Source organism: Anastrepha ludens, chromosome 3 (genome assembly GCF_028408465.1).
Source record: "Anastrepha ludens isolate Willacy chromosome 3, idAnaLude1.1, whole genome shotgun sequence".
NCBI lineage: Eukaryota > Metazoa > Arthropoda > Insecta > Diptera > Tephritidae > Anastrepha > Anastrepha ludens.
In genome coordinates this window covers 101,806,076-101,878,164 of record NC_071499.1, presented here as the reverse complement: position 1 = coordinate 101,878,164, position 72,089 = coordinate 101,806,076, and positions in this window count along the sequence as shown.

Here is a 72,089-nt window from a genome sequence, read left to right as displayed (position 1 = left end):
CGTAGTGGACAGGATTCCCATCAAAAATCTGCAGCTCCTTGACACAGTCAGGGAGTCGACTGATGTCCCTTATGTCGGCTTCCGTTTTAGGGGCTTGTGCTGCCATCTCTTCACTGGGTTCCGTCTGGTCATTGGCGGTTGGTGTAAACATCCTGGAGCTTATTGAGTCCAGGCGGGATACCCGTCTTTCGATGGTGTTCATTTTTTCAAGCAGGGCGTTAACTGCCCCCGTTAAATTTGTAACCGTGGCCCTCAAATCTTCCATCTTTAAAAGAAAATATAAAAGGAAATGCTTAAGTCAACTTACGCAAGGATACACTCTAGTTTCATCAGCGCCTTTATTGTATGTTCAGCGTATTGTAGCTCTCCTTGGCCTTACGCCCTATGATCCTTTAGTTTTTTGCTGAGCAGGTTTATCAAAAACCCTTTTTCACTTTTTTAATTTTGGCAATCGATTTTTAATTTATTTTTATTATTATTTAATACACTTTCTTTTATTTCATCCACTCTCACTTTTAACACTCCTGGGTCCCTGCTCGGGCGCCAGTTACGGATCTTGGGTCCGTTACACTAAAAAAAATTAAGGGCCAGCTGCCCAGGAAAGAAACACTTATAATTCTTTTGATAGTTCACAATTATTTTTATTCTACACAAATTACTTAATCTAATGCAGCTAACCCGGAACCCGTCTCAAACTCCACTAACTGGACGTGGTGACGATCGCTTACTTTACACCTTCCTTCCCCAGCTGCGGCGCAGTCGTTGTGTAATTTGTCTGAGACCGGACTTGGCCTTGACTTCCCACGGGTGCGTTATTGAATGTAATTGTGTAACAGGTAACGTCTCCTGTTGCGTTGCATTGCGAAATTGAAATATGCTGACACTGCGGCACGTGTAGCGAGCAGCCGTGGGAGCGTCGCAACAAATGCGACTGCAGCGTGTTAACTTGTATTTAAATTAAAGATTCGAAGTTTGGTATGCACGCTGATCTGCCAGGACAGCCACACTGGTCGGAGACTTTCTGCAGCCTTGTGAAAACATCACTTTTGCATCCCCTAACTGTCAATATTAAAGGACGCGTCATCCGCATTTATCGCCAAATATTATATTTTGTTTTCTTTATATAGATTTTGAGTCCAGTAGTGTTAGAGCGCCTGCGCTGAGAAAGCAGTACTATATAGTCGGCAAAATCTAAATTTCAGGATGTTCGATTGAAATAGGGTGCCACAACAATCTCCTTCTTTCTATATTATCAATAGAAGTGGTTAGAATTCCATTAATGGCGACTAGGAAAAGAAGTGGTGATAAAATGCAAACCTGCCTCACGCCGGCTTCAGTTCGTATAGGCTTCGATAAGATTTCTTCGTACATAATTTGGCATTCAAAAGGCTTGTGTTGTGCTTTGATTAAGTCGACAATATGAACACCTTTCCTACACACCTAGTAGTGTGATCTACTACTACTAATATTGCTATGTTGAACTGTTATACTATAAAACGTATTTTAAAGGTAGTACAAAAAAGGTCATTGAAGTATAAGCGGGGAGATTAAAATGCTAACTTTTAGAATAGGCCTTTGAAAGCAGAAACTATAATCGAAATCAATTTATTTGTAACACCGTACATAAATATCGTACAAGAAAGATGATCATCGGTTATCCCGTGGAATATAGTATAGTACACTCGGTGGAAATATATTCCTGCACATTTCAGAAACGTCCACTCAGTTTATTTTTAGAAAGTTCCGTTTTGAATCTTATTTATAAGGCCGGGTCGATTTGTGGGTAGGCAAACAAATTGCCCATTGCACGGTGAAAATCATATTCTAGGGATCAAAATAAGAAACTTTGCCGAAGGAACCATAGCTCTAAAACGAACTCTGATGTCCCCCAATTAGGGTCGAACTTTTTAGTTTCTTTTCTATAACTCACTTAAATTAATTTTTTCATTTACATATGTTCAGACTAAATAAATTTCTTAAGAAAAAAAATAGATATTACAATATTATACAATAAATATTGTAAATAAAAATAAAGAAAAAACATAGCCATTTAGCTGATTTTTTCATGTAAAGGCCAAAAATGGTGATATTTTTATATTAGGGGACATCAGAATTCGTTTTAAAGGTATGGTTCCTTCGGCAAAGTTTCTTATTTTGATCCCTAGAATACGATTTTCACAGCAATGAGCGATTTTTAAATCGACCCGCCCTATTATTTATAGAATTGGTGCTCTTTTGAATTGCTATATCCGGATATTGGTTTCTTAGATCATCCTAAAACTCAGATACCTTTCATCTCCGAAATTTGTATTTGTCTTCCTCAGGATAGCCTCCTTCGCTTCAGAAAGACTTGAAAGTGGACGCTGAATTTTTGGGTGAACAACCCGTGATCTTTTTTGCTATGGTGTCATAAATATCCAACAGCTTTTTTCCTCGTCGCTTGTAAATAGTATTTTTAGTAAGGGTCCCAGAAATTACTGTGGATTTATATAACGAGCGCAAGTATCTCGCCGATTAGCGTAAAAATTGTTGTACATCTGGCTCACCCATCACTTTCATTTCCAGCACTTACATTAGTGATTCGTCTCGTCCCGCGTTTTCATGCAAATACTAGTCGATATACTCGTACTTGTTTACAAATTTCTATACGCACAAATCTCTTTGATTTCAACTATTGCGAGATTGTTTGCGTTAATTCGCTCCTCAATGCCACGCACCCTTTATGCAACACTTGTCATTATAGTATTTTTGAGTCCTTTCAGATGAATTGAGTAGCGAAAATATATGCACGTACTTACGCATATTCGTTTAAATGGAAATGGGAAGCCCTTAATTAATGACTCACTTGAGATCCTCACATGGAAACACATTTCGCGTATATATCTGTATTGTGGTGAATATTAATAATTACTAATGTACTTATCTAGCGTTGAAAGGCTACAGTTGACCATTAATGCGTGCAGTGAAGGGTGTACCGCAAGTTTGGTGAAGGGAAGGTCAAACGAATGGCAATTGCTCATATGAAGGGAATAACACAGATTCGCTGAATTGATTATATTTTATATGTTTTTGAAAAAATTCGAAAATGGTATTCGTTTCGTAATACTCTTAAAATATTTGATGCTAAATTTCAGAAAAATCGGTGAGAATGGAGAAGACAAAACGAAAAATTACTAATGAAAGGTGGTTAGAAATTCCGAATTCTCCAACGAAGCAAGAAATCCGGTATGCCATTCGTTACGTTTTTCGACGTCAGCTAAAACTTTCAGCGAATTTCAAAGTGCATATAAATCAAAAGCAGCATCTCTTAAGACCATTTGTGAGTGGTATCAATGATTGCATACTTTTGACGTGAAAGACGTGCCTCGGAGAGGTCGGCTAAAATCTTCGGCCGACGAGATAAATGTGACATGTGAAGGGCAAAAATTTATAAAGATCCACGAATTGCACAAGAAATTATATATTATGAATAAGTGTTGTATGGAAAAGCAGTATCGTGAGAATTGTGGGATGAGAGTCAGAAAGAAGCTCGACTTAGTTTTGCACAAGATTTCTTAACAATGGTCGAAAGCGCTGAGTATAACAAATGGTTTTACCTGTTACTATTGGTTGTTAAGATTGGCTTTATAAGAAAACGGGCGCACCCGACAGACTTCGTTTGTAAATTTAACTGATTTAACATCATTCATTGGTAGTGTAAATTAGTCATTCATAGTATTTGGAGCAAATTGCACTTCGACCTTTAACGGACACGGTTCATATTACTCGCCAAAGCCGAAGGTACGCAAGGTTTTATTGCTCATGGATGCCGTCACATTGAAAGGTGATCACTGAGACCAGTAAATCGAATCCAGATGTAAACTATCGACATGGAGCCTTTGTTAGTCACTATGCGTAATATTACAGGAAGCCATTAAAATGCGGCCGCCGTAGCCGAATGGGTTGGTGTGTGATTACCATTTGGAATTCACAGAGAGAACGTTGGCTCGAATCTCGGTGAAACACCAAAATTAAGAAAAACATTTTTCTAATAGCGGTTGCCCCTCGGCAGGCAATGGTAAGTCTCCGAGTGTATTTCTGCCATGAAAAAGCTCCTCATAAAATATTTGCCGTTCGGAGTCGGCTTGAAACTGTAGGTCCCTCCATTTGTGGAAGAACATTAAGACGCACACCAAAAATAGGAGGAAGAGCTCCGTCAAACACCAAAAAAGAGTGTACGCGCCAATTACATATATTTATATTAAAATTGAGAATATCAAATCTTATACATTTGTGACAACTTCTGGAGTACCACAAGGTGACACTCTTGGTCCTTTCTTATGCCACTATGTTGGTTGTTGTTTCAAGTCCTGTCTGTCGAATACATTTTTTTTTACAGGAAGACTGGAATTTTCTGAATGATTGAAACTATGTCTTAATACGAGTAAGTGTTATCGCATGACGTTTTCCAAGTCCATTTCGTCAACTTATTATGTTTCAAATGTAACTCTTGTCTCAATCTCGTGATCTTGGTGTTATTTGTGATTCATCTCCGTTATCCATATTAACTCTATTATTCCGAAGGCTATAAGAAAAATGATAGGTGTATTAACTGGTCATTGTTTAATAGGCAGCCACGCTAGAAGGTCAGGACTCCCGTACTTCGATTTCTGTAGAAGCTGTCTTAATACAGAAGAAGAGGAAACAGTCAGACAAATTTATTATGAGTGTGAAAGCCTAGCTATGAGAAGACTGCGCACTCTTGATACAGCATTTCTAACCGATGTAGCGGACATAGCCCATCTAAAACTAACGAAGCTCTACTCGTTTATTAAAGCTACCGGATGGTTTGAAAAGGAACACGTAGAGTAAGGATAAGCTCCAGTGGTATCACAATGGACCTGCGGAAGGTCTAAGTGTGTCTTATGACAACCACCCTACCTACCTACCTACCTACTAAGTTATGGCGGTCATGCTTCTATTACACAGACCCTACGTTTAATGCACTCACACAGAAGTGGTGGAACGCAGAGGCATATGATGTGACTTACGAGTGATAGCTGATTAAAAATTTCGCTCATAACGTTCGTGCCACACCCATTGATTCACAACTCTGTCTACCTAGTTCTGTTGTCATACTAAATTTTTACTCTTTAAACATTTTGAATTTATAAGTGGGTCAGGTTCCCGCTTTTTAGTACTTCAACATGGAACCGGTTGTTATGGCAAAAATTTCTAAAATATTCTAAGTAAACAACAAAATGAAACACTGAGTGTCTGATATTCCAATGTAAAAGCTCTTGCAGCACCCGTACGAATAGTCCCTCCGAGCTCTTATGATTCTGCCATTCAAGAGTTTTTTTTTGTAGTACAGCTGGTCGCCCAAATGTTTTACATATAAAAAATATATAACTTATTTTAAGTACCATACCATTTTCATGTCCACACCCCATACATACTTATGTAAAAAAGTAAATATGTGCAATAAAATGAGTCATTTCCATGAATTCCGGATATTCTTCTCAGCATACTTTTATTTGGCGTCGTACTGATCTGGCTATTTTCCCCTCTTGCCGCATTTTATGAAGTTCGCAAAAATCCTGCTGGCGTTCAAAATATGCTTTAAAACACATTTACGTTATTAACATTTATGCAAAGGCAAATTGCTTAATTTGCATAATCTTTTTCGTGCTAATAAACGCTTACGGTTGCTTGGAAATCCTCGAATACGCAGGACGTTTGCATAATTCATAAAAGCCAAATGGACTACTTATTCCAACTAACGGGCGATTTTTTAGCTATTATCTTTTTAAACAGTTGGTTTAAACAGCTGACGCACGTTTCGTGTTTTGTTTTGACTTGAAAGAGCGAAGGAGTTGCTTCTCTTGGTCGAAAGGCGGTCAATTTCCGAACATTGTGTTTTCTGGGGAGAAAAATTTTCAAATTGAGCAATTCGTAAGCTCCCGAAACGAAAGGCTTTATTCGACCGACCGTTCGAGAATTCGAGTCATACGAGGTGTGTTCAAAAAGTATCGCGAATTTTGTGTTTTTTCAAAAATTATTTATTTATTCATTGATATCTAGTAGGCCCCCTTCAAAGTAATCTCCATGAGATATTATGCACTTGAGCCAACTTTTTTTCCAATCTTCGAAGCACTTCAAAAAATATTTTTTTTTATCTTGTTCACCTCGTCCTTCGATGCCGTCTTTACCTCATCAATCATAGCGTAGCGTCGTCCTTTCATGGGTCCCTTCAGTTTCGGGAACAAGAAAAAGTTCAAAGGGGCCAGATCTGGGGAATACGGTGGCTGTGGCATCATTAGTTCGTTTTTTTTTTTTTTTTTGGCGAAAAAGTCGCGCACAACCAACGATGTGTGAGCAGGGGCGTTATCTAATTTTTCTTCTTCCACAAATCCTCGCGTTTATGGCGGAGTGCTTCGCGCAAATTGCACATAACTTGCAGGTAATATTCCTTATTGACCGTTTTACCCAGTGGCAAGAACTCATGATACACAACGCCCCTACAATCGAAGAAAGCGGTAAGCAAAACTTTTACATTGGACCTAACTTGGCGCGCTTTTTTCGGTCTTGGTTCGTGCGGCAGCTTCCATTGAGATGACTGAGATTTGGTTTCCACGTCATAACCATATATCCACGATTCGTCACCAGTTATGACCCTTTGGAGCAAATTTGGGTCGTCGCGGACAGAGTCCAACATCTCATTGGCAATGTTGATGCGATGCTGCTTTTGGTCGAAATTGAGCAGTTTTGGTACGAATTTTGTGCCGACCCGTCTCATGCCCAAATCATTGAAACCAATCGAATGGCACGAGCCAATCGATATGTCTAGGTCCTCAACAATTACTTTAACGGTGATTCGACGATTAGCCAATACCATTTACTTCACTTCATCAATTTTTTCTTCTGTTGTTGAAGTGCTCGGGCACCGGCACACTTTTCGTCGTTCACATCTTCTCGGCCTTCTGAGAACATTTTGTACCACCGATAAACGTTGCTTTGGTCCAAAGTAGCTTCTCCGTATGACGCAGTCAACATTCGGAATACAGTCCCGCACTTAATTTCGTTTTTCACACAAAATTTGATACAGGTTTTTTGATCCATCTTGTTGAATAGGTAAAAATCGAAGACGAGCCGAAACACGTGCAAGCAAAGCAGATGTCAACAATTAACTGGACATTCAAAATGGTCGAACTCGTCGGCATGAGTGAGAGACATGAGTACCAACATATCGCCTCAAAAAAATCGAAATTCGAATATACGTTACCTTCGAAAATTCAAAATTCACGATACTTTTTGAACTCACCTCATGGATTGGCCACCAGGAGGCACGTACCGCCACATGTAATGGTTTGGGCCTCTGTAACTGCAGATGGAAACTCTCCAATCGTTTTGATCGAGCCTAGCATCAAGGTAAATGCGAAATATAATCAGAAAAGTATGTATTCTGGAGATTGCTTTGAAGCCGTGAGCTGACAAACTTTTCGGTGGCATACCATGGACGTTGCAATAGAACTCATCACCATCTCACACAGCTCGAGTGAATCAAGAATGGCTAAAAAACAAAGTTCTGAATTCCATAACAATGGCTCTTAAATTCCCCAGACGCCAATCCGATAGATTATTCTCTTTAAGCGATTTTAGAGAGTAAGGTGCGAACTAAAACATTCACCAGTCCCGAAGTGCTGAAATAAGCATTTGTCCGCGAGTTGGCCAAAATGCCTGCTAGTCACTTTGATTCTTAATTTTGTATTATTTTCACACATTTTTTACTTTGAATTGAAAAAAATAATTTTCCAAACTAAATTTATAGCCTTTTTAATTGGATACACTTCGAGTGGCATTTAAAAGATTGTTCTATCTGAATTGCACCAGATAATTGTAAGCTTTAAGAGAAAGCAGTGGTGATTTAAAAGTTTTATTAAAACAACCTGTTGTCAGAGGACAAATTTCGTTAGCGCAACACAAAATGATATGCAACTTACTGAAGTGCTCTTCAGTACACTTTTGCATTCGCACCTCATGTGCAGCTCATTTGTTAGCCGCCAAATATAACGAGTAACTAATTTGCACGAACCAATATATTTCACAATATCGTAAGGCATCGCAAGTTGGTAGAGCAAGACACTGAACTGACTATGATATAGTTAAATAAAATACCAAAAAATAAATTACCAATTCGGTATCACTCTATCTAAAGTGTGATGTAACTCAGAACATTCGACTATGCGCCCATAATTCTAATACATGCAATTTCGTTCGAGCAGCTTTAAAGTTTGTTACGTATACGCCACCTCAACCTTTAGTGGGTAGTGTGCAACTCAAAATTCATTTCATTTCGCTCCTCCGTATATCAAAAAGGTATGTGTGACAAATGAATGCTAATAACCAAAAGCTAAAAAAACAATTTACTAATACTTAGTGATGCCATGCCGCTACCTTTGATCACTTTCTTTAAGTGATTATAATATAAAATTTTGTGAATGCTTTAAAATAAATTACATGCTTGTATTGTTATATTACTATAATATTATTTCAAATCAAATTAAATTCCTTGGAGCTTTTGAAAAGCCTGAAGATCACTTATATATGAACACTTATTTCATAAAAAAGTATTGCGTATAAAAAGTATTGAACATACAATTTTCTTTGCATTTTATTGTAGGGATATTAACACAAAGAGTTACGCTGTTACGCTGCTATTTTACTTTTGGCCAGAAAAACCACAATTTCATGGTTAAAACAACAGATGCTCGTTAATTTGCAAATACATGGAATGAATTAAAAGGCATTTTTATTTATGCTGCATTCCGTAGAAAATTTCACCTAGATCAATATTTTCTATGAAAATAAATTACAAGAGCAAATTTGCCGGTTGAGAGATTTTGGTGTCGGCTGCCAACGGCACGTCTGTAATAACGGCTTGCCTTTTTACACTTGAAATAAGTGGAAGTTTAGCTCAAAACATGAATGAAACCAACGACAAAGTAGAAATTCTTGCATTAAATCAAGCACACTTGCGAACCAAAAGAGCAGAAGGGTAGGGAGAAAAGGAAAACATCCACTAGAGCGTTTAGGTGTCAGATTTATTCGTGAGTGGTACTCAAAACTCCGCCCATAGTTGTGTAAACGACTTTATTAAATTGGTTTATTCAATGACGGTAATATTTTAAGATAAATATGTTTTATTTCGAAAGGAAAAAATAGGTAAGTTAAAACGTATTTTTCATCATAATGACTTTGAAACGTATTTTTCATCATAATGTTTTTGTTTAAGCAACCAATCCCTATAAAAGCACAGCGTCAGCACAGTACCCCTTGACATACTGGTGTTTCAGAGAATGGGTAATGAGATTGAGAAATCACTTGGCGGCACAAATCCCAGCATACAAGTCAGGCTCCTACTTTCACAAGTTGACGAAACCCTTAACCTTCACCCTATGCACGAAAAACACAGAACTTACTTAGGCTTGCATAAATAAATGTATGAGTTTTCACGGTAGGTAGTGTAAATTGACCGATTTGAACCCCCTAGGCTTCTAGTTGTGTAATTTTCTGAAGCCGCAATAAGCCACAATCAAGCGAAAGTTTCAAAGCCAACTAACCTAGGCCAGCGCCTTAATTCCGTTGGAACAATGAAGTACAGATTGAAAATTAGAACTATAAAACATCGAGTGCCAATGACGCCATGGCCGCCGTAGTTGTTGTTGTTGTAGCAGCATAAACGTTCCCCGTGCATATACCATAAATGCTTCTGAAGTGGCAGTCCTTGGCCGGAGATAAATCCAGGTCGTTCCGGTTACGTAGAACCGACTGTCGTGGGAACGCCGCCGTAGTCTTATGGGTTGGTGCATGATTACCATTTGGAATTTGGAGAGGACTTAGGTTCGAATCTCCGTGCAACACCAAAATGGAGAAACAGTTTTTTTCTAATAGCGGTCGCCCCTCGGCAGGCAATGGCAAACCTCCGAGTGTATTTCTGCTATGAAAAACTTCCTCATTAAAATATTTGCCGTTCAGTTTTGCTCTCCATTTGTGGAACAACATCAAGAGGCATGACACAAATAGAAGAGGGAGCTCTGCCAAACACCCAAAAAGGGTGTAAGTGCCAAGTATGTATACATATATTTATATATGCATTCCATAAAAATGGGATACATGGGAAAAGAAAAGAAATTCCGTTAATACCTCACAGGCAGCCTAGTTTATTTTCATCCTAATTAGAATAGTCTCTTTCACTATAAGGATATTTTTTTACTTGAGAAATTTCATCTCACCGCAATTTTGCTTCTAGCTGTCGGAAGAAATTGGAACATCCGTTAATGCTCGAACAGCTAAAAGGTTACTGGAAGAAAAGTTTAAAAGGACACATAGCCTGAAAGAAGCCATGGCTTTCATAAACCACAGGAGGATTGGTCGAATGATGTGTGGTCTGATGAATCGAACTTGGGGAGGCTTAGTGTACATCATTTTAAAATATCAACAACCATAACTTCTTACACAAGTCCAATTTCGAGGAAATAGCACAAATTTTTGTTTCCCCTCCTTCGGGTATTTGGAACACCTGGTGTGACGTTCGTGAGGCGACGGGTTGGCGAGGAATAACAATTTAAAAATTGACGGGTTGACTTGTCAGTCGAAACTCCAAATTGAGTCTAACTTTATTTTATTATACAATTCTTATTCTAACCTAAGCTGCTGTCGGTTGCTGTCGCTTTGTTATTCCAGAGAATTTGATATTTTAGTCAGTGACTAGTCACTACTGACAGTTTCGGTGGGAAAGCGGTTGCATTCCTTAACTTAACATGCAGATTGCGTGGTACCCATTGTCAAGCATGATTTGAGGCTGGATGGCTGTTTATGATGTCGGTGAAATGTCCATTTGCGAAGGTCGCACGGACAGTCAAAAGTGCATAAGTGCGTTAGAAACGTTTGGTTTGATCAGTCACATTCTCGGAGACACTAATTTAGATAGAGTTAAATTGCAACAAGAAAATGCTGCTTGTCACAAATCAGCGAATGCGATGCGTTGGTGTAGAGACAATAACATGTTTTGTTAGATTGGCCAGCAGAGTCTGTAGGTCTAAACCCCATAGAGCACATGCCGACTATTTCGTCGCGTAAAATAAAGGAACGCGGTATAATATCTCAAACAGTCCTGAAGAATGCTTTGTTTCACTAGTAGAGCGTCGTAGCTACAGCCGCATATGCAAAGCAACCTTGAGGATTGCTGCTGTTATCAAAGCAAAGAGTAAGCCAACTAAATATTAATGTTTTTATCACTAATTCTTTTTATTTGTACAAATTTATTAATAAAATATCATTACTTCTCTTTATTAAATGAAAAATTCAGTAAAAAATGGGGTGCCTAATACTTTTAGCCACGGCTGTTAAGTAATTTCGACTGAATATGTAATAAGTCTTACAGAAACAAATAATAAATTTATCAAACTCAAAACGACTTTGGGATGCTTCATATATTCACTTTTTTATAACAAATTAGAGGGCGAATAAAATGCATGCTCAGGGGTTCTTAAAAATCCTGATGAAAATTTTGATAGAAATTTAATAAATTTTGATAGAATTTCATACAAACTTTGGAACTTTGATTCATATGTACTGTCTTAAAAAATTAACATTATTTTTATTGAAAACAAATATGAATTAAATCCCAAGTATTTATTGTTAAGATCTTTACGAAAAATTCACCACAATGAGGACTAGATAATCCAGGACTCTCTGAATATTGCGGATTCAACTGATTCAAATTAATTTGAACTGAAGTACGATATTTCCGGCTAACTATGTCTATGACAGTCTTGCATAGAAACGAAATATAAATACATAATTATGTATAAATTTCTCTAAGAATGTAAAGATCCCTGCGTCAAAAACTTTATATATGTTTTTTTTGGGGATTTTATGTTTTGTAAGAGAAAAATAATTTTATTTTTATTGAGTGAGACTTTATTGGGAACTTTGAAACACATCTTCGAAATCATTTCTTGATATTTAATGATAAATAATTTCGAATACTATTTAGAGTGCTCCAATCGAGTCCAAATGTATGTCCGACCCCCACTAACTTTGGACGGCCGATCCACCCATGGCAGGGGCACACTCCCTGGAACTCCCCTGGGGTGTTCCCCATACAATCATTTAAAAATATCACCATTTTTGGCCTTTACATGAGAAATGAAACTAAAAAGTTCGACCCAAATTGGGGGGCATCAGAATTCGTTTTAGAGGTATGGTTTCTTCGGCAAAGTTTCTTATTTTGATCCCTAGAATATGATTTTCACAGAGCAATGGGCGATTTTTTTGCCTCCCCACAAATCGACCCGGCTTAATAGACAAAGATTAGTGGGAAGTATATTCGCCTATCATGTAAGAACTATAATCCAAGTAATTTACGGCGACTTCTATAAAGGGCCGAGTAATATTGCCAGCCCATTTTAAAAAACACTATGTTTGTGAACATTTTTTAAATTTTTTCGATTTTCCTCGCCTGAACGACTGAATGCAAGATCGTACTGAGGCAACATAGGGAGATTTCAAAGTTTGGGCGTCTTTAAAATCAGTGGAATTTTTTCTGATGAAACCAACCATTGCAAATGCTTTAGATATCATATAATCAATATGCTTGGTGAAAGAAAGTTTAGTATCAAAAACGATACCAAGATCTTTCATTTCCCACTCCCTACTTAGGATATATTTATTCAATTTGTAGTTAGCAGAAAATAAATTTGGCTTCCTGGTATATGTTAAAATAAAATATTTATTAATAGAGGAGCGCCCGGGGGTTTTGACCTCGGATCGCATAGGGATTGAATGAATTGCCATGTAACCAACAGGATTTTCTTTTGTATGCTCTAAATTGTAACTTCTACCAATATTATATTGTGCAATTAATTTTTTCATTGTTTAAACAAAAATATATGAAAAATTAATATATTGGAGCATAATATTTAGTTGGAAATAATTTTTTTTCAGTTCTACGTTAAATTTAACTTAAATAGGTAAAGACAAACATCTTCCCAACGTTCCATTTTATTTGAAGGGTAGAAGAGATCTTGAGCAGGTAGTCAAACTTGAAGAGGGGAACGGAAGCTGCGGCGTGACACGTGTTGAGTGAATGTTGTGAATACGTAATAGTGAAAATTTTGTGATTTTATTTAAAACTTCCAAAATTTTGCTCAAGTGTGTAGTTAACGGAGCAACTTGAACCCTCGCATATTTCTGACGCAAGTTTCATGAACAATTGTTTTTTTACCGAGTGGTTTTTATTACATTGTTTAGTAAGTTATTTATAATTAAAAATTTCAATTGATTATTATGTTATTCATTAAAATAAATAAAAATTAATCATGTCTAAAATGCCATAACTTTATTATAGGAGTATTAAATTGTTTTCTATTTCAGCTTTCCGATAATGGATCAACCATCGACTAGCAGCCTTACTGATGAACGTAGCTGTATAATATGCGAAAAATTTGGTTCATTTTCTGGTACAAATGTAATAAATCTTGGAGAAATAGTGAAAATCAGTAGAGGGATAACAACTTTGAGAGCTGCTTCAAGTGAGCGACAGGATGGTTTGTTACCTCACTTACAAGCTGAATTTGTATACGCTCATTCAGGTTGTCGTGGAAAATATGTTCCCCAAAAATATATTGATGCCTATAAAAAGGAAAATATTACTGCATCGTCTTCTCCAAAAAAAAAAGCTCCGAAGTTCCATTCATTCGTCTCACTTCGATTGGGAAAACAACTGTTTCATTTGTGGACAAGAAGCTAATCCAATAAAAGAAGCCAAATTGAATAAGAATAGGCGACGAATAATTTCATATGTAAATACTCCTACTTTGAGCGATGACGTCCGAAAATTTATCGCTGTACAGAAAGATGATTATTATAGAGAAATGCATAAAATAATTTCGGATGTAATAGATTTACAAGCAATTAAAGCAAAATATCACAAAGACTGTTTAAAATCGCTTCTTAAATCCGTGGAGCAGAAAGATGTTGAGAATAAAATTAACCCATTAGTTTTGAAAATAGACGCAGCAATGGAAGAAATATTTAAGTACATCGAAGAAAATGAAGCTTTCCAGTTTGCGATGCAACAGCTCAAAAATATAATAACAACTGATCATGTCCCGGATGCAAAAACTATTCGAAAGCGATTAATAGATCGCTACCATGATGATATCATTATATCATGTAAATTTGGATCAAACACAAAACGGGTTTACCTACAAATCCAGATGTGGTTAGGGATGGAATTATTCCAATAATACCTATCATCCAATATTTACGAATCAATTACCTGCTCCGGAAAATTTATTAAAAATGTTATTTTGCAATTGCAAAAAAGGATGTGGAGCTGCATGCGGATGCCGAAAAAGTGGATTATACTGCAGTGTAGCATGCCTACAGTGCAACGACAACAGCTGTCTAAATGTAGCGCCTATGATTAACATCAGTGAAATTGAAGTTGATATTTGAAAAAATGTAAATTTTTCAATAGACAAATTTTTTTCTTTTAAATAGTCATAATTTTTTGCTTTGACGTGATAACATCTTATAGTTCGATTTAGCCGGCTGCACGCACGAAAAAATGTGTCATTACCTTGCTCACCGTTGCCTTGCTCATTTGTCGTTACCTTGCTCATTCGTCGTTACCTTGCTCATTCGTCGTTACCTTGCTCATGGTCGTTACCTCGAATGAACTGCAAGCGAAAGCGCGGAACGAACGACAAAGCAAACAAAGGAAACGAAAGGCAACGTTCGACATCTTGCTCTCTCCTACTTAGTTGAGCGTATATATGTATGTATATGCGGATATGTACATATATAAATTCACGTTCCATTCATTCCAAATTCCATTTCTCTGTTGAGAATAGGACGATGATAGAAGAAGTAGGAAATGAAAGGGAGTGTTTCGAGTGTAAAGTGTCTTGAAAAAGTCAAATAGATGATGGTGCCTCTTAGTGTTGTTGACTTATTAACGTCTGATGCACAATCGAAATTGAAGATATCTTTCATGAATTTGATAAATGTTTCGTCATTTTTCACGTTTTTGTAAATGTAACTTGACCTATTCCATTGCAATTCCATTTACCTCCTCCTCTATATCCATACAAAATATCTATCAAACAAATAAAATTAAAATTTTTTTTTGAAAAGTGCAACCATTCCATCAATATTTTCTTATGACGTTGTCACGTTAAACTATCGTCAGTAAACCGACTTTACAGACAACCTCTTTTTTTTAATAATTAATTCGTGCTATAATAACAGAAAACAATTTTTTATTTTTTTTTTGTATGCTAATTATTTAAATAAACAAATAGTTTACATAATATTTTTTTTAACATTTAATTATCCATAATCTTTTTATTTTTTCAGTTGCTTCCACTTCTGTTACAAAAAAAAAATAAATTCTACAACGTTATTTGCATTATAGCACATAAGTTATTGCAATCATAGATTTTTGCTATTTAAAAATCAAATACACAACTTTTAAATAGGTAGAGATTATTATTTATGTTATTCAGAACATATTTTCGCAAAGATAATTTAATTTCATCTAGTCCCTAAGGCATCCTAGGTTTTAATGCTTTTAACGTTCCAGACGCTCCACTATAACATTCAGAAATAAATGGTTCCCAATAAGTTCCTTGCGGTATACCAGATCATGCATTGACTCAATGGTACCAATTTTCACTAGTAGTTTCCTACCTTTTCGACAAGAAGTTGAACTTCTTCCTCAACTTAAGAAATTGTACATAGTCGTCTCTTGAATTACTGACCTTAAACTTTTTGAAAGCTTTGCCTTTTCTGTTTTTTAAAGTTCACTATCCTGGGATTAAAACATGGTGGTTAATAGTTGATTACTGAGTTGTTTAAAGGCACAAATTTAGAAACTGTATTTGAGATTTTCCGACGTAAGTTCCATAGGATTAAGAAGAATCACTTGGTGAATCTAAAAAGCTCCAATCGGTTTCATCAAAGGAACTTCTAATGCCCTTATAATCAGCCTTTAAATAATTGCGATTCGCCACATCCGCAGCTGTTTGAGTATCAAAATTATAAAATTTAAAATTATACATAAAGCTCTGTGATACAAAGTATTCTTTGAAATTGGTGTGACACACTTCGCGCAAGTAATTTTCAAGTCGTTGAAAGCAAACACAAGGTCTAAAACTTAACCGTTGTAAAGTCAGCTCATAAAAAAGTGAAGAATGCGTTTTCATATAACTACAAAATAAGTTATCTTTATAACATTTGTCGTTAAACACTGCTTCTTCATTGAAATTGAATTTATGTAGTCCCCTCTAGTGATCATTTACTCAACACTTGGTAAGTTTAACTTGACCTAACTATTCAAGTATAGGTACGAAGGTTCCTGGATGCCTTACACAGAAATGAATTTGTACCAACAGCGTATCTCTGCTTCTGAAGCGGTTCGTGCGAGTAAGCCCGGCGGTATTTTTATCACAATTTTTGTCGCAGGTACGAGTACGAAAGTTTGGCGTCAGTTATACCTGGTTAACCATCTTAAAGCACACACACACATACATCATACATAGAATTTATCCTACGCCATCGCCTTGCGCTTTTTGTCGGATGCTGAAGAACTTAATTGAGTAGGTGAAAGGCGTACAAATTTGAATAGGAATAAGGCATAGCAAATAAATTAGAGCAGTGAGCGTTGTAGGATACAGTAAACGCAAAAGATTTATGCACTCAATCTGAATTTTCCTTCACTAGACTGTGTTTTGTAAAATCTAATAGTATCTGCAGTTTGACCAAATTAGTAATTTCTTATTTGACTTGCTTAGGTATGCAATGAAAATGACTAACTGTCGATGGTTTTCGAATATTCTTTATGCACAATATATATATATATCAAAATTCAATAAACCAACAACCAAAACATGTAAATGTTTACAAAGTTCTTAGAGCAACAAATAGTGAGGATTTTATTTTTTGCATTTGCCAATTTCGAATTGAAGAATTTTCGAATGGAAGCCAGTCGTGCAAGCAATTTAAGTATATAAAAACTTCTGCGATATGTATTATTTGTAGATCCTTCTTTATTAATGTGTTATCCTTCTTCTTCTTCTTAATTGATGCGGTTTTGGCCGAGTTTAACAAAGCGCGCCAGTCGTTTCTTTCTCGTGCTAACCGGCGCCAATTGGACACACCAACTGAAGCCAAGTCCTTCTCCACCTGATCTTTCCAACGCAGGGGAGGCCTTCCCCTTCCTCTGCTACTACCAGCTGGTACCGCGTCGAATACTTTCAGAGCCGGAGCGTTTGTATCCATTCGGACGACATGACCCAGCCAACGTAGCAGCTGGATCATTATTCGCTGCGCTATGTTTATGTTGTCGTAAAGCTCATGCAGCTCATCGTTCCATCGTCTGCGATATTCGCCGTTGCCAAGATGCACAGGTCCAAAAATCTTACGCAGAATCTATGTCTCGAACACTCCAAGCGTCGCTTCATCGGATATTGTCATCATCCATGCTTCTGCGCCATACGTTAGGACGGGCATGATTAGAGCCTTGTGAGTGTTAGTTTTGTTCATCGAGAGAGAACTTTACTGCTCAGCTGCCTACTTAGTCCAAAGTAGCACTTGTTGGCAAGAGAGATTCTACGTTGAATTTTAAGGCTGACATTGTTATCGGTCTTAATGCTGGTTCATAAATAAACGAAGTCTTTTACAACCTTGTTGTTGTTAAGGCCGATGATGTCGATATCATCGGCATACGCCAACAATTGGATCTTATAAAAAATTGTGCCTGAGCGATTAAGTTCTGCGGCTCGTACGATCCTCTCCAATATCAGGTTAAAGAAGTCACACGACAGTGAGTCACCCTGTCTGAAACCTCGTTTGGTATCAAACGGCTCGGAGAGGTCCTTCCCAATTCTAACGGCGTTGCTGGTGTTGAGCAACGGCATCTTGCATAGCCGTATTAGTTTTGTGGGGATACCAAATTCAGGCATCGTGGCTTACAAGTAACTCCTTTCCGTACTGTCGAATGCAGCTTTGAAGTCGACGAAAAGATGGTGTGTGTCGATTCTCCTTTCATGCGTCTTTTCCAAGATTTGGCGTACTGAGAATATTTGGTCGATGGTAGACTTTCCAGATCTAAAGCCACACTGATTAGGTCCAATCAGTTGGTTGACGGTGGGCTTCAGCCTTTCACACAATACGCTCGCTAGAACCTTATAGGCGATATTTAGAAGACTAATCCCGCGGTAATTGGCTCAAATTGTAGGATCGCCCTTCTTATGGATTGGGCAGAGCACACTTAAATTCCAATCGACAGGCATACTTTCGTCCGACCGTATGTTGCATAGGAGCTGATGCATGCACTTTACCAGTTCCTCGCCGCCATGTCTGAATAGCTCAGCCGACAGTCCGTCGGCGCCCGCGGCTTTGTTGTTCTTTAGACGCGTTATCGCTATTCTCACCTCGTCATGGTCGGGTAACGGAACGTCAATTCCGTCGTCAACGATTGGGGTATCGGGATCTTTACATCCTCAGTGACATGCGCAGCTGTCACTGTTTAACAGGTTCGAGAAGTGTTCCCTCCATAATTTAATATTGCTCTGTACGTCAGTCACCAGATCGCCGTATTTATTCTTACAGGAAAACGCCCCGGTCTTAAAACCTTCTGTAAGACGCCGAACTTTCTGGTAAAATTATCGGGCGTTGTTCCTATTGGCCAGCATCTCAAGCTCCTCGCACTCACGTATTTCAGCCTCTCGTTTCTTCTGTCGTATATTACGTCTTTCTTCCTTTTTCAGCTCTCTGTAGCGATCCCACATAGCTCGCGTTGCGCCCGATCACAGCGTGGCTCTATAGGCGGCATCCTTTCTTTCTGCGGCAGCATGACATTCCTCGTCGTACCAATTGTTTTTTCGGGCTCGCCGGAATCCGATTTCTTTTTCGGCGGCGGTACGTAGAGAACGAGAAATGTTGCTCCATTGTTCGTGCATACCGGTTTGTTGGGCAGTACTCTCTGAGAGCGGGAGTGAGAGTCGAGTGGCGAATCTTCTGGCTGTCTGTTGTGATTACAGCTTTTCGATGTCGAACATTCTTTGCGTAGGTAGATGTATATTTTTTGCTGCTCAGAGGCGTGTGCGCAGTTTGGCTGCAACAAGGTAATGATCCAAATCGATCTTGGGTCCTCGGATCGTACGTACATCTAATACACTAGAAGCGTGTCTTCCATCTATCACAACATGATCGATCTGGTTTCGTGTTTTCCGATTAGGAGACAGCCAGGTTGCTTGGTGTATATTTTAAGCTGGAATCTGGTGCTGCAGACTACCATGTTTCGGGCCCGGCGAAGTTGATCAGCCTATGTCCGTTACCGGATGTTTCATTGCGCAGGCTGAATTTTCCGACTGTGGGACCAAAAATTCCCTCCTTGCCCACCCTGGCGTTGAAGTCGCCAAGCACGATTTTAATGTCGTGGCGGGGGCAGCGCTCATAGGAACGTTCCAAGCGCTCATAGAAGGAATCTTTGGTCGCATTGTCTTTCTCTAAGCGAGATGTTACAAAATCGCGCTTTGATGGTGATTATTGCGAGACGCTCGTCCACCGGAGTGAACGACAGTACTTGACGACGAAGTCTCTCTCCCACAACAAATCCGACACCGAATTTGCGCTCCTTTACATGGCAGCTATAGTAGACGTCGCAAGGTCCTTTGTTTTCTTGCCTTGCCCCGTCCATCGCATCTCTTGGATGGCAGTGATGTCAGCCCTTACTCTCACGAGGACATCAACCAGCCGGGCAGAGGCACCTTCCCTATTAAGAGACCGAACATTCCAGGTGCATGCCCTCAAATCATATTCCTTATTTCGTTTGCAGGGGTCGTCATCAGTAAAGGCAGTTCTCATCCGAGGCTTTGTAATTCTTTTCATTGGGGGGGATTTTTAAGTAGCGGGTCCCAAACCCAGCGCACAACCAGCTATCCTGGAATGCTTCACCTTCTCACGTTAGCTGACTCCCGAACGGGTGTTCGGAAGCTACGCAGAGGATACGTGGGCTAATCCCGGACGTTGTGAGCTGCTTGAACCATGTATAGAAGAATCGTCCTGGCCACTCCCAAGTGAATGGCGATCAGTAACTTTCCGAACTTGCGTGGACTTCTATACATGGAACCCTTTTTTAAGCGAAAACCGATATTTTTGAATACTGATGTTATTATATGTTTTCTAATTGGCTGTCTTTCCTGAATTGGGAGGCATTTAATTTGCATCGAGCGCTGTTTTAATGCCACAATGCTCTGTTATTCTGGTGGTTAAGTTTCCAAAAGTCTTATTTCCTATAATTCCTGAAATTTCGTTAGTGTTGTATTGGAATTATTTGCGAAAAGCTCATAATTTTGCTTTTGTCAAAGCTGGAAAATTGCAAAAATATTTCCACAGTTTCTTCTCACGCACTTCTCTACAACTGCGGTATATATTGTTATGTGGTATGCTTAACCTCGTTGCACGCTCCCTTATCTTACTGTGTTCTGTGAGAATTGTGGTTAACCTGAGACGTCTGTACGCCCGCCTTAACCCGGTTGAAGGAACTTGCACTGGTTCCTCTTTGGTCGACCTTAAGGAGTGTGCTAACCGGGTACGTTCATCCTCCTTCTCGTTACCCTCGATATTCCTGTTGCCGGGACTCATACTAGAGTGATAACGAGGTTTATCTCTTTACTGCACTACCCCAGTCCACTTGAACTAGCCAGTTAACAAATATAAGTAGTTAAATGCAGACAATTTAAATCTCGAATAACAACAGAAATTACCGAGAGGCGCTGTGTGTTGTAGTCCTTCTCCAGTTACTTGAATTGCTATGAAAATATCATTAGAACTAGAGTCAGCTGCATGGCAGAAATCAATTTCCAATTTTACACTTCATTCAGTAACTTTCAGCTTCAATAAATAAATATTTGCATACACTCGATCTTACTCTTTCAATGTATACATACATATATACATGCTAGCAAATCGCCCTCACAAACATTTTCAGCTCTAAGGAAGGATATTTGCTGTTTAGCACGTTCGGTCGTATGCCATTAACCATGTAGCCGCAATGCCAGTATAGTTGAATAGAAGCTCACTTTACAAGGACACCAGAGCAAGCCCAGAAAATGCAATGAACAGCGCAACTGGAGCGTAGGCGAGTACGGTGACTTCCGAACAAAGTGTCGGTGAATGTTTGCATCACTGCTGCTGCAATGGTTGCTTTCCCCTTTACTGTCATTCCTAAAATAGCTCACAATGTCATCAGTCGTTTGAGGGACTGGAGTAAAAAAGAATGCAAAGTGAAGGTAATTCCTTGTATGGGTAGTTTAGTAGTGCTTTAATATTTCTCACTTTAGTTCCCATCAACTATTTGTCATCATATCTAATTCTTCATTCAAACACCGCAACCTACTAAACATATGTATGTACTTTTGTTTATATAACAGGGTGACTTAATTGAGAAGCGACTGCTTCAAATGCTGTACTTTTTATGCGATACCAAATTTTATTGAACCAAAAAATATTAGAGAACAATAAGATTCATCCCAAATTTGCAACATGTCCGCCTTTGGTGTACGACTTCGCCATTTCGGAATTTTTATACTCGTACTTAATGGTACAATGAGGTACTTTAAATAAATATATAAATACGCCATATGTTAAATAAATTTATAAATAATTAGGTCCAAACTTCTGTTAGGAGCTTGATCGAGCTGTTGCTCGCGCGGGTAACAGGTTGACGGGCGGTGGTCAGCTAATCTACTTCCGTCGGAAAATTCGGTCGGTTAAACGCAATTTCGACGGGGATGGAAAACACTATTGGGATGGACTGATTTTCAGCCTGCATTTTGTAGTTACAATCAAATTAATTTTGTAGTGAAATCTTTTCATTTGCCATATTTGTGAAACAACTAGTTGAAGCTCATTGTTACAAATTAACCACTTCTTTTTATTATTATTGATAATTCGTAGGGTTTCTTGTGAAAATCGAATATTATTTGCTTGTTATTTGCCTGCTGTTGCTCATAAACAAAAAAATTGTCTACAAGTAATCAGAAAAGCTGATGACCCAGTAGTTTATGTATTAGGCTGGCATGAGGAAACCATTTCGGATCGCATGCAGCAAGCCCTTACAATAATAAACAAATGGTGCACGGAAAAAGGGCTCTCCATTAACCTATCCAAAACAACACTTCTACCGTTTACTAGGAGAAGGAACATAAATCTCAAATGTCCGACCTTTAATGGAACAACACTTGAACTCTCGACAGAAGCGAACTATTTTGGCGGTAGTTTTGACAAAACGCTTATGTGGAATTCCCATATTGAGAGAGTTACTTCAAAAGCCACAAGGGCATTCTTTGCCTGCACAAGGCTTTGTGGTAAGACATGGGGACTAAACCCTCGAATGACCTTCTGGACATTCACCACAGTTGTAAAATCCATAGTCACTTATGCATCCTTAGCATGGTGGCCCAAGGTCAAGCAAAGAAAGGCAGCAAACGAATTAAACAAACTGCATCGCCTGATATGTGTTGGTATTACAGGGGCTATGAAAACATGTCCCACGGATGCATTGGGTGTGCTCTTGAACACACCACCGCTTCCAATCTTAATTGAAAGGGAAGCTCGCTCGAGTGCCTTAAGATTAAAAGGTATATCTGAACTTAAAAGTGGGGATATGAAAGGACATTTAAAGATCTTAGAAGACTTTCTACATAGTCCCATTCTTCATAGGGATGATATACTATCACCCAAACCAATACTCTTCAGGAACTTCCAAGTTATAATTAATGAACGCACAGACTGGAGAACTAACTCTATCATTTTCAAACCTGGCTCCCAGCTATGGTTTACTGATGGGTCCGAATAGGAAAATGGTAGAACAGGGGCAGGAATCAAAGGGCCTAAATTCAAAAAATCGATTCCGATGGGATTCTACCCAACAATATTCCAGGCAGAAATACATGCCATTGAAATATGTGTGAGAGAATGCCTTAGCAGGAAAATGAGAGGTACTCACATCTACATACTTTCAGATAGCCAAGCGGCTCTAAAAGCCCTTCTATCAACAACTATCACCTCTAAATTGGTAAATGATTGCCTCAACCTTCTCAACACGTTAGGGAATCTCGACATAGTAACACTATGCTGGATTCCGGGACATGAAGGACATGAGGGCAATGAAATGGCTGATGACCTTGCAAAACAAGGAGCAAATATGCAACTTACTGGTCCTGAGCCTTTCTGTGGACTCACAAAAGGCCACATTAATGAATTCCTTAGGAAATGGGAAGAAAGAAAACTTGCCGCACACTGGCTAAACTGTGCCGGTCAGCGTCAAGCCAAACTATTCCTAAGTCCCAACAAAGGAATATCTGACAAACTTCTCTCACTAAGCAGAGTAGATCTGCGTCTTTCAACAGGATATCTTACAGGCCACTGCAGCCTGAGGTATCATCTAAATAATATTGGTCTATCTGAGACCAATGTCTGCCGCTTTAGCGAAATGGACATAGAAAGCTCAGAACATGCGCTTTGTGAATGTCTTGCGTTGGGCAGACAGAGACTTCATCACCTTGCTGGTATCGTAGTATCTCCATGCAATCTTTGGAATAACGAACCCAAAATTGTGCTAAAATTTTTAAAAAGCCTAAAACTCAAGGGTTACCAAATAGGCCTTTCACAATAGATCAGCTCTGGTCGCAGTGCGTAATGGCCTTCTAATAATAATAATAATCAGAAAAGCAACGCTAAGTCTTCAACTCTTCGGAGAAAATGGAAATGAATCTAATTATTTTTCCACTGTAAAAATAATCGACGGATTTCTGTTCGCGCAGCAATACTGTGCAATTTCATGCTATTAAATACTCTGCAATTCTGTTCAAGTAGTAAATTATAAATGAAAGAGGTGCCCACCCCTCTATACAACAACAAATCAGCAGATATAGACAGAGCATATATTTGCCATCTTTGCTTTGCCTGCTTATCCCGCTTAGTGGTGTTTGACACACTACGAAAATACACACAAGCATTTTCCAAAAAATGTTGTCTTTTGCTTTTAATATTTTAATAGTAGTAGGAAATAATTAATACATTTGATTAACGCAGACTTATAGTAAATATTTCAAAAAAATTACTCGATTTCGCTGACGGTGCGTTTATGACTAGCCCGCCGTGATCTTCTCTACACTTTTTGCCACCTTCCGTCTTCGTTTAGTAATAGTCTTCGCTGTAAAATGGTGCGAAGACTAATAGGTTTCGTATTTGGTGATGGTGTAAATAAACTCTGCCAGCTTTTGAAACTTGTTCAAACGACAACCAAAAAGATGAATTGTTTTTAATAATAATAAGCTCAACACTCTCGCATGAATGGATATTTTTGTTTCCGGCGACGTGTCGTGAGAGGTAAGAGTTTGTTAACACTAAACCTACCATGACGGATCAAATAACCCATTTTAAACTTTTTGTCAGAAGTTCTTAGAAATAATATTATTAAACCGCCGTTTGCCTTCACGACTTTTATTAAAAAATACATCGAATGTATTTTTCAAGATTTACTCCTCTCTTGCTAATTGTTTTACCGAGAAATATATGTGATCAGCTCTAACTACCGTAACGGGTCATTTGACCCGTGCACAGATTGTGTGTCTTGATTGCGGCGTTTTTCCTATTGCGTGATATATTTTGCTCCATTGAGTTATATTTGTTGCAGGCTGACAGATGAATATCCAATTTTGTTCTACTACAAGAGAGCAGTAAAAATTTCAAGTTATAGCGCTATTTTGCGCATCAAAAATTCTTATTTGATCATTTTACTTATAATTCTTATCCGAAAAATGTGGAAACATTCAAGATGTTTGAAATCGTTGGAAGTTATAAATAACAAAGCTGAAGAGTGTTCGGAATTTAGTGAAGAGCAACTGTCTGAAAGTGAAGTGGATAACATAGAACAATTTAATGATTCAATCAATGATTCATGAATGTGAGTCCTCAGGTAGAGAAAGTGAAGACGAGGATATTTTGAACAGGCGAAGAGGACAGGAAAGAAAAAGACCATTATCGAGTTCAGAAAGTGAAAGTGATGTGGAAGACCGATGTACTGAAATTGCGGCTGATGGTGCAATTTGGCAAGAAATAGAACAAAGCTCAACAAAGCCTCGACGTTCTTCAATTTATAATATTTTTAAGCAGGTTGTAGGCCCAACAGCATATGCCAAACGAAATATAATGAAGGGCAAAGTAAGAACTGCATTTTCTTTGATTATTGCCAATCGTGTAATGGAGCACATAAGAAAATGCACAGAAAAAGAAGCCTCTCGAGTATTAGGAGCTCAATGCAATCCTACTCCTGCAAAAATAAATGCATTTATTGGTCTTCTACATGCAAGTGGCGCATTTCATACAAACAATTTGAACATTTCATATCTATGGAACACTAAATGGGATCCCTCTTTTTTTCTAAAACCATGAGAAGAGTGATTTTTGTGAAATTATGCGGTTTATCAGATTTGATAAAAAAAGTCAACGAAGCCAGCGTTTACACAATGATAAATTCGTTCTCACCTCGGAAGTATGGTACAAATTCATCGAGAATAACCAAAATTGTTACAAGCCTGTGGAACATACAGCCCTTCTCAACCAAAGGTAGGTGTAGATTTACACAATATATGCCGAACAAACCGAATAAGTTTGGTATCAAATTTTGGCTAGCATCTGATGTCAGCACTAAATACATCATAAATGGATTTCCATATTTGGGAAAGGAAGAAAACAGAGGCGCTTCAACTCCGCTTGGGGAATTCGTTCTTCTCAAACTAATGGAACCGTTCACAGGATGCGGAAGAAGCGTCACTACAGATAATTTCTTTACGAGCGCATCACTAGCTACGAAACTTTTAGAAAAACAACCAGAAGAACCACCCTTGTTGGAACGATCCGCGAAAACAAAATAGAACTGCCCAAATTAGCCAAGCAGAAGAGAGATGGTATGACACGCTTGTCAACAAAACTAATCGAGTCATTGTTCACTTACCATTTATAAAAGTAAGCCAAACATAAAAGTGTTTTTACAAAGCTCAAAACCTAAATCTGAAAGCATTGAAACATATGGCAAACTGAAACGATAAGATTTTACAATAATACTAAGCACGGTGTAGACACGACGGATCACATGGCCAGAAATATACAGAAAACATCTACAAATTCAAGTTCGGATTCTATTGTGCAAATGCGGTGAAGGTGCCAAATAAGTTTTTGCAAAGAAAACTACGAAAAACTGTTTCAAATCCAACAAAATGTGGAAAATGTACCATTGAGCCCAATAATTTGCAAAATATGCGATAAATATAAATAAAGTTAGCATATTATTTATTTATTTGCCAAATTTGAGATTCAATTCAAGAAATATTTAATTTTTTTCTTGAATACCATACATTCTTTTTATGTTTCTTAAATTTAATATATAAACTATAATATTTTGAATCATTAATTGAAAACAATTGTTTTATTCATACACCAACTTGGCCTAATTGATATATTTTTCGCTAAACTTAATAATATATATAAAATTTTAAAGACGGGTCATTTGACCCACTTTGGTAGGAATAGGAATATATACGATACGATAGGTTTAGTGTTAAAGATCTAGATGTTGAACTGATTGGAGAATGAAAGAGCTCAATAAGAGCTGAATAAAAAGTTAGCCAATCATTTATTGAGACAGGATATTATCGTTTTCTTAACGTCAGAAAGGGAGCATAAGATATCAAAGGATTTTAAGACTTTAAGTTAGTTGGTCAGGAAAGTTAGAATATTGTTTTAAAAATCCAAATGGTGCACTTGATTTTGATTTGTTTTACAGGGAGATTTAAACGTTCTAATACTCGAGGAGGAATGTTAAGGCAAACTACAGCCAGCAGATACGAGCTAGAAATCGACGATCTAGAAACTCCAGCTAGTAACAGGTTGTTTGTGTGTATGCAACTCGTGTGCCCATTTCAGGGTTATTCCTAATAAATATTTTCATATTTTAAATATTATCCTCATTTCTAACCCCATTTCAGGGTATAGGATTGAAATGATAACTAAATGATTCGAATGCAATTTATATGGTTATATGAAATTTTAAATGGGGCAAAGTTGAAATGGCAGGGAGTCTCACATACCCACATACATACGTACAAACACACAAGTACATATGAACAAGCATCAGTATACCGCAGTGCATTTATGAGGTCAATACCCTTTACTATGTCACTGTGGTTTGACTGATTGATTTTAGTTGGTAAACCGAATTGTTTGTCAGCAGCATCATTTGTGTTGCCTTTGCTGCCAGAAACAATTTGAAGCCGTACGTTGTTCATGTGATAAAATTGCGGCTGGCGCTATAACGCATTTGCTACTTCGATGATTGTGGTCTCATGTAAGATATGTACCTATGAAGAACGGATGTGCATCAATAAATGGCAGAGCTATATCCTTTTTTGGGAAACACAATAACGCCAAACAGGAATATATTTGATATTATTTATTTGTTGCTAATTTTTATTGTTGCGCCAACTATGAGGACCATCGAGATCTGTTTGTAAGCGAAGCATATCACCAGAATCACGTACTTTTAGGTAGACTACTCGTATTAAATCGATTATTAGCTGGTTGTGTGCATATCAGAGAAGGTTGAGTCTTATAAGCTCATGATTGATATACACACTGATGAATAGTCGTTAGATCACGAGGTCATAAATGGTGATTAAGGCATTAAAGAGCAGCCACTTTGCTGTATATAAATTAAGCTTTGAAATTGTGTATAAATGTATGGTATTTTTAACAGAAATTCGGGTTGTGCAAAGTGTGCGCAAAGTTGAATGAAAACTAAAAATAACTCAGAATTCAACCTTCAAAGAGCTTTCTTAAGAAAGCTATGAAGTGCAAAACTTTCCTTACAACATTACGACAGGTAATGGAATCAATACAGTTTTTGTTTTGCTTTGGAAAACCAAAAACAAAGTCTTTGCTGATTTGCCTTCAAGTCTCAAACAGCATTAACTGTAAATAGTTCCTTTCATTTTACCAAAGCGTAAATGGAATCGTCCTCGATTTTCATTTTGCGACCCATTTTTTTTCAAACGAAAAAACGCACTTTAACTGCTAACCACCTTCAGCATTCGCCTGATCCTTTTACCATTTCTGAAAAATGTGTTTGTGTTTGTGCACGTAAAAGGCAACCAAAAATATTGTACCGGAAACCAGATGGATTACCCGCTGATGATCTAAAATACTCAATTTACGTGCGCTTAGCCACAGCATTGAGTCGGAAAGGTTCTATGAGTATACTGCATAAATTGAATCGAAATCCTTTTTACTTTGAAAGTTACTCAGTTCTGGTATTAGTCAATTATAAAACGCTTTAAGAGCCTTCCTTTCAGTTTTGCATAAATTGCTAATCGATTTCGAAACTTTCTTTGATAGTGGGCAAGGACGTTGGAAATCATACAGGTGGGGTCCACTAGCAAAATATTGGTAGTTGAATTGAATGTTTGTAGTTGTGAAAGTATGGCGAACAGACTACTTGAAAAATTTATGATTTTTACTAATCTAAAGCGGCTTCGAAAACCGCTATATACCCCGTCGAGTCGACAATTCAATGAAAGATTACATTATTGAAGTATGGAAAACGGGTACAAAAGTAGTCACAGCATTGCTTGAAATCAGCAGTATACAAAAGGCCTCTTCTTTTCGTCAAGCGTTAGCAAGTGGCGAATAGATGAAGCAAATGGTATAAATGAGCATGTATTGGCAACGCACGAATAGAGCTGCTAAAATTACATGTGTTTGTACAACAGTGAGTTGTAATGAGGTATAACCATACTTGCTAGCGGCGAATCTTACTCGATTACTTTGTTGTTGCTTTCGAATTAATGCTAGTGATAAAAAAGGAATCACATGTACGAAAAAATATCACGAACAAACTGAGCCCAGCCCCCGCGGCTCACAACGGACCCATTCCGTGGTCTAAGTGGTATCGTTGTCTCTATGTGCGATGCGGTTGCCAAACCTACCTACCTACTGAGCCGGGGCTTGTCAAATAATAGCAAAGCTGAAATTGTCGCCAAGGAAGGTTAATCTATACGTTTGATTTATTAACACGTTGACTGCCGAGCGAAATTTGCTGGTTATCACACAGCGCCGCAAGTGTGCATCACATATTTATATTTGAATTGTCATACATTATATATATATATCCTGTTATATGTTTTCAATTTTAAAATCAAACGACAGAAAATATAATTGACGCAATATTACACCAAAAACAATGCGCCGGCACCCATTGCCTGGCGCGGCAGTACAATGCGCCGGCACCCATTGCCCGGCGCGGCGCCATTGAAAAGCCATGCGCCGGGCAATGGGTGCCGGCGCGGCAGTCAACGTGTTAAAAGAGAGTAGCACATTTTGATCTACTCTGCTGTCGACAACTGCTTGAAGCAAGCAAGTCAATTAAAGCGAGTGGAGTTAATCAAAAGAAGCGGCTTTGCAAATTAAAAATGTTTAAAAGAAAAAACTATGGTAGTTTCTCTAAATATTTAAAATTTACTAATTCCAGAATATATTTATAATTGTGTACTAGTTACATAAATTGTATAGCCTTCAAAAGAAAGATTAACCCCTCTGTTACTTTCCGGTCATTTCATGACCTTTTTTTTTGTTGAATTTCATCATATCTGCTAATATTAACAATTTCCTTTCATGACTTTGTGTATTGACATAAATCCAATAGAAAAAGCATACAAAAAATAATTTTGATTTAATAAACAGGTGGTAACATCAAAAATTACGTGCGCGCACCTTCGGGTCATTCAGTGTGGTTAGGTTTTTGCTGCAAAAGCTTGTATTTGTTAAATTCTTATAAAAATGGAAAGATTCCAAGCTTCTGTAAGTATTTTTATTATAATATTTAATTATTATTGGTGTGTTTATTTATGAAAATTTGGTTTAGAGGCCAAATCGTCTGACTCAAGGCTAAATAGAGCATATTATTGACAGTGATGAGGATTTTGATGAGTGTAGTGAAGATGGGGATGAAGAATATATAGTGGAACAATTTGAATCAGAAGGATCTTCTGACGAATATTTAGATTCTGATAACGATGAAGATATAGTACCTGCATTGGAAAATGTTCCTATGTATTATTGCAAGGATAGAGCTACTGAGTGGTCAATGGAACCAGTTGGGCACAATAGTGGCAGGGCCAGAATAGAAAATATAATCCACGGAAGACAGGGAGTTACTGCATATGCAGTACATCGTATTTCTTCTATCAAGGAATCATTCGATCAATTCTTTACGTACCAAATAAGCAAATTATAATCCAATTCAGCAATATAGAGGGCGAAAAAAAAATTGGAGCTGCATATAAAAAAATAGATGAGATAGAACTCGATGCATATTTGGGTATTTTAATTTTAGCAGGTAGTTAAATCAATATAATTTTCCGTATTTATGGCTAAAATGAAGACATAAATGTATTCTTTTACAGGAGTATATCGTTCACACGGAGAAAGTACTCGAAGCTTCTGGGATGAAGTGCACGGCCGACCATTATTCCGTGAAACAATGTGTCACAAAATCAAACACTTTATTTTCACTTTATTTTCAGGATGTCTTTTTATTAGTTAATTCATAGAATTCAAGTGTTTTTCTATTAACATTTCTTTAACTACAACATTTAGTACAGCTCTCTTAAATGAATATAATAAGCAAGTAAAAATATTTCTATAAAGTCCGTTTATGATTCTAACACGTCTACTCGGCGGAAACGTTGCGTACGAAGTGGTAGGTACTCGATAAGCGGTGCTGTAGTATGCTTACGCAGAATCATCTGTTACTATGGCCTTGCCACAGGAGTAATATCTTGTAGCACGGTAGCAAAATCATATGACAAATGCCACTTGGCAGGTTTCTTGAAATTTATCGTGTTTTGAGGTTCGATGACAGAGACAATCGAAGGGCTCAAAGAATGAACGACAAACTTGCTCCGATTCGCGATTTGTATGAGAAGTGGGTGGCTAATTTACCGCTACTTTTTGTTCCATACGAAAATATTACATTAGACGAGCGTTTAATTCCTTTTAGGGGCAGAGTATACAAGTAAACCAAGCAAATATGGAATGAAAACATGGGTAGCTGCGGATGTGCGTACAAAATTTTGCCTTAATTCCAAATGTATTTAGGGAAGGAGTCAGCTTCCGCTCCACCGGAACGGAACCAAGGCCAGCGCGTTGTGTTGGATCTCGTAAGTGAGCATGAAGGGCGGAATATTACAACCGACAACTTTTTTACTACTCGGGATTTGGCACTGGAGTTATTGAAGAAATGGAGTTATTGAAGAAAAAGTTATTGAAAAAATGGTATTGGTAGGCACCGTAAGGAGTAATAAACGATTTTTACCGGTTTGTGGTACTAAAGTGGAGTTAAGGAGTCTACCAGTGCTAAGCAGTCGACATTTCTTTAATGGATCAGTTACACTTGTGCAATACATACCCAAAAAATATAAGATGGTGACTGTTTTAAGTACCTTGCACCATGATAAAAGCGTTATGGAAAACCATCCAAAAAAGTTGCCAGATATCATCAATTTCTACAACTCTACAAAATCTGGAGTGTACATTATTGATCAACATGTAGAAACATATACATGCAAGAGACAAACTAATCGTTGGCCTGTAGCAATTTTTGCAAACATCGTAGATATCTCAGCATTGAATGCCTTTGTATTATGGACAGAAATTAATCCTTCGTGGAATGCTGCAAAAACATATAAACGTGGACTTTTCCTCGAAAATCTTGGCTAAGACCTTGTTCATGGGGAAATTGAACGCAGAAAAACGCTGCCAAGAACTCAACCGTCAGCAGATATTGTAAGCAATGTGAAAGCGGACGCAGAGCAACCAATCACTTCGGCAGGAACTGTTCCGAAAAAAAGAAAACCTAGTCAGCTAGCCACCTGTGCAGTTTGCCCAAGCTCAATTGCAAAAAACCTGTGTGTTCACAGCATCGTTCAACGGTTACGGTTTCAAAAACCTATTGTTTGGAGCATTCAATTAAAAAAAAATGTATCTAATGTATTTAAATATGTATATATAACAGCTTAATAATCAATAAAACTAATGAATTTTAAAAACTTCTATTAAAATTATAAACTTTTATACTGATATCTAAGCAAAACACAGGGAAGGTCATTTCGTCACTCGAATATCAAATGTGTAAATTTTTTTGAATGTAACACAAGGGTTAAAAACAATAAAATCTTCTAAAAAAAATTTTATATTTTTAGTTGATTACAAGCTGCACCCAGTTCGAAAGTATCGATACTAGCACCAGATGTACGGTCTGAGCCAATTTCACTCATCAAACAGATTTAACAGTTAATTGCTTCAAGCAAATGAAAGGGCGAATGGCTTACATAAAGAAAGTTCTTTTCAGAATTGTGAACATAGCTCAATGGTGTGGTGGACATTGTACCGGTTATGAGAACCAATGCGAGTATTTTTCAACTCCTTTAATTTAAAGCGCATTACACCATGCTACCATACCATAGTAGAGAATTGGCCTAGCTGCTGCTGAGTAGAGCCAATACATTATTCTGTGTTCCAGCCCCATTTTTCCCGTCGATCGTCTTGTCATTATTTATATCGATTCTCCACAGAAAATTCAACACTAAATTTCATAAAAGTTGGGTCATATGGTATTTAACACTTAAGCCCAATACCATATTTCAGGGTAATAGTAAAAGCAATGAGCAAACCGAATTTCATCACAATTAATTTTCTCGCAAATAGAAGAGGAAGTAGTGACAGTTCGTCACTCTTTACTATATTTCATATTTTTTCTTTCCTAAGTGAAAGTAAAGCAGGTACATAGATTCAGCGAAATCGGAGTACGTTTAGTTTTTTTCGCCTCAACGGCGTTGCATATGTCAACTTTTATCATCGCAACAGGCATGGAGGCTAAGCTCATTGAATTTTGGTAAAATGAAGTGCAAGTTTCAGTGGCGCACAGATCCCGTTGATAATTGAATTTTTTTTTTAACGATTCTCTCCATATAACAAATGTTCGACATATTCCTTTGTGGAAGAAAACACTCAACATCTTCAACAAAAAACTTGCCAAAAATTAATGCCATTTGTTAGCCAACAGCTATAAAACAGCATACTCGATGTTTTCAAGGAACCTGATTAAAAAATGTGAAGGTTAGGTTAGGTATAATTGGTTGATCTGAAAAGATCTCACATAGATCACAAAGGTCCCCGTAGTGTTACCAGTGTTGTTGGACTCGTGCTAAAGATAGTTCGTGATACGTACATGTCTTGGCAAGTTTTAAAAAACAGTTTAAGCTTTTGTTAGCACTATCCTTCAGAGCTGAAAACTATACCGATCCCAGGCAGTTGTAGCGAGTGATGCTAGACCAGGGCAGTGGCAAAGGAGGTGTTCTAACATACCTTTTTCTTCTTCGCATAACCGCACTGGATCATTCCCATTTTAGCTACGTGATATGGAGTGAGACAATGCCTCATCAGTACTCCAACCAATGTTTTATATTCCTTCCTTGGGAGTGATAAAATAAAGTTGGTGATTGATATGTGTTCGACGTACTCATCCGAGGCAAGCGTCAGCCTGCCTTAGCAAGCAAAAGTGTGAAATATTGATAAAATTATTTTGAATTTGCACAAAGTTTTAAACCTGCATTTATATGATTATGGTAGGAACAGTAGCTATGTTTTCCTATAAAAATATTATTGCAATTAAATGAGAAACAAATATATTGTAAAACTTATTGTAAGACCCTGTGTGATAGTTATTTAACGCAGTGTAGTACTGACTTCAGATTGCCTTTGGTTCTGTTGTCTTGAAATTCATCAGTGCAGTAGAATTGAGATGCCTGCAAAATGTAATTCAACAAGTGTTTGCTCAGAAATTTTATAAGTTACACACATATCGAACAAGGGTTCTCCCCGAAGATCCGTCATTACGCATGAAAAGCGGTAAATGTGATAAATTGTTCACTAACCAATGTAGTTGTTAGCAAACGTTGTTAAAATTTAAATATATGAACACAATTTTAAGAAAGAAAAAGGATAATACAACAGGATGATAAAATGATACAAATGCGTTGGCAGAATATTCAGATGTACTTACATGCACACATACATATACATACACATGTGGTTTAAAGGATGTGGGAAGAAACTATTCGCTTAATTGGCTGAGTGCCTGGACGCAATTCAGTTTAAATGCTTGAAACAGATGGATAGCAGCAGCTGTAGTAGCATTGCAATGTAGAGTAGTTGAGATAGCAGTTGCACATGTCCCAGTTTCTGTGCACTGGTTTAGAGTTCATACACACAACACGGACATCATAGCATCACAACGGAGTTACTGACATACTTGTTTGTCCATTTGCTTTTGCTGTTGCTTTCTGTTCTCTTTTTTAATATACTGAATTTTTATGTAGTTCAAATTCGAGGGAAAAAGTTTAGTACTTCGAAGCAAAGCGCAATAAAAAGTAAAGAGCACTTTACTATTTTTCTAGTCGTGACCCGTGAGTCTCACATTTGGGGGAGCAAAATTTATTTAGAAATGCTGGAAAGCAAAATTCAGAGATTATATATATCTATTTTTTTTATTATCTAACGAGAAGTTTCTTCAAACATTTATAGTGGGACTTCAATTGGAATCACGTCTTCCGTCTATCTCGGCGGTTGTCGTTTTTCGATAAAAAGGTAGTAACGTATCCTTTTGTATATTTTTCTGCTAAAACTTGGCGGTCATCTTTGCAAATTTAGCGAGAATGGTCTCATACATTTAGTCTCAGCATTTAACCTGAAAGCGATAAGCAACAATAATCATTTAAACTCATACTTTTAAAAAATATTTTACACAATGCATGAAGATTTTCCATAACCGCTGAGCGTATGAGCGGGGAGGGGACTGCATTAGCTCCATTATTCGTGCGGGTTATTTAGTAGCGATGTCGCAGTAGACGTGCGCTCGCAATCCAAACGTATTTCAAGACCAATGAGTCGTGTGCAACTGCTCGTCATGGCTGTTGTTTACATTGCACGATTACACGTTTACGTGATGCCCCAAGTGAAGGCTTGATTCCGGGCAATAAGTTCGGTTAAGAACAGTCCACGGCCGGGGCTCCGTTAGTAAATGAAAATATTGAACGCATAGTTAAAAGTTTACACGATAATCCGCGTGAGTCAGTGCGCAAGAGATCGGCTGCCCTGGGAATTCTTACCACTATTGCGCATGAAATATTGAGAGACTTCACTACTTCAAAATTCAAATCGTACATCTGCTTTAGTCTGACAATTACAGTTTGCGTAAAAACTTCTGCGACACGTTATCGCGAGCATAATGGCAATCCGACATCATTTCTCCAGAGAGTGGTATGGAGTACGGTGGCCAGATTCCACGAGAGTATACGACATAACGGGCAACATTCAATGATATATTAAAAATATATGTAAAATCCGTACTTGTCTTCTTTGCAATAGTTATTGGAATAAACTCTAATCAGTAGTAATTTCTTTCTCATTTAGCTTTTAAATCATAATTCTGCCACCGGACTCCCTGTGCAACATATACCTATTCAACTGGTGGAATATATCCTCGATATTTCTAAATCCTCTCGCAAAATTCCTGTAGTAAGAACTACCAGAAGCTGCTAATAAATTTACAGAGCAAGCAAAGTGAAATTTTCAGTCCATTTTCGAATTGCTCACTTTCACCGTTACGGTTTCACAATTTACCATAAAAACGAGCGCATCATGCTTCGCAGCTGCTTCCCATTTGTATATGTAAATTAAGCCATTATGCTTCAAAACGACTTTTCTTTCATTGTTCTTTCCCGCCATTTTTCGTAGACATAAAAAAGAAAATAATACTTAACCTTGCCACACTTCCTGTGGGCTCATAATTCAAAAACCCATGTTTATTTTTGTGTATGTGTATGCGTAGGATAAATGTGTATACCACTACATATACTCGCATTTGTTCAGCTGGGCTATTTGGCAATCTTCCACTCCAATACAAGGCGTCATCAAGGAGGATAAACTATTTTTTGACTGCCTCACTCTGTCCTGTTGGTGTTAGATTCACAAAAACACTTTCACCAACCGATTAAAAGAACCTTAAAGTAAATATAGCTTTAGTTTATCGCACCATTACTCCTTACAATGATACCAGTAGCATCGCGAAACGTCATGGAGGTGGTCATCAAAAGACTGCAACGTCACGTGAAATGATTCAAGAAGTGAAGAAGCGACTTGAACGAGAACCCCGACGAAGTGCCAATCAAATGGCGAAAGGACTGAAAATATCTGACCGTAGCATTCGCCACATACTGAAAAATGATGAAAAAGGTCAAAATGCGCATGGAACATCTAATTTCTCTTCTTGTCTATTGTTTCTTTGTACGGTTGGTCATCTTATCAGTATGGCAATTGCTGATCAGTAAAACTTCTTTGGTGTCTTGCCATTTACAGACCAAACACACTTGATTGTTAAATTCGAAGACGTAGGCACCCCTTCCCATTTTTGGTTCATCAGTACTTGGTAATAGCTTCCTATTCTTCATAATGGTGCCTACTAAACCAAACTCCAAAGATTGTGCTAAATGTACGGTAGTAAAAAACCGATCAGAGCAAATTACTGCCATTGGATTCGATATTGTTGCACACAATTTTGCACTCTGCTTGAACCTGTTCCTTCCCAGAATAAATATCAATATCATAGCTGTACCCAGTTAAGGAATCACATCTTTCCCAAATTTTAATTCCTCTTTTGATAGGCTTCATTGGGTTGTATTGTTTCAAAGTAGATCTTCCTTTGAATTTTGCCACAGCTTCGTCAATCGATTGATAAACGCAGTCAGTATATTTTAGGCAAGACACCATTTCATCAATATAATAAGTTTTAGTAGCATCTGATGGCTTTATTGGATCAGTGACATAAATTTTTGATGAAAGTTCTTCATAGCCATGTTGCCCAAAGATTGATTTTGTGACCAATACATATGCATGTGGGGTAGTTGGTTATATGACATGACCATGTATACACCGACAACGATCATCAATTCGTATTGATCAGTTGGTTGTACTAAGGCTTTTCCCTTCTTAGATGTAGAAGCATTTCGGTTACTTTTGTTTATTTTATTGTTAAGTATTTCGATTCGCTTATTTGTGCAGTCGGCAATTTGTATAAACAAGCTTCTTGGGAAAATCTTTAAAAATATATCGAGTTCTCTTGAACTTCTATCAATTTTAGCAAGAATGGTCGGCATTTCCAAAGCCGGAATAGTTTTTCTGGGAATGAAATTGGAATTATTGTTGTCCCATACTAAGTGTTCTGAGACTGGCTCTTGCATCTCCTCAACACGTTGCACTGGCAAAGTAAGATCATAATCTAAATCCGAATCACTTTCGTACGAACTTTCATCTGAATAATTTGGGTCAATAACACTATCGTCGTCGAAGTCACTGTAGCTCTCAGAATCACTCTCTTCTAATAAGCTTCGTATTACGTCTTCATCATTTATTCGTAAACGCTTTCTATCCCGGGTTGTGTCGCTGGTTGAAAAAAGTTGAAAATTGTAATTGTATAATATGATACTGTTGGGACACATGCATCCCAATGGCAAGCTCTGCTGGGACATATATGTCCCAGATTTAGATTATGATCTATATCATATACAGTTTTAACACTATCAATTTCATAAATGTATATTTTTATTCGCACGATATTACCTGTCCACCAATTTCACAAAAAAATCACACTCAGTAGATCTATAATTGTCGTTTTTCCACTTACTGACCTAGCACGTGCTACGATTTAACTACGACTGCAAAACATGTGTATAGAAAAATACAAAGTATAACGGGTCATAAGGAGCATAATTGATGATATATCTCGTAAAAATTTGATGGGAAGAAAATACACAGCGATGCAAAGAAATATTTGGCATTTAGTAAAACGAAAACACTCATTGGGTCGTATGTGTCCCGTTAGTATTGAAAGGATTAAAAGTATTTTCTTTATCGTGGGTAACACAGATATAGCAAGAAATGCGACCGATATTTGTGTTTACATGAAATTGGGAAATTATTTATTCATTTCTCTCTGAGACCTGCACATATAGGTATGTATTGTAGAAAGGGAACCTCCGCTGGTTACTTTTCAACTTTTTACTGCACATTTCATTTTGACATGGACATCTACATATTTCGGACTTAAACAAATTAAAGCAGTTCAGTATCGTACTTGCGCGGTTCGTAATGGACTACTTTATATTTGAGCAACTTTTAAAATATTCAGCCTTATCATCATTTTAACTTTCGACCGAAATATTTCATTTTCCGCTTTTCGCTTACTATGAATCTCACCTTGAAATATTTCACTTTCGAACATAAATTTCCTTATCGGCACAACAAGTTAGGGCGAAAGTAGTAGCAATTTTCACTATAATTATTCTCTTTACAAGGGCGAAACTCACGATAAGGCTGAGTGAAAACTTGCTTCCAAAGTGGGTGCTACTTTGCAGAAACAAAGCTAACTGCGGTTTATATAAACCAAATTTGTAAGGAAAGTTAAAAAAATTGGTATGTTACGTGTAGATGCTGCCATAAGTAGTTCCTGTTGTGGCTTATGACGTCATGGAAGGAATGTCGCATATTACATGTACGAGTATATTACACCCAACAGTCATCGACTAATGCTGAAAACAGTGAACACCGCACGCAGTCCCTTACCGCAGTCCCTTACCGTGCACAAAAACTCACCCTCGAGAACAACTGCGTTCTTTTAATTACATATTTACACAATACATCGGATATTTTTGCTTACACACTTTTTCACACATCCGCGTTATCAGTTACAATTTTTCATTGTTTAATAAACTAAATCCAAAAACCAACAAATGCAAATAGTTCATCTATCTATAATTAACATTATTCAACAGTATTTTTAAGTTATTTTAACAAAAATTATCATTTTTCTAAGCTTATTTTGTAAATGATTTCGAAATGTACTGCTTGGCAACACTGTGTGGTGAGAGAGCAATCAGCTGAGTCGGTATTACGTGACTTTTTTAAAAATCATGAAATAAAATCTACGGTACTACGATACGGAAGGAAGGAACTTTTCATTTATATGGGGTTCTCATTAGTTTGATCGGAACAGGTGAGTCTGAATTGCGTTTACGGTGTTCACTGTTTTCAGCATGACACTTAAAGCGTACGGTTGTGCTCAGCAGTGGTATCGGTCTTTTTTCTTTTGAGTTATATTCGTGAGTGTTTCTTTTTTTTTTCCTAGCGACTTTTCGTTTCTTTTGGTAAGAAAATTTTAGTATAAGTGCTTTCTGTGGAGGCAGAAAAAATTGAAAGTCCCTCCAGGGACCTCCTCTTGGAGATAACAGGTTCGCCCTGTTATCCACCACCCCAACACCAAAGAGAAAAAAAGCGCCAACAATCACCAGAGAAATATTCCCTTTAAATATAAAGGACAACCCAAAATACCTTGTGGCTAGCGCAATAAACACCAATAAACAACTAAATAAATATTCATGTTTTGTCGTGCACAAGGCTTTAAAGAATATCTCAACGCAGAAAATAGAAATTTCAAATCTCAGAGACGGCAGCTTTGTGCTGTTTGTTAACCCATTTTCGGCAGCTGGTCGATTTTTCGACCACCAACTTCGGACTCCAATATTTCAGAAACTAAATGTAAATTTATTGATCAGTTTTCACAAGTTTTAAATTTGGAATTTAGTTAATTTCTAGAGCATAATTTTTTAAGAAAAAAAGGTTCAGGGCAGATTTTTGTAAAAGAATGAAATTATCACTATTTTTACGTGTTTTTGTGCAGATGAAAAAATAATGAAAAACAAAAAAACAAATAATTATTACTAATTTATTATGAAGAGAAAAGATGAAATTAAGAGAATCAAAAAAGTAACATTCCGATATTGCAATAATTTTCACTGTTTCATGGACGTAAACTTTAGTGGTCGAGAAATCGACCGCTGGCCAGGAACTGTCATGTAGGATAGAACAGAATCTAGCAATATTTTTTTCTTATTGAAGTGAGATGGAAGTGAGTGTCTTTGTGGTATAAGAAAGGTACTACCCCTGCAGGGAAAATCACTACTAGTGAACCAAAATTCTGGTTCAGCACTAGTACCTTACCTCCAAAATCGAACCTGTCCTATATTGCAGGTATTTTCCAATTGGAACTGAAAATCCATCAACTTCCAACGCGGTAGGCTTAAAAGTAAATCTGATTTTGCCCGTCCCATATGGCGAAAACCCAGAGGTTTTCAATACACAAGGACCCCAATAAATGTGGAAGCAATCAAGTTGGAAGAAATGTTTTCTGAAATTGGTAAGCAATCAATCCTTTTTGTATACGTTTATATAATTGAACCATTTCGTATGCTCAAAATCCCCCTATGATCCCTTTACATTGTTTTTTGATAATAATATTATCACAAATATTACCACTTTCACAAATGAGTATGCAAACCAACACAATGCTCCAATTAACATCACGCCAATCGAAATACGTAGGTTTATTGGAATATTGTACCTATCGGGGTACCATACTTTGCCACACATTGACCACTACTGGTCTGTTCGACCGGACATGGGGGTTCCAATTGTGAAGCAGGCTATGAGTCGTAATCGGTTTAAAAAAATTAAGCAGTTTTTCCATCTCGCCGACAACACAATTTAAACGCAGCAGACCGTTTTGCGAAGGTTCGTCCTATTACTGACGCTCTCAACAAAAAGTTTTTGCAGTTTGGAGTCTTTAGCCATAATCTCTCTATAGACGAACAGATGATTCCATACTTTGGACGCCAATCCTGCAAAATGTTTATCAAGGGAAAGCCAATCCAGTTTGGGTTTAAAACATGGTGCTTATGCTCTGAAAGTGGGTACTTATTTTCTAGTTCATTGTACGGGGGAGCAGCAACCCCTCACGATAAAACTATTGGTCTAGGCGCACAAACAGTCTTAGACTTACTTGCCAACGTGTCTGACCCTGAGTGCCACATCATTTTCTTTGATAATTTTTTCTCTTCATACCATCTAATGTGCCTTCTGAACGAACGTCGATTTTTCGCAACTGGTACTATACGCGAAAATAGAATGGGCGATTCTCCTTTGAGAAATTTAAAAAAAGAAATACGAGGAACATTTGACCAACTACTTGATCATCAGCAAGAAATATTGACTGTTCGGTGGAATGATAATGCTGTAGTCAATGTTATAACTAATAACTCCACAGTCAATCCAATTATTAGCACTAAAAGATATTGCCGGAAGAAAAAACAAACTAGCACTATCCCGCAGCCAAAAGTTATTCAAGAGTATAATCATGGCATGGGTGGTGTGAATCCCCATGATAATGAAATTATAGAATATGCATGAGAGGAAAAAAATGGTGGTGGCCAATATGGACAAATGCTCTTGGTAACGCAATGGTCAATGCATGGAAACTTCATTGTATGATGGCAAAAATTGAAAAGATAAAACCACTGTCACAAATTGATTTTCGTTCCAAAGTCACAACAGAATTATTGAATTACGACAAGGACGAGGACGAGTATGAAAACGAACATGGAGATGAAGGTCCATCGAACATTCCTCGGATGAATGAGAGGGTACACGCCGTCATGAGAAGCATTGAAAACAAATTTCGGCGGTGTAAATTTTGCAAGAAACATACTATTTTTACTTGCAAAAAGTGTAATATTCATTTACATACTAAATGTTTTGATGATTATCATAAAAATTTGTAAGCTGACTTTTCTATCAAAAAAAAACAACAAAAAAAAATTTGTATTTGAAATAAAATGAAATAAATTGACTTCGTGTGCTAAATTTTTTTCATAAATGTTTTATTTTTTTTAATATATTTGACGGTTTGTGGCCAGCTTGTGTTGTCTCAGCATACAAATTCCTTAAACGTTATGATGGCCAAACTGTTGCTAGTGGAGTCGTGTTGCTCACGTTCGACTGTATCAGCTCCCAAAAAAACTAGAAGTCGCATGGTACACTACCAAAATCAGACCTTACTTCCCGAACCCGATGAGGTGTACAAGTTTTCAAAATGGGCACACAACTAAATGTTGCAACAAAACGCCAGTATGCGACTCATATGCACTTCCACCTCACACGCCAACTCCATGCTCACGTAATTTTTGCGCAAATTGCTCAGGCGATCATGCTGCCTCCAGTAAATTATGACCAAAATTCATTCAAATGAAGCAAATAATTACAATAAAAACTGAAAAGAAATGCAGCATGCGCTAGGCTATTAGAATACATAAAATGCAAATACCCCCCACTCTTAATGAATCTTCACCCTCTTTCTCTAATATAACCAAAAATACCGGCAGTAATCCACAAAACAATATAAACACAACAAATATAACTAATCACCAAGCAGAACAAACCTCCAGAAACCCCAACAATTTTAATATCATCAAAACAAATAATACCACAAAAGGAAGTAACAAAAATACAACAAATATTATACATCATTCAAGCCAGCATCACCTACTCCCACTGTTGACACTCTTCTACTCTCCACCAGCAATAATATAACAATAGTAACCCACAAACCAAGCAAATATTTTCTAATACCAACAATGCTAACACAGCAAACATAAACGCAAATGAATATAAGGCGAATATCGATGGCACTGACTAGGTAGGTAGGTAGGTAGGATGGCAAGAGAACCCCAGGTACACTACAAGTAGCACTTACGTGCCGTTTTGATACCATAAAGTGGACCTGTGAAAGAATTTAGGGAGGAGAGAAAACCGTCTACAGCCATCTAGTGCTGTTGATGTAGCGGAGGAGAGAAAAGGGATCTAGGCTGGAGAATTTCATCAAGTCGTCCCCAAAGGGCACGCTGAGGAATCTCAAGCGCCTAGTTGCCAGAGCCGGACATTTGCCGAGAAAGTGTTCCACAGTCTCTTTTTCTGCAGGATCCCCACAGCTTCTGCAATAGGGGTTGTATGGAATTCCAAGCTTCTCCGCATGAGCGTCGATCACCCAGTGACCAGTGATCACCGCAATGAGTTTGGAAATTGAATGGCGGGGGATTCCCATCACCTTAAGCGTTCTTTTTCTATCGTATTGAGGCCATAGTGCATTTGAAATAGCACACGATGAGTCAGACCTCCATCTGTCTTGCGCTTTTTTTAGCAAGAATTTGTGTAATTTCCCTCTGACGACGGCCAAGGGGATACCGATGTCTGAGAAGGGATCAGCTGGAACCGGTTCTGCCGCCCCCTTCCTGGCAAGCTCATCGGCAATTTCATTTCCCTCTATGTTCCTGTGCCCAGAAACCCAGATGAGGGAAATCTTTCCTGCACGTTCGAGACGTTTGAGTTCCTCCTTACAGGAGTTCACGAGAAGAGAGCTGCATTACGGCGACGACAGTGCCTTGATTGCAGCTTGGCTATCGGGAAAAAATTTGAATGTCTCCCTCCCAACAACGATCCCGAAGCATTTGCATACCTGCAGGATTGCGGAGACCTCTGCCTGAAAGACGCTGTTGACTACGCACATAATAATTCAGTCGATTACTACAACACAAACCCCACTATTTTCTCCTTCCTTTCTCAACTTAACCAGCTTCCCACCCACCCTTTTCCACCTGTTATGACAGAAAGCCCACCCCAAAAAGAAGAATAGATTTTGAAGAAGAATAGATCATACAAATAATACAATGGAATATTAATGGACTACTTAATAACTACATAGATTTAAATATACTAATCAATGAGTTCAACCCGGCAATTGTCGCACTGCAAGAAACACATATTCCATCCAATAAAACAACATACGAACCTAATAAATATAAAAGCTATTTCCACAATTTGCCTCAAAATATTTTGTGTAAGCAAGGAATCGCTTTCTTTATAAAAAAAGTCCTTAAATCATAGAGATATTCCTATTTCATCTAATATATCCTGCCTAGCTATTGAGATTGATATTGAAAGAAAAATCACTTTAATTAATTGTTATATTCCTCCTAGCCAACATTTTACTTACAAAGAGCTTACCGATATAATTAACAAATTTTCCTTCCCAATTATAGTCCTAGGCGATTTCAATGCCTGGAGCCCATTGTGGGGCTCCGAGCATTCCAATAGAAGAGGAAATACTATTGAAGATTTAATTTTGACCCAAAATCTCATTGTCCTGAACGTTGGCCTACCCACACATTTTTCCACACACCAAACCTTTACCCATCCTGATATCATTCTTGCATCCAGTTCTATATCTCCCAGCCTTTCTTCTCGTACATTGGACGAACTCCACAACAGCGACCATTTCCCGCTTATAACATCTTTTTCCATCCCTGGGAAAAACTGACTGGAAAAAATTGCATTCCTTATCCATAACTCTAACAAAAAATCAAGCGGTTTCAAAAAACATCAACGCAGAAGCTGCTAATATTAAAACAATAATTCGTTCGGCAGCCCACCTCTCAATACCACAAACAAACACAAGAAAATTTTCCGCCAAACTACCATACTGGTCTAACGTACTTACCATCTTAAGAAATAGCAAGCAAAAACTGTGGTCCAAATGCAAGTACCACATGAACATTACCAACCTCGTTAATTATAAAAAGGCGAACGCTGTTTTCAGAAAAGAGCTTAAATCAGCAAAAGCCATTCCTTGGAAAAACTCACAGCAAATATAAATCCCTCTTCAAGCCCTAAACAAATATGGTCAGATATTAGAATGCTGACAGGCAGCTCGCGTCGTTCTAACATACCATTTATTTATAATGAACAAGCACCAATCTACACTCCACCAGATATTGCTGAAGAATTTGCCAAATCCTGGTCGACCTACTCCCACGACTTCAATTTTCATTCCGCCTTCAACTCGCAAAAAAATCTGACTCTACCTGAAAATTACTCCAACCCACACCCTTCAATTGAAGCTTCGCTCATAGAATCCCAAATTTCTCTATTTGAATTCGATTCCACGATCTCAAAAATGACAGGAAAGACACCCGGCTTGGATAAAATATCCTATGAAATACTAAAAAACCTGCCCAGCATCCTCAAAATCCGACTCCTGAATCTTTACAATGACGTTTTCAATGCTGGAATCTATCCTCAAGAATGGACAACTGCTTTAATTGTCCCTATCCCTAAACCTAATAAACCCTCTACCCTCATTACGAACTCTAGACCTATCTCCTTACTCCCTTGCATGCCCAAAATCCTTGAGAAGATCATTTCCGTCCGAATTCTTTGGTTCGCTAAAGCAAAGGGACTTCTTAGTCCCAACCAATTTGGCTTCCAAAAAGGCATAGGAGTGACCGAGTCGCTTTTATACTTTGAACATTTCGCATCCTCAGGGCATTAGCGTCAGGTAATCACGTTGCTGTATTAAGTTTAGACTTCGAGAAAGCATTCGATAGAATCGGCATTCATGTTGTTCTTAACCAACTCAAGCGCTGGAAAATCGAAAACTAAATATATACATTCGTTAAATCCTTTTTAAGTAATCGCAAGTTTTCAGTCAGCGTTAATAATTGTAAATCACAGGCTCATAGCCTCTTTAATGGTATACCACAAGGTTCACCTCTCTCAGTGGCATTGTTCACTACAGCTTTCAATGAAATTAGTTCAATTATCGCCTGTAATGCCGAGGTGGAACATGTTATACTCGTATATGCTGATGATGTTTTAGTATTTTCCAAATTAAAAAACCTTAACGAAGTCACTTATACTTACCTGAACATTTTAAACAGTATAAGCAAATAGTCAGAAATATCAGGCAGCGCCAACATCTCAGCAAATAAATGCGCAAGTAGCGCATATATGTGGAAAACGTAAATGTTGCTTCCCCAGTTTGTCCTTTTCCAATGTACTAATCCCACATTCTAACACACTAAGGATTTTAGGCTTAACATTCGACAAAAAACGTACATTTAAGGAACACTGTAAAGCTATTAGAATAAGCTTATTTTAATTAAGTTTTTATCTTCTAAGCATTCCCCTGTTCATCCACACACACTTGCTAACGTAAAAAAGGCCGATTTAAGACTTTGTATTTACGGACATTGTGCCAAAGAAAACATCAAACTATTAAATGCCCCTTACCATGCGGCAGCTAGAAGGATTATCCGCGCGTTTCCAACATCACTAACAAAAGCTGTTCTTGCAGAAGCCGGATTACCGGATATACCACACAGAGTCAAACGCAAAACAATAATGCTCCTACCCAAGCTTCTTCACTGCAGAAATAAAATATTACTTGGACTGGAAAACTCAGCGAAGCAACAATATAAAAATAGCCGCAAACCGTCCACCATACAACGTTGTGTTGAACTAATGCACAAACTGAATATCACATCAGTTGCGATTTCGCTACCAATCCCAGTTTTCCCACCAGGTCTGAATCCAAAAATTATTTTTATCGCGGATTTGCTAAAATTCCCCAAAGAGTCCACCTCCTCTAATGAATACGTCCAACATTTCAATGAAAGCGTTGCTCCTTTAAGAAATGAATGGGAGTTCGTTTATACCGATGGATCTAAAACAGACACCAGTACATCGTTTGCAGTCACAAACCAGCTTGGTGTCACAATCTCAGTCGGGGTTTTACCTTCCTACTGCTCAGTATTCACAGCGGAAGCGGCTGCATTGCTTGAAGCGGTAGTTTATAGGTACCTCCAACAAAGGCGGAAAATTCATTATTTGCAGCGATAGTAAATACGTAATGGACGCTATATTGAACTATTCTAACGAAACTGCAATAATCACTGAAATCCGAAATAACATCGTATCAAATAAAAATTCCATAAGAGTCATATGGGTTCCGGGTCATGCCGGAATACAAGGCAACGAGTGCGCTGATACTAGATCCAAAGAAGCTGCCCAAGAACCCCTTCACTTCAGTGCACATTTTACTACCAAAGATATGCGGAAAATTATACTAAAATCTCTGCAGGATGCATACAATAGCCAATGGTTTAATTATCAACACAACTACAAAAAGTACAACCCTACTGGCATCAAGCCGATATATCCTACACACATGCCTTCCAAGAACCTCAAGATATTTACACGCCTTCGAATCGGTCACACTATAGCCACCCATGCTCAAATCCTAAACAGCACAGTCAAACCAGCCTGCCCTTTTTGCAACTCAGACGACTACACGACTTCAAACCCCCTCGATACCTGCCCAGGTTTGAAATGCACTAGAAATGCAATTCATCCTAATCTTGAACTTTCGAAGCTACTCAGCAACGCAGATGACAATAGCATTAACTTAATTTGTAAATTTATTAAACTAACTAAATTAAAACTTTAACTCTTTGCGAAAACTATATATAAGATTATACTCCGATCAAACTCACACTACCCACTAATTTTTTTTTTTTTTTTTGTGTAGGAGGTTAAAATCAAAATGTCAGAAACATCATCAAAGGCGCCGTCGCACCAGTGGTATGTGAGGCATGCTCCCGCTAACACTATAACATTCCTCCTCCTCGGCTGATTTGCGCCCTGGGACCGCTGTAAACATTTCATCAAGGTGGAGCCGCGTTTATGTGTATTGACCTGCGTCCAGGTCCTTCTCTTGTGGACGTATGGAGATCTTAAGTCAGCGATGGTGTCCACTCCCCCCACTGTTTTCATACGTGGTTCTGGAGGAAATGGAACATCGGAAAATTTGCGTTAGCGCAGTATTTACGAACTATCGTCTTGTCTTCTGTCTGATATTATTGTGAGTGATTGACTCAAGTGTCTCTGTTTATCGTCATTCTGTCCGGAAACAGTTCATCTCCATTTCGTAATTGCAACTGTAGCTGCTGTTGCTGGGTCTTGCGCTCCCATTCGATGAATTGGAGGCGCAGCATAATTTTTCCAGCATTAGGACTAGCTGAGTGTCCCAAAACCCTTTCAAGTATTGCACGATCTCGTGGCAAGCGATCACAATGAAAAGCCACGTGTTCCGCGCTTTCGATTACATTAGCACAGCTTGGGCAAAATGGGCTTTCTGCCAGCTGAAAGCGGTGGAGATATTCCCTAAAACAGCCATGACAGGCTCTGCGTAAGGTAATAATCAGTTTCTCAATGCTTTCTTTTTACCCACTGCTCGAGATGTGATATTAATTTGTACGTCCAACGCTCTTTAAGTGACTCTTCCCATCTTCTTTGCTACTCATACATAGCTCGCTCTCGTTCGATGGCTTTTTCTGTTGCCGTTGGTTTAGCTCCTTGCACGCTATAGAGGCGGCGAAGCTCTCTTGCGCGAATATCAACTAGCAATTTTCCGGCTACAACACATATTGCATCGTCTGACACCGTCCAATATGCACATGAAACCCGTAATGCACTCCGCCTGTGTGCGCGCACCACTTCACGCATGTGAATGTTCTTTGCTTCTGCCCATACCGGTGCCGCGAAGAGTATGATTGAGTCCACGACTGTTGATAACAATTTCCTTCTTTCCTCTTGTGGACCACCTATATTCGGTAGTATTTTTGTGAGAGCGCCCATTACCGCCGCTGCTTTGTTATTAACTGCTACTAGATATTGCTTAAAGCTCAATCTCGTGTCGATCATTATTCCTAGGTATTTTATTGCCTCCATTGAGAGTATCTCGTGTCCACCAATTGAGAGTTTCATGGTCGCATTTTTCTTCCGAGCACTTATCAGCACTGCCTCCGTGTTTTAGGCTGCCAGCTCTAGACGTGCATTGCTGAACCAACGCTGTACTCTCGTTGCCGCATCTTTGCATTTTGCTTCTAGATGATCCAGTCGCTTGTCAACTACAACTAGCCCCCTAATCTTCTAATACTCCCTGCTCTCTCCCATCCTCTTGTATAGTTACTTACCTATATTATTACTCTAGTTAAGATACCATAAGCCAAAGGCCCTGGCAGCCAGTGCTTATTCCGTAAGTAGAATAGTTATTAAGGGGGTAGTATGGTTAATTCGGTGTAAAACAAGCATATTTTTCGAAATTTTTTTTGTCGACACAGTTGATTTATTCAAAATTTTAAAATTACTTCATTATAAAGTCATATTTAAAGAATATTGTGTGAAATTTTCATTGATTTTTATGAAGAAATGAGTTGGTGGCAGCGAATCTTCGCGGACGTCTCATAAAAAAGTTTTATTGCGGTGTCCCTCAGAACTCATTACTGGATCAACTAAAATCAAAAAACCAAATTGATTTCATCAGCTAATAAAGTTTCGCAGGTAACAACGTCGAATTTTTTTTTTTTTTTTTTAATTTTTTAAAGCGCTTTGAAGTCAAAACACCGATTTTTCATAAAAAAAACTTGAAAACTTTTTTGTTTTAAAATATGACAAAATTTAAAAAAAAAAAACTCGACGTCATTACCTCGTGAATAAAGTAAAGAAACAAAAAAACCAAATTTGAAAAGAATCGGTGCAGTAGATATGAATCTACAGTGGACACCGACCGTAAAAAAGGCAAGTGTGAGAAAAACGCGTTTAAAGATTTTCGGCAGCGTGAAATCCGGTTGGAGAGGTAGATACTTAATCCTTTGTGTCTTTGTCAATTTTACTCTAATGCACTTCAAACTTTCACACAATAATCTTAAGATGTTATAGAATAATTTAAAAAAAAAAAAAATACCATACTACCCCCTTAATAACTGTTACTCTTTTAAATAAATAAAAAAAAAAATATTACACCCAAAAACAGCTCTTTTTCTTCGCGCCCAGCTATTACTTATTTGCGCTGCTCCACCGATCGGCAACTCGACGTGTCACTGTATTAGCGTTGATACTTGGCTCTGGTGGCATGTCAAGGCCAAAGCCACTCATATTCGAACTGTGCAATCGCCCCTACTTAAGGGTAGCGACGACGACTGCATGGAGCAGCAACTGCTCGGGCGTATTGTAATAATTGTGTGTTTACATTTTTATTTGACGGTTTGGTTTAAAGACTAGTTAACCTACTAAGTTTTTTTGATTCAAGTATTTGAAAATCCTTTAACTTTTACTAAGCAAATAAGTGCATGTTTCTGAGATGCTATTTAAATTTTATTGATTTGAATTTAAGTTTACACTTACGATATAAAAAATAATTGTTGGTAATAAGCTGTGAAATCTATTTTAGATTATATACTTATTATAGCCTAAGCAAACGGGGAGGGCGATGGATTTCAACTCAGGAATTTCGCATTTATAGTGAAGGGCACAAGAAGTGTCCCAATGACTGAATTTGTAAAATGTGGTTTAAGCTGAAGATATTTTTCTTACATAAATTTTTGTTTTTTTATTTTTACTTTATTTATTACAAAAACCAATACTTGTTTTTCTGGAAAATTTTTTTTTTAGTTATTACTTTCCTTTTTTAAGTGTTTTTATTTCAAGGTTACTCTAATACTTTCCTTTCACTAATAGTATCTTCTCGTATCTAAACAGCAGCTTGTAGCCGCAAACTAATTACAATAATTTCACATGACTCTCTTTGCATTTGCGGTTTGTACAGCGATTTTGTATTTGGGTATTGACATTGTGGCGGATTTGCTGATTGTTAGAGTTTAAAAAAAAAATATTCAATGCAATTTGGTTTGTTTTATTTGTGCCAATGCTCCTTTAAGTTAGGTTAGGTAAAGGTGGCTGCCATTGTCCATAATGGTACATAGGGGCCCACTTAGGCCTGGAAGCCTATTGTGATAAAACTACTTTGGACGCCGTTGGCTTATTCAAATCCCGAAAGGGGTTAAACCGCTTAGTCTCTGTAATAAACATGAATATCTATGAATGGCTACAGATACTAGATCTGCCAGACATCTAAAGAAGTAAGAGTTCAAACGGCTATGTCGTAATCTGGTAAGGGCAAAATACTGACAGAGAAAGTGTTTTATAGTATATTTTTCTTCCTCCTCATTTCTGCAACTGCAACAGAAGTCATTACAGTAAAACCCCACGCGATTCCCATATGCGCCCATTAGGCAGTGCCAGTATGAACATACTAATGGAGCTCCGGTCTAGATTAATCAGCGACATGATTCTGTGCTCATTCTTTTCAAGTCAGACCTGTCTACATAGTTACCTCGCGAATAGCCTCTGTGGCATTATCTACTGATGGCTTACGCGATGCAGACCTACCTTACTCCGAGATGCCCGCATAGCGAGCAGAGTTGATGGAAACCAGCTCCTCCATAATAAAATTTCCGAAAATGGATCTATGTCCAGAGAACCAGCTCGTGCTGCACCGCTTAGTTAGTTCATATTCAAATGCTCCCTTAAAGGAAGTATTGTCGCACTGTAAAGATTTTATGACTACTTGACTGTTAGAAAAAATAATTATCGGTTGTGCTGCAACCTGAGTCCCTGAATCACAACGCAGCCTCTTTTAAAGCTACTAACTCAGCTTGAAAGACATTGAAGTATTGAATTGACCATAGGCTTAGGTTATGCTGCAATACTTCTGAGGGGATGCCACTGCGGACTTTATTAGGTAGCGTTGAGCCATCAGCGATGACAGCCACGGACATTGACCGTAAGGTTATCCTATTTGCATTTTTCTGATATTCCAGTGGAAAAATTATTTCCAAAATAGAATTGGGAAACAGTGTAACCCAACTACCTATGTGTTCTCGGTAGGATTACGATTTTGAAATGCCTAAAGCCTAAATCTTTTCAGATTGCGTTGCAATTAGTCCGAGCTCAACAGTCTGAAGAACCTTGATGGGGGTAAACGGGAGCGCTTCTATGGTAAACGTGGATTTTGCCCTTTGTACTCTTTCCAGTTTGCTGTTGGTATTGTATATTTTCCAAAGTTGGCCATTATACAGTTATTCCGTATCCCTGACTTGTTGCTGCTAAAGTTGCAACTGCTGCTATCGTTTTTGGGCTTTCCTCTCCCAGTCAATGTGGCTGAGTTTCATCACGACTGTAGCCGCGGACGCTTTTACGGCGTTCTTTTCTGCGCTCTCAACTGTATGCGAAGAACTTGGTCAAAAGGGATTGTCAGTCAGCTGAAAATATTGTAGGTATTCCAGAAAGCAGCCGTATCTAGTGAATTAGATAACAGTTGAAGTCCCCAAGCCTTATATTCAACCAGCCTTGGGGTTATACCATAACTAGTCCTTGGTGTTACCTAGGCAGTGTATGCATGTGTAGGTTTCGGATGCTATTTCGAAACTATAAAATCCCTTTTTTCCGGCTATATTCCAATATTTTGAATGACCTTGACAGTACCCTTGTTATGCCTAGCTTGCCTTACTTTGCACCGATCCAATATTTGCCTTTAGTTTCTGCCCTTTTGCATTAACCAGGGGAATTTCTATATGAAGTGAAAATTTGCAGCTCGAGTTTCACTAACTCAATAAATACCTAATAACTATTTTGTAAACATGAAGTGACTTTGTGAACAACCACAAATTCCTGAACTCACGTACGTTAATCAACTTTGAAAGGCCCAATGTGTTATACCTCTTGGCACTCATTAACTTCGACAGGCGCATCATAAATGCAAAGCGTAGGAGTGTGCTCGCCTACAGGCATCCACCAACTAACAACTTTCGAAGCATCTACGCCAAGTACCTGTTATGGATTGCAAATAAATGAAATGAGTTTGATTACAACTTTACATACCAGACAAATTTGTATTTAATTAATACTTTGTTAGGTCTATTTGGTTGGGGGCCGATAGCGTACGGCGTACTGAATGAGCTCGTTAAAGGTGCGTTTGATTAGAAAAAATGACAGCACATGCATTATTTTGAGACTTAATACAAGTTGTAAACAAGCCAAATATTTTATTCACTGCCCTCAACTACTGTACCTGTATTTTTTCTACCATTTCTGGTGTTGTTGTTGTTTTTGGACGATCTTGAAATGACTTGTACGACCACGTTCAAATACAGCAAGCCATCTTTCTACTGTACTAATTGATGGTGAAACGTGCTCATACAGGTACACCTTGAGCATTCGTTCATAAATTTCTTTTGCGTTTAAGCCCTCTAAAATAAAAATTCAACTACTGCACGACACTTGATTTTTTTCCGTTGTGGAAATGACTGTAATACGTCGATACTAATGGCTTGTAAACAAAGAATGATTTGAAGGATTGAAACGAAACTTCACATCCTTTAAAAAAATATTGGCTATTAGCAATGCTCTCTCTTATCGAGCCACAAAACTTATTGCACAACCTAATATTTGAAGACTGTGTATAATAAAAAGTAAACAGAAAACAAAGAAGAAAAAAAAAAACAGTGCGTGTAGCGTAGTACAAATAACAAAAGTGAAACTTTCAAGGCAGACAAAGAAAGTGGGAGAGACCCGAGAGAGAATGAGAGAGAGAGAGAGAGAGAGAGAGAAAGAATATATATCTAAATAAATTCACAACATTTGCACAGAAGCCAAATAGACAAACCGGCCGGTGTAGGTAAACGCCGGACACAAACCGTGGCAACAGCGCGCATTACTCCGAGCGTTTATCATCCGCGCAAACGCAGCGATTCCAGGACCGCAGCAACGGCATAAATTACCGCAAGGTAATACCAAAAAAAACCGACGCCGGAATGGATAGCACTTTATAGTACGCACAGGCACTAGCCAGGAAATGGAAATAAGCGCCAAAAAGTGGGCACCAAAAAAAAAACGCCAAAAAAGTTGGGACCAAAAAACGCCCCAAACAGTAGACGCCAAGGAAAAATAACGCCAAAAAGTAGGAACCAAAAGTATATTTCCAACAAACAAGCACCAAAAAGTAGGCAGTGTTATTTCTCACTAGAAATTAGCAACCACAAGTAAAAACTTGGGAGAAATAGCATAAAGTGTATCTAAGATATACATATAAGGTATAGCTCTCTCTCTCCTTTTCCTCTACGTTATATCTTGTTTCTTTATCGCGGAACAAAAATGTCCAAAACGTTGCATAGCCTTGAAATTTTACTCTCCATTCTCGTTCGTCCATCGACGCCTAAGAGGTTTCTCTTCAAAAACGTGATAATTTTGAGACTTGTTCAATGTCCAAAATGTTGGACAAATATCAAATATCTTCTGCTTCTCTTGAACATGTATATAAATTTTTCTATTTTTGGGATGAAATATACTTTAAAAAAAAATTTCTTTCGAATATTCTTTAATGCTTTGGAAATCTTTTTGATAACATTTTTTGGAAAAATTTTTTTTGTCATTTGTGAAAACACTTCACTTCAGATTTTTATTTCTCCATCAATAGCATTTACTGTGCCAGGTTATATTTTATATACTTTCATAGCGCTATTTTAGAATCTTAGGTGAAGCAGTGCACATTGATCGAAGCGTCACTACAGATTTACATTAATAAGCAGATACGCGGTATTTTGCCATGCGAAATTCACAACATTCTGGTATTTTGCTTATTATAACGGCCAGAACTCTTTAAAAGTTACAAAATCACGGAGTGAGTGAGTGTCAAATAAATGTGACAAAAGAGCCTCCCCTATTCATAAGTGATGAGCTCCAGTTAGCCGAGAGTACATTCTAAAATAACAAGACACCAAGACTGGATGGAATACCTCAAGAAGATTGAAGTATTGCTAGAAATGTACAACGCCTCTCTAGCAGATGGAATTTTCGCAGAAATCTGCAAAAAGCAGCAGCTCGTGCTAATAAGCAAGAGAAAAGGTTACCCGAATCTTCCATCAGTATATCGGCTGTAATGCACGCTCAACACAGCAGGAAAGCTCCTTGAAAGATTGATCAAGTCTCGATGTATAAATGTGACATCAAGATCGGCACAACGATAAATTCTTGGTCCCGATTGGTGGAATATCTGCTAGGACTAGGTATTCAATATAGAATAGATATTCAATATAGAAATTGCCTGATAATACTCGAAAATGCTCGAAAAAATTTAACCAAGTTATGATATGGACGCAAATGGAGCTAGATTCACGTCGCCTCAAAATAGCCACAGAGGAGGAAAGAGCTAATACTTCTAACCAAGAAGCACAACGCGTTAGAAGGTAGCATGAAAACTTGCTCAAATACGCTAACCACAAAAACGGTTCCGGGTTCACATAGAACATACATAGATGGTATCCCTACTCAGTAGACTGATGGCAAACATAGGAGGGTTAACCCAAAAGAAACGGGAAATAATGATGGCTACCACATACAGTGGGTACTAAAGAACAAGAGAATGTATAAGAGGGTAAGCAAACTTGCAGCGCGCGAAAGTAAGATGAAACGCTATGAAAGCTATGGCAGTACCGCTGAAGACCCGAATAATAAAATGCATCACTACATGGCACAGCAGGTACCAGCAGGTACTCCGGTGAAGTTAATTTTTATGCAACCTCGTTTCACACAACGTTCTTTCGGGGCACGGGAATTTAAATAAATACCTGTTAAAACCCTGAACACACCCTTTCCAGTGCATGCGCTGGGAACAAGAACGTCGAGCGCTGGAAATGCAATCGACAAGATACTCACCAGAAAAGAAACATGGGAAATCATCAGTGGTTTCGCGGAAAAAATTTCCGGCCGAAAAAGCGGAACCTCGACGCAGGCACATAAGCAAACACCTTATAATGAGCAAGATGGAACGCCACTCTGAAGTATTGCGAAAGTAGTTCCAGTATAGGAACGTCTATAACTCGCCAATGAGCTGGCAGATTTGGAGAAGGTGACTCGACTTTCAACAGATGCTTGATCAGGTTGGTTCTTATGGAGACAATCTAGGAGAAACTGCATACCGAGCATTTTGTATGCATCTGAATTGGATATAATGTTCCATTACTTAATAAGCTGTCTTGATAGGTTTATAGAAACATCTACTGCGTCCTTCAAAACCACAGTTTCTGGCAACCGGATTAGTGGCACAATCTTTAGAACCCACCGACAGTCGACATTTTCCTGAACTTGCTCTTTAGTGCTATCGGCTAGTGATTTGAAGAAGTTGGTAGCAGTTCTGCATTTTACTGGTGTTCGCTGGGAAGAAACACAAACTTTCGAAAGAAATACCTTTTAACATTGTCGGAACGCCATAGGAAAAAATGTTAGGTTATACGCTGTGAAAAAGCGTGAAAGTTTGGAGAGTAGCTGAATCTTAAAATTAATATTTTCGGTGATGTATGCACTATTTACCGGGTGCTTCTTTTTGATGAGTAGATCTACATATAAATAACTACAAGGTGAAGTCCAAAATAAAAAAGACTGGCGTAATAAACATGTTTTTCATACCGCCATCTTTTTATTGACTTAGTGCGTTGGAAGTTACATCCTTAGCTGACTTGCAGTAAAAAGCTTGGTGACATTTGGTTTAGTGGAAGCGAAGTTATTGCGTCTAAAGTGTCAGTGCGTCATTGGTACAAAAATGAATTTCGAACAAAAAGCTAATATAAAATTTTGTTTTAAAATCGGTAAAACGTTCACCGAAACATTTGAATTGATGAAAAAAATTGTATGGTGATGATTGTCCATCGTGCCAGAGCTCATGAGTGGTTTGCACGTTTCAGAGATGGTTGTGAGGACATAAATGACAATGAACAGTAATCACCCAACCGCCCAAAATTAGTAATCACCGAAAACTCCATCGAAATTGTTCGTAAATTTATCAAAAATGAACCGAAATCATCGTTGAAATTCATGGAATCGGAATTTTATATCTTCAAAACATCGATTTATTGCATTTTAACTGATCATTTGCAATTACGACAGGTCTGCGCACGTTTCGTTCCGCACACTTTAACTGAGGACCAAAAATAGGTCAGAAAATTCGAAAGACCTCATTTCAGAGGCGAGAAAAAACGATAACTTCCTTTATAACATTGTAACTGGTGATGAAACGAGGTGTTTCCAACATGAACCCGAAACTAAGCGTCAAAGTGCCGAATGGAAGACCCGAGCCACCACCCAAAAAATTGCTTTTGGAGAAGTCAAAAGTCAAGACGATCCTCATTTGTTTTTACGTTTCGAAGGAAATTGAGTTCGTGCCAACAGGCCAAACCGTCAATGCAATTTTCTATCTTGGCGTTTTGAAGGGTTTATTGCATCGGACTCGTCGAATTCGCCCTGAATACTGCGAAGGAGGAAGCTGGCGCTTATTGCATGATAATGCACCATCTCATCGATCCACTCTTGTAACTAATTTTTTGAATAGAAATCAATTATTCACCGTATTTCCTTGATATGGCTCCCTGTGGCTTCTACCTATTCGGAAAATTGCATTTGGCCATAAAAGGAAAACCTTCTGCATCCGTAGAGGTCGTCCAAAAGCTTGTACCGACTTACGGAAGGACATTCCGGCCAATGACCTGAAAAACTCTTTCGAAAAGCTTTTAGATTGCTCAAAACAGAGTATCGAAGCCAAAGGGGACTATTTTGAATAAATAAAGTCGAAGTTATCAGAACAAAGCTCCTGTGGTTTCTATTTTAGCTCAGTCTTCTTTATTTCGGACTTCACCTTGTATATCTGTCAAAATAGTTGCCCAAGTAATCAAGTCTTCTTAACATTTTGAATTTTTTTTTAATTCAATTTGCAGGTTTTAAACTTACGATCAGATATTTTTGGCTTGGGCAAACAACAACTTTTACGGGTTTAGTGCTCTTGATATTCCACACTTTTTCCAAACTGTAAATGGAGCCCATTATCAGCGCTACGTGCAAATGATTCGCATTTTTCGTTGCTCGAAAACAAACCCAATCTGAGTACTGAAATGGTTCAAAATGTTCGACTGTGCTGGAAAGAGATATACAATTTAACCGAGGGAATAATATATTTTTAAGCCCCTGTTGAGATAGTCGCATGTTCGTTATAAGCATCGAATACCATACAATTTTCCAGCCGTAGCCATTTCATTAAAATTGCTATGTCTCTAAACGAAACACCCGTTGTAAGCATGCAACTGTAATTACCTCTTCAATGAATAAACATCTCCTTTACTAGTTAGTCGGTAATTAGTACGAAATTCAAAATGAAACACATTTGGATTATTGTATTAGCTGTCTGAGCTGGCTGCTATAAACTTGATTAGGCTTTCAGTTAAATGTAAGTTTTGCCCATTCTTCGGCGCAGATTAATTTTGAATGAAAGTAATTTGGGACTAATACAAAAATGAATTAGTGTTGAGAGCAAGAACACAAGTGCCTGAGTTTAAGCGAAACCGCAATGCAAATTTCCTGTGCAAGTTTTACTGAAACGTTATTAGGGCAGGTGATTAATTTTGTAAAGACTAATATCAATACAACAACAAATATAAAATTTCAACCCTCGGTAGGCAAAGGCAAGCCGTGAAGTGCACGTCAGTCATAAGATTTGGAGATACAAAAGTATACAGCCCCGTTGAAAGATCTTATAATTTTTCCATGAACTCAAAGATGATGGATTATTAAAAAAATGTGTGAAAAGCAGCTCTCCAAGCGTAAAATGGAAATTTCATTACATAATTTCACGCGCTTTCAAACTGGACTGAAATACTTAGTATTCATAGCAATAACGCAAAATATTGCGTTTCTACCTCACTGTCAAAAATGTTTACACTTTTGCGTATCACACTCATCATACATACCAACACATGGGTGTATGTACACCCATATTAGGGTGAGTGGTTATGCGATTACCTTTTAAAAACCAACTGGTTTAGTTAACTTAAATTCTAAATGAAGAATATCTCACGAATTCTCAATGGCAAAGTATGATAGTTGTTTTCAAAGCCTGCTATCTCTTAGCACAGAATCTTCCCGACCAGCGAATTTAATTAACGCTAAACGAATATCAGCGCTAAGCAGTACCGAATAGATGCATAAAGAAACATTGAACATTTTGGTTCCGTCTCCGATGAAGATTTGTCAATCAATAGTAATTACTCTAAAGTAGTAAATCATTTGAAACCAGTTAACTCTGGCCAGTATGTGGGCATCCCTTTACCTTCGAGCAAGGCCAGCTACAATGGTCGAGTACCATATAGATTCTAAAAGTGGTGGAAATCTCCAAGCTGATTTGCTCTACTTTGTAGCAATTTGGAGGATTCTTCTGTAATCTCATCGTGTTTAATATATTATTTGCACTGAGCATTTATGATTAGTTGGTGAGTGATTTCATGTCAAGTGATCCAAGTATTTTAGACTTAAGGTCATAAATTTTCCTGAAAATTAGTTTAATTGTAGGCTTGAATGTAATCAAAAATAAACCGAAAAGAGTAAAAAAAAAATTAATACTTTTGAAAATTTAATAATTTCGAAAATCTATATATACAGGGCCCGCCATCTATCGTTACGGATTTGAACTAGGTATTATTTGAAGAATGGTAACACTTAGCTGTCATCTGATTTGACAGAAAATTAGTTTTATTCTTCCGCTGAACGAAAATGGTTGTGTATACGCTCAAAGAACGCTGGGAAATATTGCGACATTACTTTGAAAAGATGGCGCTACTTGCCACACATAGAATGCTACGATCAATCTTTTGCGCACTGTTGGTGGAGAGGTAGCTTAGAACCAGGAGACAGACATAGGATACTTTTTATCCCATTTGAACGCGTTTTCGTGAAGTCACTATAAAATGTGATATAACAAAAACGCATCTGATATGGAATAACAAAACGCAAATGACAGCTAAACGTAATTTTGTCTATGGTTAAGTAGAAAATTTGATAATAAAAGTTTTGTCAGAAATATAATATATAATCACAGTAATTTGTATTCTCTTTGAATCATCATTATCAATGCCGCGACCAAGACGATCGAATCTTTCCCGACAAAGCCGTAATGCAAGAAGGATACGAAACATTGCGAATGAAACGACTGAAGAAGCACAAGGAATTGCCCGTGAAGAGCGCCGCGTTAGTATGGCTCGACTTCGTGCTTCTCAATCACAAGAGCAAAGCGAGGCAGCCCGTAAAACGGCTCGGTTGGCAATGCGAAAACGTCGAGCGAATAACAGAGATCAACAAGTAGATCATTTTCGACGCACAAGAAGAGAATTATCAAGTACTGATTTGAATCGAGCAGCTTTTCGATATGATTGCAACACTGATTACTGCTTGCACCCTAGCATTTGCATTGGGCCAATGAACGTTGTTTGCGAGTATTGTGGCGCATTGAAGTTCTGCGGAGAAACGCCCAAAAAAGTCCGTAAAATACATTTGCAAATATGTCACGAAAGGCAGCGATATGGCGGTTTTTGGCATCCAATCCTCCAATACCAACGATGAAAGTGCGCGCTATCAAGTTGGTCGTTATGTGAACTGCAATGAAGCGATTTGGCGCATTCCCTATTCACGGACGTCATTCTACTGTTGTGCTTTTGGCGGTTCATCTGGAGAATGGTCAACGAGTATATTTCACGGCTTCGTAGTAATCATGCTTCGAAACATAAGCCCACCAATTGATGAACAATGTGATTTACGCGACGATACTCAAAGGAAAATTCGAAGGTGAAGAAGTTCTCATTCCCGATGATCCCAACCGATCTTCCGTTTGAGTTTAAAAGACTTCCATCTCCGATCCGTCCTGCATTCGCCATGACCACTAACAAATCACAAATCCAATCCTTGAAAGTTTGTGGTCTGAATCTAGAAAATCAATGTTTCTCACATGGTCAATTATATGTGGCATGTTCACGGGTCGGAAAACCATCTGCGTTGTTTGTTCTTGCACCTGATAATAAAACAAAAAATGTCGTGTATCACAAGGTGCTTAACTGAAGAGTGCAATCTATTGGGCAGTCGAAAAAGTCTTTTCGTAATATATTTCTAATCAAACTTCAACTCATTTTTTTTTTTATATTTATAATGAACTTTATTAAACCAAATATGTACCATTTTGGTCGACCACCTTTTGCCATTTTTCTTCTAGAGACATTATTCCATCAGTGTAAAACTTTTGTGGTTTTTCGGCGAAAAACAGCCAAGCCCTCCCAGTTTTAGCCGAGCCATCAAAGATGTGTGTGGCCTAGCGTTGTCCTGATGGAAGACGACACCCTTTCTGCTGATCAGTTCTTGCCGTTTTTTTTCGAGTGCTTGCTTCAGTCTCATCAGTTGTTGACAGTAAAGTGTAGAATCAATCGTTCGAGCGGGCTGGAGCAGCTCATAGTGGATGATTCCTTTCAAATCCCACCAAACACACAGCATAACCTTTCGAGGCGTCAATCTTGGCTTTGCGACCATTTGTTGAGCTTCACCACCCTTGCACCATGATATTTTTCGCACATTATTGTCGTATTTGATCCACTTTTCGTCTCCCGTTACCATTCGCTTCAGAAATGGTTCGATTTCATTTCGCTTCAGCAAAGAAGCGCAGATGTAAATTCGGTCCATTAAATTTTTCACAGACAATTCATGTGGTACCCAAACATCGAGCTTCTTTTTGTAGCCAGCCTTTTTTGAATGGTTCAAAACCGTTTGATAATTAATGTTTAGTGCCTTGGTGATGTCATGGCAGCTTATTTGACGGTTCTGGTCAATCTTTTCCATAATTTCATCGACTTTTTCAACGATAGGTCGACCGGAGCGAGGTGCATCTTTCACATCGAAATTTCCAGAACGGAAGCGAGCGAACCATTGTTCTGGTACACGAACTGATACAGCATTGTCTCCGTAAACTTCACAAATTTCATTGGTGACTTGCGTGACATTCTTCCCTTTTTTATACAAAAATTTCAAAATATAGCGAATTTCTTCATTATTTTCACTCATTTTTGAACAGCTATAACTTTTTTTCAACTTCAAATGTCACCTTTCGAACACTATATGATATGACACAATGTGATTGGTAGCACTGGAGATAGATGACTCCAACGACATCTATTGACAAAATACGAAAAGACTTTTTCGACTACCCAGTAAATCAAAAAAATTTTTTTAATTCAATGGAGCCACAGCCCTCCTCCAAATTGTGGTGCCCGTCTTGACGTTCTTCCACAAATGGCTCCAACCAATTCAGCTACGGTGGTGTAATTAACGTTTGTGCCTCAAAATACAAAAGCAATAAGCACTGGATTATTTAAGTAAGTATTCGTCTAACCAAACGTAAACGAGTTCGATATCATAAATCAATTAACGGCGGACTAAAGCTTTTTTGATTTGAACGAAACTTTTTGCATATTCATGGTTTTATTTGAACAAACATCTTAGAAGGGTTGACTCCGATATTATTGCCTGGTTCGCTTACTGCTTGGCGTGGTAGGCATGTGGAATATTGCATTATACTTCTATGACATACCGCATTACAGTTAGGAACTTTTCTGCTCACCTTGCACTCTCTGCTTCAAACTCCTTATGTTAGAAATTCCGGATGCAAAATAAGATAGGGTAGGCGGGGTAAGGTGTGAGTAACAAACGTCAAGGTGTTTTCAGATAAAAATGTTTTAGATGAGGAGGCACGCATGTTGCCGCCGAGCATTTGTACTTTATACATATGTATGTCTGCATACAATGCCTTGCCAACACGATAGGCTCGCGGCGGCTTATTTGCTCGTAATTATGCAAAACTTGTGGCGGTGTATGCTTAGGTACGAGTACATATATGGCACTAATTGCGTTTGAAGAGCACCAAAATGAAGAACTTGCTTAGAGCCTTCACAGTGCCGGGGAGTTCCGAAAGAAACTCAAGTATTTAAAACTGTGGGTTATAATATTTATACATATTACACATATTTATAGTATATACACAGTATGTTCAATAAATATCAGAACTTTTTATTTAAATCATGGAACACGTGGAGTTATCTATTAAAATTTGATCATATTGAAAAGGTACAAGCGTCAGCTTTCAACCGCTGCCAACTTCATCTAAATCGTTTGACAGGTTAAAAAGTTACGCGCCTTTTATTGACAGTATGTTTCGTGCTTGTGTCGTAAAAATACAATAGAGCAAAGAGCAAATATTAAATTCTGTGTTAAACTTGGAAAAACAATTAGTGAGTCGTACGAATTGATGCAAAAAGTTTATGGTGATGATTGTTTAGCTCGTTCAAATGTATATAATTGGTTTGAACGATTTAAAAATGGTCGTGAGGATTTGAATGATGATGAACGGCCTGGTCGTCCAGAAGCAAGTAATCGTGCTGAATTGGTGGGAGAAGTCCGCGAAATCATTGCTGTTGATGGAAATTTCATTGCAAGAATGTTGGCTGAAGAATTAAATTCATCTACTGGTACTATTTGGAAAATTTTAACTGACGATTTGGGTAAAAGAAAGGTTTCTGCACGCTTTGTTCCACACCAATTAAATGAAGATAAAAAAAATCGCTCGTGTAGGGCATTGTAAAGACATTTCAACAGCTGAAAACGATTCAGATTTTCTTGATTCGATCATAACAGGAGACGAAACATGGTGCTTCAAATATGACCGTGAAACTAAGCCTCAATCTGCAGAATGGAAGACGAAAGGGGAGCCAAAAGCAAATAAATTGCGTTTTCAGAAGTCAAGAATCGAAACAATGTTGATCACGTTCTACGATTCCAAGTGTATTGTACACAAGGAATTTGTTGCAGAGGGTCGAAATATTAATGGAGAATACCATTTACAAGTTTTACATCGTTTGTGGTCAAGAATTGTTCGTGTAAGACCTGAATATCCAGAGGGGAAACAGCTGTTTTTATTGCATGATAATGTACCACCTCTCAAAACAACAGACGAAAAAATTGATGAAGTAAAGTAAATGGTATTGGCTAATCGTCGAATCACCGTTAGAGTAGTTGCTGAGGACCTAGACATATCGATTGGCTCGTGCCATTCGATTTTTTCAATGATTTGGGCATGAGATGAGTCGCCACAAATTTCGTACCAAAACTGCTCAATTTGGACCAAAAGCAGCATCGCATCAACATTGCTAATGAGATGTTGGACTCTGTCCGCGACGACCCAAATTTGCTCCAGAGAGTCATAACTGGTGACGAATCGTGTATATATGGTTATGACGTGGAAACCAAATCTCAATCATCTCAATGGAAGCTGCCGCACGAACCAATACCGAAAAAAGCGCGCCAAGTTCGGTCGAATGTAAAAGTTTTGCTTACCGTTTCTTCGATTGCAGGGGCGTTGTGCATGTACATAGATAGATAGATTGGACTAGGGGAGATTAACAAGCAAAACCACCACATGTGGTGATCACAAACTCGGCGTATGATCGTCGAGAAGCCTATACATCCTCAAAAAGTTAGTGCGGATTCTTGGACGGTGGCATCAATTGGCCCTTTGTCTTCGAAAATGTTGCTGGAAATTCCATTTCGGTCAACAGTAATGGTCAACAGTGGTTTTATGTGAAGAATTCATTAATGATTCAGGCCACCATTGGTTATGCGAATATCGAACAAGTCATTCATGGGAAAGAGCCAGGAATCGTCACCAAAGTCTTGGAGAACTGGGTTAGGAGGATGCGCTACTGCAAAGCCAGACGTGCATCAACAATTAATATAGCACCAAATATATTTCTGTTAATTTTTCTAATTTTTAAAACTAGACCACTATATGAAGTACCCTTTTTATCTTACGCTAGTAAATGCACACCTCCTTGTCATATATACTCGTACTCTTCACAAGCTAGGCAGAGTACACTGTCTGAGATCTCCACCCTTCCCATGTGCTTCGCTCATAAAAAGTGGCCCGTCATCAGTCCAACCAGCTGCCTAAAGTCTTTTCTTCTTAATGACAGGAGTATCTGCGAGAGTCGGTCGGGCGTGATGAGTAGCATCAGTTTTGTTCATCTGCAGTCTCTCTCAGCCTGCGAATATCGCTTGTGGGTTGGAGTAACCCGTTTGGTAACCGTGGCTTTCATGGGTGCAGAAGGGAGTGGTCTTACTGTGGTAGTAAGCATGTAACGACGCGCTAGTTATCTGCTTTAGTTGCAAGCAATTCAAAACTGGAGTTAATTCTCCAGTCGAAAAAAGGTTTTTTCCTATTAAATTGCCTGCAAACGTATCTTTGACGGCAAAAGGCAGATAAATAAGAAGTTAAGAAAGGAACTTATTTAAAATTTGTAAAGAAATTTTTTTCATGTAGATTTTTTCATCATAGATTTTATTGTGTAAACATTTCGTTAGACTTAGAATAATAAAAATTAACTACAATAATATACAAAAAATAATTAGCTACAAACTCATTACTACTTGTTCATTGATACTTCAAAGAAATTTGGGTGCACCTTTTTCATTAAGATTTAACAGATAGGATCTATGAGTATTTTTCTAATAAAAAATGGTGGTTATAAAGAGATCCAAAGAAGGCATAGAAAACGTCTTTTTTACTCCAAAATTATTTGGGATTAACAACTACTTTTTTATACTCTCATGAACTTTCAGTGACACTTTTTCGAACCAGGCATGACCGCCAAGCTCTTTCCGCCTTCAGATTTTTATTTGAAAATCACGTTCAAGTCTTTTATGGATATTCACTAGCGTACCGCCGACTTAAAAACATTTTATGTGAGAATTTTTCGCAGGTAAACACTCATTGGCGGCCGCCGTAGCCGAATGGGTTGGTGCGTGACTACCATTCGAAATTCACAGAGAGAACGTAGGTTCGAATCTCGGTGAAGCACCAAAATTAAGAAAAATATTTTTCTAATAGCGGTCGCCCCTCGGCAGGCAATGGCAAACCTCCGAGTTAAACTGTAGGTCCCTCCATTTGCGTAACAACATCAAGACGCACGCGCCAATTATATACACATACAGGGCCATCGAGGTAAATCCGGAAAACATTTTGAAAGCTTTGGAGCAGTAGCGTTAAGTCTAAAACCGCTGACATATTTTTAGTGTATTGTTATCTGATTGACATTGGAGTGCCGGAGTAAGTGAAAGTGAAACGATGAGTCGAGAGCAGGACAGAAGAATTGCGCTACTAGAGTCACTTCGCGCCGGAAAAAGCCCTAAAGAGATAATTGAGTGGTTTGGCTACAAAAAAAAACGCAACCCTGGATGGACCGCGTGGCTGCTGGAAGAGAATATGTGTTTCAGCAGGACTCCGCACCTGCTCACAAGGCAAGGAAGACTCAGGCTTGGCTCCAGAACAACATATCCTACCACTGGTCACCAGATTTTTGGCCACCTTCAAGACCAGACTGCAATCCTCTTGATTATTACGTGTGGGGCACAGTTGAAGCAAAAGTTAACGCGAAGCCTCATAACACTAAGGACGCTCTGAAGGTAACCATCGAGGAAGTGATGACCACAATGGACAAAGAGGAGGTGGCGCGCGCATATGGGCGCTTCAGGTCCCGGCTGGAGCAGGTAATTGCACGAGATGGTTACATTGAATAATTTTCAACTATGATATGTGTACTCACATTATACAAAGTTAAGTTATTTTTGAGTAAATATTCAATCTTTTTAAGTTCAACATTCCGGATTTGCCTCGACGGCCCTGTACATATATAATATACACCGCGTACACCCTTTTTGGATGTTTGGCCGAGCTCCTCCTCCTATTTGTGGCGTGCGTCTTCCTGGTGTTACGCAATTGGAGGGAACTACAGTTTCAAGCCGACTCCGAACGGCATATATTTAGGACCCATTCCGCTACGGCGGCCGCCAATGAGTGTTTACCTGCGAAAAATTCTCATATAAAATGTTTTGGCTTATTTACATACCTAGGTTGATATTTTTCCTACTTAGCAGTCTCCCGGGCCTCTCAGCTGTATTCCTTTGAATCCACACCTGTACGTGTGCATACATATACACATATATGTAAATTTTAAAAACACGTACGGGTGTGTGCGCTCTTTCACAAGAAGTTAATGTAAATTACTTAGTGACTTCTAAATGAATTAGGTATTTGCTGCTCGCAGCTCTAATTAATTTTTAGCTTTGTGGAATTATCAGCCGTGTAGTCATGCACGCCTGACAGTTGTAATAGGAATTGAAGTATTTTTGTCGGTATGAAACAAGAAACACGTGTGGAGAATTTCCATTAGACTGCATAACCACCTTTGTATAGTTGTAGCGTTCTTTTTGACGATTAATTTGAATTCACGAGAATTAACGGAATTCGTTGTTTATCTCTTAATAATATTTTCTGAAAATCTCTTACCTGTTCATCGTGAGGATGGGAAGATATTTGGTTTATGTGGATGACTGTTAAAGTGTGGTTTGTGTTTTGTTAAGAGAGAAGTATCCAAGAATTGTTCAGCTAAGTACTTAAACCCGAGGAGGATTTGGTTGCATGAGTGATTCTTCCTTGGATTTCTTAATACATATTTTAAGAGCTTTGCAATTTGTTAAAACCGAGCCATTTGCGAAAGATTAACTCCTTGTTGGTTTCCAGGAGGTTACTTGTTTTACCTCTTAAGATTATTGCAGAAAGCCTCAATCGGTGTGAGCATCCTATTCTGGCCAGATGAATGCGATAATCATATAATGATAACATCTACAATAGATTTTCAATTAAATACATATAAAATATTGTTTGGATAAAATTTATTCTCCTACTCTTAAATTGATTTCCCTCCTTTAATTGAGTAAAAAAGTAATTTTTGTTTAATTTATAAAAATTTTTTATACTTGAATTTCATATTTCGGTGTTTCCCACACAAGAGAGCCTCCTTACATATGGGAAAATAAATGTTATATAGTTCTTATTGCTTTTCTAAATAGTGATTTTGTGGCGATTACCATAAAAGCAAACAGACAGACGTCATCGAACACAGAAACAGTGAAAGTCCGGCAGACGCAGAACAAAATTTCTATTTGATATAACTTTTTTTTGAAGAAAGAGCTTTGACTCAAACATTGCTCACATTTTCAGAAACTTTATTATTATTAAAAAAATACTTCTAAGGCAGACTGTGAAATATTATTTCACGCAATTTTGAATATAAAAAAAAGGTTAGAAAAAGGTTCAGATAAATCTATTTTTCCAAAACGAAAATATTTCAATTAAAAACTGAGTTCTGTGCTTACCCGACTTTCAATATAAGTCAGTGTATAAAGACGCATTACTCTGGGGTTCAGTAACAACAGCGCGTGACATAAAAAATTAACTGTTCGTTTTTTGCAGCGTAGCTCATGAACCTACGTTTAATAACATCAAGGATCAGAGGAATTTTCAAGCATTTTTATGCAATGCTACCGAGAAACCTATTCTCGATATTTAAAGACATTATTGTTCAGGTAATTTATGAGTAATGTCGTTATTTGATATGATGTCCAAATTAAGGAGTTATATACCTTGTGTTGGACTAAAAAAGCGAAACTTTTTTTATGGCATATTGTAAAAGTACATCATCTTAAAAATATAAATTCCAAAAATCATAAAGATCGGATCACTAGAAAGAAAGTTACAGACCGTGGAAGCGCGCAAATGATCAATAAATAAAGTACACGCAAAACTTTAGACGCGATTATCTCGAAGTCGTCTTTCTTGAAAATCTCCGTTGCGTTCAGATTCGCTAGAAAACTTTTTTCTATCGAGGTTGAATTAGTTTTAAAGGTTCTTTTCGAAGATTTGGGGCTTTATTGTGAAAAAACGGTACAAAATATTTTATTCGAAGTATTGGCCATCGCTAGCTACAACTTTCGCCCATCTTTCGGGCAACTTCCGGATGCCGTTTCTCCAAAATTCTGGCCGCTGCTTGGCTATCCATGACTCAACCCATATTTTGGTAGCCTCGTACGAGGAGAACCGCTGGTCCGCCAAATCGAGACTCACATGCCGGAACAAATGATAATCGGAGGGAGCTATGTCTGGACTATACGGCGGGTGGGGTAACACTTCCCAGCCAAGCGTTCCAAGGTATTTTTTGACAGGTTGAGCAACATGCGGCCGAGCGTTGTCATGTTGCAAAATAACCTTGTCGTGCCTTTTTACCGTTTCCGGCCGTTTTTCTTTCAATGCCCGGCTTAAACGCATCAATTGCAGTCGGTAACGATCCCCCGTGAATGTTTCGCCCGGTTGGAGCAGCTCAAAATATACGACGCCGACCTGATCCCACCAAATGCAGAGCATGATTTTCTTGCCGTGAATATTCTGCTTGGCCGTCGACGTTGATGCGTGGCCGGGCAAACCCCATGATTTTTTGCGTTTTGGGTTATCGTAGTGGATCCATTTTTCATCGCCAGTCACCACCCGATGCAAAAAACCCTTCCGATTTTGTCGCTCGATCAGCAATTCGCACGTAAAAAATCGCCGTGCGACGTCGCGCAGCTTCAACTCGTACGGGACCCAATGTCCTTGCTTTTGGATCATTCCCATCGCTTTTAGACGCTTGCAAACGGTTGATTTATCAACGCCCAATGATTCAGCAAGCTCTTCTTGGGTTTGGCACGAGTTTGGCCAAGACGCTCCTTGTCTTCGGTGTGAAAATCACCAGTTTTGAATCGTCGAAACCAGTACTCACATGTTGAAATCGACGGAGTATGGTCTGGGTAGGCCTCCTGCAGCAATTCACGGACTTGGGCTGTATTTTTTTTCAAATTGAAGCAGAAAAGCAAAGCTTCCCGCAAATTGCGTTTCGACGGCACGAAAGTTGACATACTCGGAGCACAAAAACACTGCGTTGTTTATACTTCAGCGAAATGACAGATACTGATAAACAAAGCCTAGGGATGAGGCTTTGTCATGAATATATATTCAGTATTGCCAACGCGATAAAGTGATAAATAGCGCCATCTGTGTGCCACCTTTAAAACTAATTCAACCTCCCAACAATACAATAATCATTTAACTTTTTTTTTATTCAGTTGAGCTGCTCATGCGCTATCTTTATCACCGCGAGGCTCTTCTAAAAAGCGGCCTTTCGGGGGAAGGGCGATATCAACAATAAATAAAACATTTTGAAGTGAAAACTTCTTTAGAATCGTTGGAAGTGATTTGACACTCGATGAAACGAAAAAGCGACACTCTTGGCTACGAAGCGTTATATGTTGATATACGTATATGTGTGTGGATGCGTACTGCTGAGCCACGCTAGTATAGTGAGTATTGTAGTATGTATACTAAACTGCCTATTACTTCCTTTGGTGTTTAGTTCAAGCGTCATACGTATGTATGTTTGTATGTATGCTAGTACGTATGTGTGCGCGCCTGCGTATTACGGAGCGACGGTGAGCGAGAAGGCATTATGTATACCTATACTACACTACCTAATACTTGCTTAAACCAAGCGTCCTACGAATGTTTGTGTGTATGTTAGTACGTCTGTGTAATATACGCGTTACGACGCTCATAATAGCAACCGCGTGTGCTGTATTGCGTCCGTATTTTTATATTCGTAAATATTTTCATTTTTAAATATTTACCGCAATTGTAGGCGGTGTTGCAATATACCACAATCAAAATGACGGTGATCGTATTGTAACTCGACAGATAGGTCTTAATGCACAGCAACTAGAATCACTGTCTGTTCAGCTCTCTAAAGTGGGAGAAATATGTGCATGCGAAACCAGATTGAGCAATGGAAAAACAGTTTTAATTGTGGCAATTTATATTTCACCGAATCAATCAATAAATAGCATCACGGAATTCCTTCACGAAAATTTAATAAGGTATACACCAGAAGTATCGCGGATACTTAGAAAAGATTACGATAAAGTTCCAGCGATTTTAAGTGGCGATTTTAATGTAAATTTTGCATTGGACACAGCGGTTCCTTTAATTGACTTTCTCAATACTATATTCAATTTAAAAATGTGTAGCAATCGCACTGAATCGACAACACGATCAAAAACAACAATTGACGCGGTGTTTCAAAGATATGTTGACAACATCGAAACCAAAGCTTTCGTATCATATTTTAGCTATCATAAGCCACTCGTATCATTTGCTGAAATTGAAAACATTGAAGATGAATAATAATAAAGTGAAGAAAATAAAATATGAACTTTATAGCAATATTATAATGAACCTATAATTATCCCGCTCCTAGTGCTGCTTTCGTCTCATTCTCTCTCAGTTTGTTTTACGGAAGGTTTCACTTCTATCGCGTCTAACCGTTAGACTGGTATTTTTTTTTTTAAATAAAGACACAAATATATGTTCTTCTAGAGTTACCCTTCAGTATGATATATGCCTGATTTGAATAAAAGTTCTAAAAAATATATAAAAAAAATTATGACAATCATCCATTTTTCGGGCTGACAAGGTATAAAGAATTTTTTTTTAAATTTTTTTTTGGGACATTCCTTTTCCGAATAATCGATTTTACAAGATTATTTAAAAAACGTTTTTATTTGCATTTACGCCTCTGTTTTGTTTAAATGTTTGTTCAGGAGTCCGATTTTTCCTGCTTGGAGTATTTGATTTTGTTCATATACTAGGTTGTTGAATCAATTTTGCGATTCGATAAGAAAAACACAATTTCATGGATTGAAATACGCTTTATTATTCAGTACAGTCTCCCTACACACCAATACACTTGTTCTAACGAGATTACAATTTATGAATTCCATCCCTGAAGTGAGAATCTGGAAGGGCTGCAAAGTACGGTTCCACCTCATTTGATTTGTTATGACCTCATTTGATGAAAAAATATATATATTTATCTTATCAATACTATGTTAACTCTACTCTTCTTTAATTTAACGGCACTGCAAGTACAAGTGTTTTTTATCAGAACTTTTTTAAATGATGATATATTACTTTTTTTTCACCAAAAGCCCAAGCAGCTAGTGTGCTCTTTTTAGTTTGTTTTTAAGTTAGTGTAATATTTTCTATTATTCTAATAAATAATAATAATAATAATACTTTTTTGTTTTGATTTTTTTCTCTGATTGTCATTCACCAACCTTAAAGTAATAAAACAACTGTTAATGTATCGTCTACCAAGCCCATTTAACGTTTTTCTTTCTACTTGTGCAAAATAGATTCTTATACTTCTCACATTCCTTAAATATATTCGTGGATTATATTTTTTCTTATTGTGTGACATTTCATATTTTTTGGCTTCATTTAGTCTAAAGAAGAAAGAAGTCTTTCCACATCCCATTACAATACAGGCGTAAGCATGCATCATATAATTTTAAGACATATTTCAACAAGTCATTTTCAAATGAGAGGAAATGCCGAAAATTAATGGCAAGCG